This window comes from Caretta caretta, chromosome 11 (genome assembly GCF_965140235.1).
Source record: "Caretta caretta isolate rCarCar2 chromosome 11, rCarCar1.hap1, whole genome shotgun sequence".
NCBI classification, from domain to species: domain Eukaryota; kingdom Metazoa; phylum Chordata; order Testudines; family Cheloniidae; genus Caretta; species Caretta caretta.
In genome coordinates, this window is record NC_134216.1 from 59,872,353 (window position 1) to 59,929,464 (window position 57,112).

Consider the following 57,112-nt stretch of genomic DNA (forward strand, 5'->3'; position numbering starts at 1 on the left):
CCATTAATGGCCCACATTTTGCATAGTTACAATAGGACTTCAGAGTAATACTTCATATTTCTAGCTTCAGATACAAGAATGATACTTCATACAAATAGGATGAACACACTCAGTAGATTATACGCTTTATAATGATACCTTACAAGAGACCTTTTGCATAAAGCATATTCCAGTTACATTATATTTACACTCATAAGCATATTTCCGTAAACATATGGAGTGCAACATCACAAACACTAAGAGTGGACACTGTCCAAACACGCTTGCAAAGCAAGAGCAACAGATTGTTCCAGCTAGCCATCACCAGTGGTAAGAAGGAACTGAGGGGGTGGTGGATCGGAAGGGCTCTATATAGAGTGCCATGAAGGCGCGGCTCCAGGGTGTGCCCACTCCAACCCAACGGATGCTGCTAGGGGAAAAAGTTTCCGGCTGCTGTGCACGCACGTGGACACACCTGATTGGAATGGACATGAACAAGCACTCAAAGAAGAAGTGTGGTTTGTGTCAACACCCGAAGCCCAGATCCAGAAAAGACAGAGAACTGAGGATCAAATTCCTACTTAAGGAGTCAGCCCTTCAACCACCTGAGCCATGGCAGGGAGACCTCACCACAACCCTCTACTTCCAAGGGAGGCGAGCCCAAGACGATGCTCGCAAGCCACTCACATAAGGCCTCTAAGAAAAGGTCCTTGAGTCCCCATAGTGAGCCCCCATTGAGTCGAAAACTACCTCCAGCTCATTCAGTATCATCGGTACCGATGGCACCAAAGCCATCTAAATCCAGTACTCAGAGTACTTCAGGTTGCCCAAGGACTCAATGGGCACAGGCAAGGAACCACCAGTACCATCAGGGTATGAGAAAGACAGAAAATCTGCCCCGGGGAAGGCTCCACCAGTTCGGACATCAGTACCACCTGTGGTATGTCAGGCACCAACAGACCAAACTATCAGGTCCGCATCACCGTCCCTGTTGGTACAGGCCTCTCAGTACCGACAACAACTACTGGTACCAACGCCTTCAGCACAGCCGGACTTCCAGTGCGCAACACATCTTTTGGTGTCTGTTGCATTGGCTCTCCTCTGCTCAGTACCAGGGCCCTGATACCGAGTTCGCCCAGAGCCTTTGACTCACTGACAACTTCTTGCTGTGCACCACCCTTTTCATCTTCCAAGTCAGAAAGTGAACAAGAGGATCTGGTCTCCCACGTACAGTGCCCAATTTCACTATGGACCTCAGCGATATCGTCCTTTTCATCCACAGCCTCCCTGGTTTGGATAGCCATGCTGCCAACCACCGGGTCCTTTCCCACCTTCACCTTCGCAATGGCCATACTGAGATCCCTGGCAGGCTCAAAGACAATAGGCCTCCCGTAGTTCTAGTGTGGCCTACCAGAAACCAAGGAAACACACTCCTCCAGCTGCTGCAAGGGCTTCTGAACCCCCTAAAAAGGTAAGGGAGGAACAGGAGGAGTTGAGGAGCAAGTTACCCCTCAGGTCCATTTCTCATCATTATCGCCAGATGAGACGGTGATGCTCCCTCCACCATCTATGGCAGATGACTTCCAACTGTTCCAGGACCTGACACAGAGTGACAGAAGCTTTACAGATACCTCTACAAGAGGTAACCAAGTCACGCCACAAGCTAGTGGATATTTTACATACCTACAATGGAGCACCCATAGGGACACACATCTCAAAGAACCATTGTTACTGCACAAGGTGAGCAACAACTTCTTTCAATCACTTCTTCAGTAGTGAGTACCCTGACAGATATAATTAATGTAAGAAGACACATTAAATATGACACAAATGTGTAGAAACAGAAAGAGTGTAGGCCCTAATGTCTGAAACAAGCTTGGTAATAATAACCTAGCACATTTCATAAGGACATCCAAATATTTGTTTTAATACGGTGGATTACATTCTGTTCTCAGCCAGACGTTTCATTGTCTATTGATCTAGACAGAAGGGAACTAACAGATACAATGGCCAAGTTCTCCTCTTAGTTATACCAGGCAAGCTCCAGTTTTACCTTTCACAAAGCCATACTAACTCTCACCTATTCACTTATGTTTTTAAAATGTAACCTTAAGCAACCCATAAATATCTCAAGTTTTTCCTAATTTAGAGCAAATTTCACCGAGTCAGTTGAAGTTTTGACTGAATCAGTATTGAGGGCTGTTCTAATAACTGTGCCTACAAATTTACTTTAATTGTAAGCTTAACTGGAAAAAGTATATAAAAGTTCATAAACTGTTACAATAACCTATGCCAACAAATGGTAATAAAAAGTAAGTTAAATTTAAACTAGGTTCACCGGGAGAAGGAGATCAAAGCCCTGAGGTAAGTGGGGAAGTGGGATACCGGGAGGAGGCACGAGCAGGAGCGCGTGAGAGGGGAGGGCTCCTGCCTCATACTGAGAAAGAGGGGCGATCAGCAGGTTACCTCAAGTGCCTATATACAAATGCACAAAGCCTGGGAAACAAGCAGGGAGAACTGGAAGTCCTGGCACAGTCAAGGAATTATGATGTGATTGGAATAACAGAGACTTGGTGGGATAACTCACATGACTGGAGTACTGTCATGGATGGATATAAGCTGTTCAGGAAGGACAGGCAGGGCAGAAAAGGTGGGGGAGTTGCACTGTATGTAAGAGAGCAGTATGACTGCTCAGAGCTCAAGTATGAAACTGCAGAAAAACCTGAGAGTCTCTGGATTAAGTTTAGAAGTGTGAGCAACAAGGGTGATGTCGTGGTGGGAGTCTACTATAGACCACCAGACCAGGGGGATGAGGTGGACGAGGCTTTCTTCCGGCAACCCACAGAAGTTACTAGATTGCAGGCCCTGGTTCTCATGGGAGATTTCAATCACCCTGATATCTGCTGGGAGAGCAATACAGCGGTGCACAGAAAATCTAGGAAGTTTTTGGAAAATGTAGGGGACAATTTCCTGGTGCAAGTGCTGGAGGAACCAAGTAGGGGCAGAGCTCTTCTTGACCTGCTGCTCACAAACTGGGAAGAATTAGTAGGGGAAGCAAAAGTGGATGGGAACCTGGGAGGCAGTGACCATGAAATGGTCGAGTTCAGGATCCTAACACAAGGAAGAAAGGAGAGCAGCAGAATACAGACCTGGACTTCAGAAAAGCAGACTTTGACTCCCTCAGGGAACTGATGGGCAAGATCCCCTGGGAGAATAACATGAGGGGGAAGAGAGTCCAGGAGAGCTGGCTGTATTTTAAAGAATCCTTATTGAGGTTAGAGGGACAAACCATCTCGATGTGTAGAAAGAATAGTAAATATGGCAGGCGACGAGCTTGGCTTAACAGTGAAATCCTTGCTGCTCTTAAATACAAAAAAGAAGCTTACAAGAAGTGGAAGATTGGACAAATGACCAGGGATGAGTATAAAAATATTGCTCGGGCTTGCAGGAGTGAAATCAGGAAGGCCAAATCACACCTGGAGTTGCAGCTAGCAAGAGATGTTAAGAGTAACAAGAAGGGTTTCTTCAGCTATGTTAGCAACAAGAAGAAAGTCAAGGAAAGTGTGGGCCCCTTACTGAATGAGGGAGGCAACCTAGTGACAGAGGATGTGGAAAAAGCTAATGTACTCAATGCTTTTTTTGCCTCTGTCTTTACGAACAAGGTCAGCTCCCAGACTGCTGCACTGGGCAGTACAGCATGGGGAGATGGTAACCAGCCCTCTGTGGAGAAAGAAGTGATTCGGGACTATTTAGAAAAGCTGGACGAGCACAAGTCCATGGGGCCGGACGCGTTGCATCCGAGAGTGCTAAAGGAGTTGGCGGATGTGATTGCAGAGCCATTGGCCATTATCTTTGAAAACTCATGGCGATTGGGGGAGGTCCCAGATGACTGGAAAAAGGCTAATGTAGTGCCCATCTTTAAAAAAGGGAAGAAGGAGGATCTACAGGCCAGTCAGCCTCACCTCAGTCCCTGGAAAACTCATGGAGCAGGTCCTCAAGGAATCAATTCTGAAGCATTTAGAGGAGAGGATGGTGTGGACTGCACCCTCAGCAAGTTTGCAGATGACACTAAACTGGGAGGAGTGGTAGATATGGTGGCAGGTAAGGATAGGATACAGAGGGACCTAGACAAATTGGAGGATTGGGCCAAAAGAAATCTGATGAGGTTCAACAAGGACAAGTGCAGAGTCCTGCAATTAGGACGGAAGAATCCAAAGCACCGCTACAGAGTAGGGACCGAATGGCTCGGCAGCAGTTCTGCAGAAAAGGACCTAGGGGTTACAGTGGACGAGAAGTTGGACATGAGTCAACAGTGTGTCCTTGTTGCCAAGAAGGCCAATGGCATTTTGGGATGTATAAGTAGGGGCATTGCCAGCAGATCAAGGGACGTGATCGTTCCCCTCTACTCGACATTGGTGAGGCCTCATCTGGAGTACTGTGTCCAGTTTTGGGCCCCACACTACAAGAAGGATGTGAAAAAATTGGAAAGAGTCCAGCGGAGGGCAACAAAAATGATTAGGGGACTGGAACACATGACTTATGAGGAGAAGCTGAGGGAACTGGGGATGTTTAGTCTTCTGAAGAGAAGAATGAGGGGGGAATTTGATAGCTGCTTTCAACTACCTGAAAGGGGGTTCCAAAGAGGATGCTCTAGACTGTTCTCAGTGGTAGCAGATGACAGAACAAGGAGTAATGGTCTCAAGTTGCAGTGGGGGAGATTTAGGTTGGATATTAGGAAAAACTTTTTCCCTAGGAGGGTGGTGAAGCACTGGAATGCGTTACCTAGGGAGGTGGTGGAATCTCCTTCCCTAGAAGTTTTTAAGGTCAGGGTTGACCAAGCCCTGGCTGGGATGATTTAGTCGGGGATCGGTCCTGCTTTGAGCAGGAGGTTGGACTAGATGACCTCCTGAGGTTTCTTCAAACCCTGATATTCTATGATTCTATGATTGCTTTTAATAATGAATGTTACAAACAGGTGGAAAAAAATCCATCAAAAAAACTAAGTCCAAACAAAAAAGGCCACACTGATATAACTCAAGGACTGAGTTAAAATCATGCTTGATAAAAAACAGAAAATGTGAAACCAAAAATTAATGAACCAAAATTTGTGTGTCAAATATTAGGCCTAATTGGTGAACATAATAAGAAAAGGATTGGCTATTCCACACATCATTCCCTTTTTGGGGCCTTAAAGAAAGGCTTTTGGGGGGAAAGAGAGAAAACCAGACAGAGCCTAGTGAAATGAGTTTCACCATCAGGGCTTCCCTGCCACCACCTCCTGGGACCCCAGGACTTCATCATCCTAATCCTGAGAGATGTCCTGATCAGATCAGGCCAGAGAGAAGGACCCAGGAAACATCCATCCCTACTAGCTCCAGGTAAATCCCAAACACCACCTGGAATAAAATGGGATCGGACTTTAACAACAGCAGTTCTAGCCCATCTTAACTAACTTCTTTTACCCAAAAGAACAGTTATTCCATCCTTAATACAATCTAAAAAACTGTCAAACAAAGGAGGAGGGAGGGTATTTCTAAAACACTCTCCAGCTAAAAGGAAAGGGAACAAGAAATGTTAAAATAAAAGTCTTAACTCTTTAAATTTCAAATGCTTTACCTGTTTTTCCCTCTTTTCTGTATCTTTAATAAGGATTTTTAATGGTTTGTTTGCTATGGTGCCAAGCAGCTAAGGTGTCTGCATACCAAAACCTGAACCTTGTTTAACATTGTTTAATATTGGACAGTGATTGGGTTTTGGTAGCACATAGCTCATATATTCCATCTAACTTAATACAACAGGACTCAATCCTTCATATCTTACTCACCTGGGCAGTTCCACTAAAGTCAATCCCAGCAAACAAATCAAAGAGACTGTTCCTCCTTTTACAAGGAGACAGCTCCCTTTCAGCCTGGAGGTCTGACTCAGGCCTTGGCACTGAAGGAGGCTTACCAGCCACACTACACATGCTTGAGAGACCTTTTTAGGAAAAAGGTTTCAGAGTAACAGCCGTGTTAGTCTGTATTCGCAAAAAGAAAAGGGGTACTTGTGGAACCTTAGAGACTAACCAATTTATTTGAGCATAAGCTTTCGTGAGCTATAGCTCACTTCATGCTTATGCTCAAATAAATTGGTTAGTCTCTAAGGTGCCACAAGTACTCCTTTTCTTTTAGGAAAAAGTCATCCATACTCTCATCTGCAAGCCTCTGCAGGTAGAGATTCTGGATTAGAGTGTCCTTTGGTGCTTCTGGGCTTTATCTGAGAAGGACTTGTGGGTATTACAGTCCTTGGTCATGTACCTTTCAATGGGGCATAATCCTTTATCATGTCCATTGGAAGCAGGGAACATGGGGGTGAGGGGTAAAAGGAACACCTCAAATTCCAAATTCTTAGATGTCTTTAAGTGTCTGAGGCAACCCAAAACCTATAAAAAACTGCCAATTCCCGCTTTGCAAATGTAGACAAGAGGCTACATTTACTCTCTAGTAAACTTACTACATTATTTACAGTTATTCACTATTATTTCACTAACATGCCAGAGAAATTGAAATGATGGTTTTCTTTGAATTCCCTGGCAGGGAGAAGGTGAGGAATTGCTAGAAGAGTGAGGTATTTAGTTTTGATTTTTCTTCTCTATTTGGGTGATGTTACAAACACATTTTGGGGTGGGGTGGGGGGCTAGGACTGAGGGGTAACAAGGATTCAATGTTGGGCCCGCTTACTTGGAAGCTATCAGTTTATGAAGAGGCACTGTACTAATAATTCTGCCTCCAGATATTTAGAAAGTCATGTATTTAGTTTTCTATTTCAGACATTCATGAGGTGGAAAATTGAGAGAAAATTATTATTCTTACAGGTCTATTTCCTTCTGCACACCAATCAAATGGAAACTACTCACGTATGATTTTTCTTGCAATGCTTTTGCCAAGTGCTGTAGCTGTGGTTCAGACACTGTGGCTGTTGGTATCTTAATAGACTTGCTTAGTGATTTCTTTGATCTCCCATCATTCTCTCTTTCTTGCTCAGCTTTCTGCTTCAGGCTTTCCTTTTTCAAAATGTTTGAGACTGTAGAGTTTTTTGAATCCTTCTTGGCTTCTGAAACACATGATCTTGGACGTGGTGGTTCAGAATGTTTTCTATGTTTTTCCTTTAAAATCTTACAGTTATTCAAACCAGTTTGTTTTTCCTTTTTAAACTGTGTGCACATTAATACTTGTCCCTGGGGTGGGCAGCGTGATGCAACATGCTTCTTAGAATGCTTAGCATGTTTTTTTTTGCCTTTTGACTTCTCATGAGACTTGTCTGGTGACTTAGTTTCTTCCTCAGACCCTGAATGTACAAAGATAAATGTCTGAGGGTTTACGGGAAAGGAAAGTGTTGGTTTGCAGAGATATTCCTTAAGTTCTGTTTGGATAGCAATATCATGGGCACATAAGGAAGGTGAGTCTATTGTTTCATGTGTTCCCCTCAAAGTCTCATTCGGGGGCTTTGGTTTTAATGATTTGTCAAAATCTGTGTTTGAATGTACTAGTTCTGCTTTACCAAAACAACGTTGTGGGTCTTGACTCTCTTTTTCTAAAGTATTTTTTTGAGGAAGGTGTATTACACTATTGGTTTTGGTTTCATTGATTAGATTTTTCATCACACACGTTACTTGTCCTGGAACATTCTCTACAGGAAGTTTGAACTTCTCTTTTCTTAAAATAGGCTTTTCATTTATTATTCTGAATTTATCAAGACCTTGCTTAGAATGATACTGCCCTCTCTCAAGTATATCTGTATCAGTAACTATCAGTGCATTCTGGCATACTCCCTCTAATTCAATCTCATTGATTAACCCAGTTTCTGAAGCACTTTCTATAGGAAGGTTTTGCAAGTTGTTGCTTAAAACAGATTTTAGACTTTTTATTTCTGTTTCAGAAAGTTTGTCTCTATGACCTTCCTTCAATATTTTGCTTAAAAGAGACTTTAGATATACTAGTTTTGTTTCTGAAAGTCCATCTTTAAGGTTTTTGGTTAAAAGAGATTTTAGACTTAGATTTTGCTCTTCCCCAGGTAAATCTGATTCCACATCCCATGACAGTCTTTCGTTAGCTCTCAGCACAAACAAATTGTGGTGTATCTTTCTTAACTCCTCCTCTGTGATCAACCCTATTTCAGACAGTCGTTCTACAATATGGTCTTGGATCTTTTTGCTTAAAAATGACTTTAGATTCATTATTTCTGTTTCTGAGAGTACCTCAAGAAGGAGGTCCTGTATATGTCCACTTAAAACAGGTTCTCCTTTTATTATATGTGGTTTAGCAAGACGCTCACCGGAATAAACTTGGCTTATATTGTGTAATTCTGTCTCCAATGCCACTGGAACATTGGAACATTCCAGAATGTTCAGCAAGGAATTGTTCTGAAGTACTGTCTCCAATTCCTCTTTTGTGATTAATCCTGTTTCTGAAAGTTTCTCTGGGAGATGATCTTGGAGACATTTGTTTAAAAAATCCTTTAGATTCATTATTTCTGTTGCCAAAAGTCTTTCTATGAGAGAATCTTGGAGAGTTTTGTCTGAAGCAGATTTTAGATTTATTTGTTGTTCTGAAAACCTCTGCTTGTGATAATCTTGTCCTATCTTAGGTGAATTTGTCTCCATAACCATTGGCAATTTGACTTTGATGATCTTCAATGAGTGGTTTGGGTGCTCCTTTCCTAACTCCATCTCTGTGTTTATCCCTGTTTGTGAATGTCTCTCTATGGCACAGTTTTGTAGGTTTTGACTTAGATATTTTGTTATTATTTCAGGTTCTGAACATTCTTCCCTGGATTGACCATTACTTTTCTTTGATAAATCTGCCACAGGCTTCAGCTGTCTCTCATCAATCCTTGACAAAGAAAAGTTTGTGTCTTCCTTTCCTAACTTCACCTCTTCAATTAGCCTTCTTTCTAAAAGCCTCTCTATGGGAAGATATTGTAGATTTTGGTTTACAACAGATTTAAGACTTATTTCCATTTCGAAAGGTTTCTCCTCACAACTATCACGGATTTTCTCAGCTAAATCTGTCTCCAAAACCACTGGTGATCTATCTGTAATTCCCTGCAATGATAGGTTCTGGTGCTGCTTTCCTAACTCCAAATCTGTGATTATCCCTGTTTCAGAAAATCTCTCTATGAGACGATCTTGCAGGTTTTTACTCAAAACAGATTTTAAATTTATTATTTCTGCTTCTGAAAACCTTTCCCTAGAAATATCTTTTCCTTTTTCAAGTAACTCTCTCTCTAAAACAACTGGTGATCCATCAATAATACTCTGCATGTTCTGGTATTCTTCTCCTAATTCTATCTTTGTGACTATCCCCATTTCTGAAAGTTTCTCTGAGATAAACCCTTCAAGATTTTTGCTTAAAACAGATTTTAGCATTATTATTTTTATAAGTCTATCTATAAGAAAGTCTTCAAGAGTTTTACTTAAAAAAGAGTTTAGACATACTATTTCTGTTTCTGAAAGTCTCTCCTCTTGCCATTTCTCTGGCAAATCTGTTCTTATAGCCACTGTTGGGGACTCTTCTTTAAAGCTAATCCCATCCTCCTCTAATTTCATCTTTGATTCTATAAGTTTTAATATGGACAGGTGCTGACTGTTCTTGCTTAAATTAATATCTGAACTTCTTGCTGAAAATGTTGTAGATGCCTTGACAGGTGGATCTTGGTCTTCTTTAATGTCTGCACGTGAAAGTTTGTTTTTCAGAAGAGTGAAAATAGGCACGTCTTGATCTTCTTTCTTTTCATTCTGTGCACTTGATTGTGTTCTACCTACATGTCCCAAAAAAGGTTCAAACTTGTCTCCACTAAGAACAGGTTGCTGGTACTGTAACATAAAACACAAATCAATTAAGAAAATATTTTAGGGGGGATTAATTAACAATATCTTATATTACAACAGTGCACCAGTTATTTAATTTTCTCAGAACAGTTATTCAAGACTGATTAAATCAAAACATATGCAAGAAAAAATGTTCCATGAGAAATTTCAGTATGAAATAATATTCAAAATGTGTACAAACATTAAATTAATCCAAATAAAATGTCTGTGAAATTGTAAAATGGAAATAAATGCCCAACAGTGAAACAAACACAGATTAAGGCTAACATTTTCAAACTTTAGTGCCTAAAGCTGAGCACCTAAATCCTTATTTATTCACCAAAAAAGAGGCTTTGCTGAGCATCTGCAGCTAGTATTGCTTCCCATGGAAGATGTGGGTCCTAAACCCCTCTGACCAATCAAAGCACTTTTTTTTTAAAGTTGTCTACATAGATATTAAGCAGCCTGACTTTGGGCACCAAAGCTTGAATATTTTGGCCTAAATGATTTACCAAAAGCCATGCAGGGAGTCAGTGACAGAGCTAAGATTAAAATTATGGATTGCCTGGCTCCCTTTCCTGTGCTTTTACCACTAGACTTGACCATGCTGCCTGCCTAGTGCTACTTTTTTGGGAAAATGTATTGGACAACCAAAAATGATAGTTCTTCAACCCTATAAATCATGAAATCTTCAAAATTCTGTGTTAAAATAACGTTAAGGTTCTAACATAGACTAACAAAGATAAAATTAAGATGTTACTGCATCTCACCTAAAATGCTTTGTTAAGTAAAAGACACTGATTATTATATTTTACAAGTAGCTACCTCAAATTTTCCATGCACAAAACTGCATGCAGACAAGTTTCTGACATACAGATCTGTTATTTGGAAGACTAACTTGTATTTTACACATGCTAATGCCTGTTTATTTGCACAGATGTAATAACAGTGCACACACTACTATTATTACTATAAGTAAAAGAGTAGGTGAAAATTTGGGTCAGAATAGCTACATCAGTTCCCCTTCAGAAAAAGCAAGCATGCCTCTCCGCTGTACCTAGTTATTAAATGGGGAACTTAGAACTTGTTTACAATGGAAAGTTTTACCAGTTATACTGATATAGTGATACAGGTGTAACTTCCTGTTCAGACACACTTATTCTGGTAGAAAATTTTCAATTTAGCTTAAATCATTTCCCAAGCGACATAAGCTAACCTGAAAAAAGGCACACGTACTGGAGTGTCTACATGGGTGTGTGTGTTATACTGATATAAATATATTGGTTTAAATTCACACCTGGGATCATACAGATAAGACCATGCTTTAGACCCAAATTTACTTCCAACCCCCGCAGAGAATTACTTGTATCTAGGGCCTACCAAATTCACAGCCATGAAAAACACATCATGGACTGTGAAATCTATTCTCCCCTCATGAAATCTGGTCTTTTGTGTGTCCTATACTACACAGATTTCACAGGGGAGACCAGCATTGCTCAAATTGAGGGTCCTGACCCAAAAGGGAGTTTCAAGGGGGTCACAAGATTATTTTATGGGGTCGCAGTATTGCCACTCTTACTTCTGCGCTGCTGCCTTTGGAGCTGGGCAGCTGGAGAGTGGTGGCTGCTGATTGAGGACTCAGCTCTGCAGGCAGCAGCTCTGCCTTCAGAGCTGGAGTCCCAACCAGCAGCCATCGCTCTCCAACTGCCCAGCTCTGAAGGCAGCGCTGTCGCCAGCAGCAGCACAGAAGTAAGGGTAGCAGTACCGCAACTCCCCTTACAATAACCTTGCGATCCCTCACCCCTGCAACTCTTTTTTGGGTCAGGATCCCTACAATTATAACATGATGAAATTTCAGATTTAAAGAGCTGAAATAATGAAATTTATTATTTTTAAAATCCCATGACCGTGAAATCGACCAAAATGAATCGTGAATTTGATAGGGCCCTACTTATATCAAATAGGTATTCTCTAAAGTTATGTGAAACTCAGCATTCTTGGATTCATGCTACTGAGCAAAACCAAGGAGGGAATTCTCAAAGCATGAAGCCACTGACTCCAGGAGCATAAATCCAGCATCCGCCCCTAAAATGAAACTTAGGTGTCCCCTTATAGCCTTAGCCTTGAGTGGCAATTTCTTTTCAAAGAGAGATAGAAACTACTTAAGTAAAAAGTGATTAAAAAAATTAAATATGACAAAAAAGTTAGAGACTCCTCAACACTGTGGAGAGGAGAGTGGATGAGTCATCATCAAGCATCACAATGTATATCTCAGAGAACAGCCATCACAGAAAATTCACTTAAATTTTAAAAAGAATAGTCACTTTGAGAGATATAGTTAGACCTATGTTTGGTGCACTTTAAATAAACTCACTATTGATGCTGATGTACTGAAACAGTCTGTATATTGCAAGTAGATACCTGTATTTGTATTACTGGATAATTTTCTGAACCTGACAGGTCAGGCCTCTTTGAAGATATGCCTGCTGGTTCCAGATCTTCTATTTCTTCTTTGCCATGATTATTTCTCAGTTTTGTTTCCCTCTCTAGAGGTATAGCAATACTACTTTCCGAGTCCACAATTTTGCCTTGATCTTCTGAAGATTTCCTAGTCAGATTTTCAGATACTTTCTTAGTTGGCAGTTTTTGAGAAACAGTAGATGCAGATATTCCAGTCTCTCTGGGAACAGAAAGATGATTTTCTTCAGATTCTGAATGTTCCTGGGCATCACTTAAATCTGTTTCCACACTTCTCAATATGGTCTCTGCAATTCTCAAGGGCAGGTCAAAATCCTTGCTGGGTTCAGTCTGTAAATAAAGAAAAAACAATTTTTTTCTCTAATAATTACTGATATCGTTTAAAGGTCAAAGTCCAAAACGCAGCCTAGAATGAGTAGAGGCAACTCTCATGGAAGTCTTTGTGTCAATTTCAGCAATGATCTAAATGGTGGTATATAGTTAACCATCAGATTTAAATTGGTACAGTGTAAATGGGAAAGTAGTTAAATTGCACTGATTTGGCATTCAGCAGTTTGCAAAACAAATCACACTTTACACATTAATTTTTATGAATTTACAACAGTGTAGCAGAACAAAACTTGGCCCACTGGGTGGGGAAACTAACAAAAGGGTGCAAGGTAAAGTAAATTCCCCTACTTTAACTTAAGCCCATGCTGTTCCCAACACCACAGGCTTAAATTCACCCCTGGCGAAAGCAGGTGCACAATTCACACTGATTTCAAAAGGAGCTGCACCCACTCAGACCAGGACTGAACTACTACCCCAAGAATACTACACTGTTATAAATTACACTCATTTTTCAGACTCATTAAGTGCCAAATCTGTGCAGGACTTTACCATTCCCATCTGTTTTACAATCAACTTTTACCACCATTTATGTAACTGGTAAATTTGGGCCAGAGTCTGGATTTTTTGCTTAATAACATTGGGGTTTTTTATTATAAACATTTGAAAGTAAAGATCAAAAATCCCCCTTTAACAATAACTCATGTAAATAGCTTTTAAATATCCAACATTATGCCAATCAATAAAACAGAAGTTACAGAAAACAGGATAAAAGTAAATGAAATGAGAAAATGTTACATTAAAATAAAATGTATCAGCATTACAGTACTTCTATTTAGGGCCCCAGCCAACTCCCACCAAAGTTAATGACCAAATTCTCATTGACTCCTGTGGGGAGCTAGATCAGGCCCCTAGGAAAGGTAAACAACATGATCAAAGTTAGCATTCTTTTGATTTTTTTTTTTAAATTCCTATGTATTACATGCATCGCTGGCTGATAGGTTCCCAGATAAGGGCTTTTCCTACAGAATCTGTCATAATGAGTGCTACTGTCTCTGAGTGTACATTGTCTTGATGACCTGACCTGAATAGATTAAATGTTTTTTCTCTTGCTTGAAGCGCTTCCTAGTCACTCCTGTAAGTCTGCTCTCACAGATGCACAGCATTTCAAGTCCATAGTTGTCCACCTCCCATACAACTGGTGAGATCTTTGATATTTGAAAGATTGTTCTCATGTTCCAGTAACTGACAGGAACACGAGAAGTGTTTTCTTGCTGCCAGACTCAAATTTTGGAGGGTTCTGCTTTCACCAGGAGACTTAATGAAACATTAAGCAATCATTTTAATAATTTTTATCATTTCTATAACCAATGAGGTGTGTGGTTTGTTTGTTTGTTTTAAATAAGCTAGGTGGTTAGCCTTGCTCTCAATGCTCTCCATTTTATCTTGGCTTGGAACCAGCAGCATCCACATCAAAGTGCAGAAGGTGGGGTATCAAAAGATATCCACAGTATTCACTAAACTCAACAATGTATAGAGATACAAAATATACAGTACCAAAACAAAACAGAGTTTTCAACTCAAATGTCATCTCAATGCTAGTGTATAGCTGTCAGAGCTGGAGAGCTATTAAAAATGTTAGATAGAAAACTAATGTCTTCCAAAATAAATGCCTATGAAAGATTCTGGGCATCGGCTGGAGAGACTTTATCACCAACGAGCAGCTCATCTCCACTAGAATGAAGTGTTGGATATATTTGGGTCAGGTACTCTGCATGCTAACATACAGACTCCCACATGAAGCTGTCAAGTGGAAACCAAGTGGTGTGAAGACATGAGGACACTCAAGAGAAACATTAAGAATCCTTAGCAGGGAGGGTAGACCAGTCTATCTCAACACCATAGAACGGATGGAAGCAGCTGCAAATGACAGAGAGGGATGGAAGAGACTAGTTTCTGCCCTGTGCACCAACACTGGTGCGAGAAGGATGTAATAATAATAATTGTTGGCCACACATTTCCATTTCTAGAAATAGGATTATTTTCTTGTTTGTCTGGAGAAACAAAAATCTAAATCTCTGAAAATTCTTCAGATCATATGTGACTCACAGAAAAGAAAACTATTTAAAACTATGCTTGGTACTTGGAGTGTCTTTGTGCTTTCTGTTTATGAGATAACAAGTATATCTTGGGCTGCATAACCTACAAGGTTTATAGGAAATGTATTTTCAGGCCAAAGAGGTTACTGATCCAGTATAATATGGCTTTTAGTGAGTTAAGAGAAAACGTCCTCAGGTTATGAATTATTAAAGATCTTAAAAAGAAAAGGAGTACTTGTGGCACCTTAGAGACTAACCAATTTATTTGAGCATAAGCTTTCATGAGCTACAGCTCACTTCATTGGATGCATACTGTGGAAAGTGTAGAAGATCTTTTTATACACACAAAGCATGAAAAAATGGGTGTTTACCACTACAAAAGGTTTTCTCTCCTCCCACCCCACTCTCCTGCTGGTAATAGCTTATCTAAAGTGATCACTCTCCTTACAATGTGTATGATAATCAAGTTGGTTGAAAAAAGATTTTAAAACTCTCTGGGTCCTTCCACCCTATCTTCTCTCCCTCCTTTACTCTTTAACGAAGTTCTTCTCATGAGAATTACTGCAATATATCTCTTCTTGCATTGTTCTCAAACTAGTGATCTGTAAGTGTGGAGTTTCTCCCAGTGAAAGCAAACCATGTAAACACAAAACAAATGATATACTGGTAACAGGAGTTATGCTTGGAAGAGAGAAATGGGTCAAATGAATTTTTTTCACCAGCTGATGGCTTCATTGTTTAACTTTTGGTACTTTCCCCTTCTCTCTCTCTCTATCTTTTTTTTTTTTTTTTTTTTTGCTTCAAAGGAGGGTCAAATAAAACTACAGAATCTGATTTTTCTAACTGAACAGGCACCAACTAATCCAATTCAAAACCTAAACACATACAATTAATAAAAATTAGAAATCAGAATTCCTAGTCATGACCTTTGCAGCTAGATATATTTGTTACTGATCTGCTTACACACTTAGCAACCAGGTTTCCATTTCTTGTCAGACTTCTAAGTTGAGCTAGTTAAGCATTCTGGCTATTAGGTGTATGGTAAGCTCTTCAAGCCCTATTTATGAAGCATTTATGCATGGGGGAGAAAGTGTGTGAGAGAATGCATATGTGCAGATATATGGGTGTGGGTGGGAGAGAGAGAATAATTAAAGTCACAAAAGAGAAGTCTGGGTTGTGAAAGATTTTGGGGAGACATGAGAAAGACAAATATAGCAGAGAAGTTAGAGCATACAATATAGGAAATTGAAAGGGATATAAGGAGGTGGAAGGAAAGAAAAAAAAATAAAACAGACATTGGAAACAACGTACACAAAGATGACCACAATCTAGCATGAAAAAACGACAGAGTGAATGAAAGCAACCAACAGATCATAGACATTCAAGCTACATTTTAAAAACTGTATTAGCAATATGTTACAACAAACAGTGTGCAACTGTCTAATTCATTGCAGCTGCAGGGTTGGAGGAGAGTGTGTGCTTCTAGTAGTGGTGCAATGGCAAAGGTTTTTTCCATCATAACTAGTAGGTGTCAGGTAAGTGTTCCAAGCCTTGTCCATGATATATAACACAAGTGAATTCCAGCTACCCTTGCACTGAAGGGTAACAGTCAAAATTAGGGTGACCAGATGTCCCAATTTTATAGGGACAGTCCTGATTTTGGGGGCTTTTTCTTATATAGGCACCTATTACCCCCCACCTTCTGTCCTGATTTTTTACATTTACTGTCTGGTCACCCTAGTAAAAATATAAATCAGACTGGGTAGGAAAATTTTTAGCCAACAATATGAGGGAAAATCTCTACTCAGCCAAAATGTGCTATGGGATCTTTAATGTCTACTCAGGACAGATAGGTCCTCCATTTATATCATATCTTCCAAATGACCACCACCAGATCATCACTTGAAGATAAAGTGAAACCTGGTAGCCAATAGGAGTTTTGCCATGGACTTTAATGGAGCCAGCATTTCACCCAATGAGCACAGAGAGTTAATCCACCTACCTCAGAAATGCAAAGAGCTGAGATGACCCCTGCTGAGATTCAAACTAATGGTTTCAGGGCGTTATGGTATTTCAAACCCTAAGTACAAACATCAACATTTCATTCTATGAAAATGCAATTAATTTTTAAGGAATAAACACCTTTACCTCAAATCCAAATAGCTGCTCCTCCTGTAATTGTGAATCATCTTCAACTGAGAAAAGAATAATTAGGAACTATATACATTCTTCATCTTACTAACAAGGTATGAAGCACATCACAAGCAGAAAAAATGTTTAAATTCCAATTTATTCTTCATTAGTTTAAGGGACACTGCCAAGTTACACAAAGCAGGTAAAAAACTGATTTACTTCGTAAATTTCATCTCCTAAACTAGCTAGATCACCAGGCTGACTAGATAATAAATGTCAACAGATTACTTTATGCAATTTCACCTATAACTCCTGAGATACCTACTAACAATATACCGTTTAAATATTTCCTTTCTAGATTTTAAACATTCCATTCTAAAGCCTTTATTACGTTATAGTAATAACTGACAAAACATCAGTCTTTTTCACAAAAGACTGACATATTCCAATCACTTGATTTACTTCTTTATGCTGAACATACTGGATATTTGCCAACATGAGAAGTACAGTCCCCTGTCTCTGTATGTAATTTTACTGTGTACTACTTTATAATAACTGAAAACGCAGACCATGGTAGATTTTTGCTTTCGTCAAATCTTACATGTAATAACATGTCCAATACAGTTCATTAAACTGAATGTAACAGCTCACAATAGGTCATCTGCAACACCTGCTTACTGATAACTCATATGCATAACCTCCCAATATTCACACTAAATCTAGCAAGTCATCCATTGGCTAATCATTACCATAACAAATAGCCTGTCACAAACCTTAAAATTCACCTCACAGGTTTGTATGGCAGTATCTCTAAAACACATGGCATCTCCCTAAATTATAAGGAAAAACAAATTAAAACTGAACTAAGACCAAAATTTGGAGCACATATTTTGACTCTGATTAGGACTATTTCCCTTCTCTAATATAGCTTCTTTAATTATTTTATTCATAATCGTTTATATATACACCGATGATACTTAAAATTGTGAGCAAAGAGTTAATATTTTGCATCAGTAAGAGGCTCAAAATTGTATTGTTGGCACTGTCCTTGCCACTTGCTCTTTTTTAAAATATGAAATACTAATGTTCTCCAAACCTGATGTGTCAGAACAGCTTCCGATTCCTTCCCCAGTAGCATGTTGTATCTTTCCAACCATTTCCCTGAAGCGAGAAGCCTAAAACCCAAAAAAGGTGAAAAGAGAAAGGTTATTTGTCAGTACTGTATCTGAATTTCTCCTCCTGAATTATCATCATTACAGAGTCACACTTTTTGATGTGCAAATTCTCAGAGTGTCACTTTGTGAACTTTAGTAGAGACATTTTAAATCTGTCAAGTAAGCTTATACTGTAGCTCTATATATATTGTTAATAAACCCTAGAAAGAGACTATTTGTTACAACTTTTCTTTTCATCAGCTCATTCTGTCAAACATAAGCCAAACACAAAAAAGGAAGTCTCTCTTCTTGCTAGGTGAAGTTCAAGAGGGGGAAGCAAACTACTGAGATTAGTGCAGATGACCGTTACTTTTATTTTGTAATCACAATTAATTTAATAATTATAATAATAATGTAATTCCCTGCTAAAAGTTAATTTAGAATAGTGTTAAGGCTGAGAGTACATTTCAACAATCTAGAATAAATACATTATATCTATTATTACAAACTGGCCCAGTATTACTCTGTATGGTCACTAGTCAGTTGTAAGTGGACCCAAGTGCAGGGTAACTATCACTTGCTTCTAAGTCACCTGGGTCTGGGCACATTCACTGTTTCTAGCTCTGGGGCCTTAGAACACATCTATAGGCTCAAACCACTTGGCTGATGCTCATCCATGGAAAGTGGGGCACCACCACCCAGCCACTCTCAACCTCCAAACCAGAGTCTCCCAGAAACCGAAGATCTTCTGGGAACTCCCAGTCCCTTATACATGTTCGCTCAGAGTTCCACGAAGGCTGTGGGCACCCTGGTCTTCTAGTTTATCCCATCTGGGACAACATGGCAGGAAAGCATGAAACACAGGTTTCGCAAAAGAATTTGTTAACCAACAAGATTTTATGGTTAAAATACTTGAGATACAGATCTCTGAAAACCATAGAAGTTCTGAAATTCATTCTCCCCATACTCATCTCCAAAGTTTGTCAGTGTTTCTAGCTAGGCATCCTGCACGTCCTTCTTAGATATCAGTGGTCCCCAAACCGTGGGGCATGCTCCCCTAGGGGCCACAGAGGAACAATTAGGAGGCAGGAAGGGAGCACCACCAAGCCCTGCTCCAGCCCCAGCTCTGCTATGGCACTGGCTCCCAGCTGCGGCTCCACTCCCGAGCCCAGCCTCAGCCCTACCCCCAGCTGTGGCCACAGGCTCGATCTCCTTACCCCTGTCCAGTGCCCCCTGTCCCACCCCCAAGCCATGGCCCTACTCCCAGCGGGAGGGAGGAGGCCCAGACAGGGTAAGTGGGAGGTGCGACCGTGAAAAGCTTGGGGACCACTGGTAGATATGGTGATAATAGGCCTTCATGCACAGAGCACAACTCTGCACTTAAGTACGGTCTCTCTCATTACAGTGTGTATGGTAACACCCATTGTTTCATGTTCTCTGTGTATATAAAATCTCCCCACTGTATTTTCCACTGCATGCATCCGATGAAGTGAGCTGTAGCTCACGAAAGCTTATGCTCAAATAAATTTGTTAGTCTCGAAGGTGCCACAAGAACTCCTTTTCTTATTTACTGATAATGTTTCACCAACAAGAAGAGCAACAATAATAAAGTGTATACAGAATGCTTTCTACATGCTCTTTAGTTACCGTAGTCCCCTCTGTTGTCATTTTAGGTCCCCTTTTCATGATGAGTTGGTCTAAATACTCAGCCTTTTCGGGCCATGTTTTCAGACCCCGATATTCCTTTTTCATTTTTTCCAACCTAAAGTGAAGAGTCAGTAAAGACATTTATAATATCTAAACTTGCAAGGTTGTTCATCAGTGACTACAGCATGTAACTAAGGAAAAGGTCAAAGGGCTTACTGCATGAACTTCCATTTTTTGGCATTTACAACTGCTGTACAGCTAAAAAACATAAGAAATCTAGATTCAGTACACATATATCACTACAAAAGACATTTTCCTCACCAACTCACTTTGTTTTAATGACAGTCCCACCAGTGCTATTTGAAGGGTATTCTTCCACTATGCTGTCAGACAGACAGGTGACAGCAATTACAACTAAGATGCTCATCGAAGAGGTCCTCCTCTTTTCATTCCTATTTGCTCCTCTTCTTTGAGTACTTCCATAAATGCATGTAGCACATTAGCTTTACTCTGGTTCTACCTTTATTTATAAGACCAACTCTCTGTCTATTTCCTAATAAAATCCTTTCTGGGTGAATGTCTGCACTGGTATAACCAAGTCACAGACAGTAAAATTAGCAGATAAAGAGAAAAATTGCAAGTGACTGTGCTGCCATCAGTGCAGATTGTGAAGGATGATTCTGCACAGCATGAAGGCAGAAACAGTAAGTACCAAAATGAACCACCACCTACTCATGCCCCCATATCAAAACTATTACTACTACTTTTTTAAAGAACAACGAGGCTAAGTGCACAAATTAAATAAGAAGGAATCCATTTTGTGTCCTCTGCACATTTCTTGCCTGTTTCGAGGAGACATTCTATTCAGAACACTCTGAAGCATTTCTAAACCATCAGAAGGCACACCAGATATTGTAGGAATATCCTTCTCATGAGTCTCTTCTCTCACATTCAGATCTGGGGATAAGAATGCTGGGTATCCCAAGTGTTGTGCTGTGGTAATATTACTAAATAAAACAAACCATTATAAGATCAGTAGTAAAAGAAAATTGTGTAAGGATAATGCACAAATCATCTTTACAAAAACCTCTATGCTACTTCAGTGTCACTGTAATGTCACAGGTAATACATTTGATGTTTTTTCCCCCACAGGACCTTAGATGTTAAGATTTTATTTTGGAAGGGGAAGAGAAGTCCCTCATCTCATAATGATGACAGATTACTCCAAAGTGATTATTCTTGAATTAAAAAAACAATGCTATAGCTATGGTTGAGAGCACGCTGTATAAGTAGTTGTTTTCACACACTTTCTGAAAAAAATGTCCTTTAGTATGAAATTTCACATGCTCTCTCTCAGCCAAGAGAAAAATCATTTTATAACTGTTTACAAAATTCTATTTGGTAAAGTTCCATTATCAGACTATAAAAACAGTATTTTTCATGCTTCATGATTTTTGTACTCAGAACATACCCTCACAGCAATGATTTCCATTACCTAGTGTGTCATTGGGAACACCAAACAATTTTGATGGTTGTACATTAATTTATTTTTAAATTATGAAATGTTTGCCATTTGGCTTTGCATTTTGGAGCTATCCCATCAGCCTGCATGGCCATGGTGACAGTATTATGTCACAAGCAGATAGACATGTTGAAATGATTGACAAGTTTCTGGACTAAATGGATGGTTCTGACCATTTTCAACATGTGTTATCATGATACCATGTCTGTGACTCAGTCATGAACCTCTGTTCTCCTGCAGATAGCGTAGGAGGAGGGAAGAGAAGAGCCGTAATTCCTCCGTAGGAATGGAAGAAGGTTGTCAGGCCAATTCCAGGGTTAGGGCTCAGAAAGCACACGTACAACAGATGGGAGCCTTGACTGGTAGCTTTTATACCCAGACACTAAGTCTGCAAGGAAGAAGTCACTGTTCTGTTCACTCTGCCGTAAATGAAGTGCCAATCACTAAGGATCAGATCCTGCAACAGAATCCATGTGAGCAGAACCTGTGCTTGCATGGAGCCCAACTGACTTCAATGGGGGTATAGGGGTACACTCCTGCAGATCCTGTTGCAGGATCTGGCCCTTAGCAAGTACTCCATACACAGCCAGGGAGCTCCACTGGCCGTTACTGAAGTGTTACAGTTGCAGAGGTCAGGGAAAGGAGAAAGTCCTGGAAAACTCTCCTTTCCTTTCCTCCTCGCCTTTGTGCAGAATAGATGAGAGGAAGACAAAGAAGTATAATCCTAATTCCTCCAATTTAGGTTGACTATTAGAAAATTTATTTCCCCAGTGATGCAGGAAGTATGATTGTATGAATAGTACTGTACGTACTTGCAACAGTTACATTTGTGAAATGTCATATAAACAACACGTGGACAGATACATAGATGTCCATGGTATTTTTAACTATCACTAACAAAAATTATTCTTAAGAACCTTTGAGGATCTGTTCTGTCTTCAGGTGGTGGAATCCGAATAAACATGGAATGTTTAGTGGTCTTCTGAAGATCTGCCTCAGAATGTTTCAGCTACAAAAGGAAAACACTGATATTAAAGTGAATAATTAGCACTAGCATTGTAGACAGTACCACCCAATTATTTGATGGACTCAGGAAATATATGAATCCTTCAGTAAAACCAGAGAGACTGAAAAATTTGGGAGGACACAAGAAAAAGCTGTACAGTGAGCAAGTGAGGATAAGGTACTGTTTTGCTAATAATTTATCAAAGCCAATTACTGAAACCAATCTGTGGGTTGCACAGTACTATAACTGAAATATTTTGTTAAACTCACTCACATGGTTCCTATTATAGAAGGATGCTAGTTCCTCCATAATTAAGGCTAAAGTTAGTTTCTCATTAGAAGACTCATTTTCAAAACCAAACCTTATCTCACTAAAAACAAACCAACCTATCTGAAATTTCTTATGCCACATCCCATTCCAGGATAGAAATTTTTGAGAAAGTTTGGGACAAACAACGTAAGGAATATTACAGACATGGGGGTATAAAAACGTCCAGGCCATTCAAATTTCAGATTTTCCTAATGTCTTTTTGGCTTATCTTGGCTTTTCATACTGCTGAAAAAGATTCACTTAAAAAAAAAATCAAGCTTCACTTCAAGAGTTCCTGAGTAGAAGTGTTTTTTCCATAAGTTTTATGGGGATGTGTGACATGGTATACCAGACCTTCATGGCTCCCTGCTGGAGGCCATGTGGTCCTACTACACACCTACCCCAGGAAAGGAGCTGGGAAGGTGGCTCCTCCTGGTCTGCCTAGAGAGGCTGCATGGAAGCAGCCAATCTTAGGCCAGCAGGCTCAGATAAAAGGAGATGCAGGGCCTTAGCAGGTCAGTTCCTAGCTGGGATTACAGAAGCAAGGAAGGATGTGCCTCTCTGGCCAAAGAAGCTTGAGAGACAATCAGAGTTTGGTTCTGGCTGCATTTTGCTTAAGCTTGGAGAGAGAACCTGAGAACTTTTAACTCTAATGAAAGGAGTAAAGATAAAGGTGCCAGGTGGGAAGAGGCCCAGGGAACAAGCAGCAATTAACTGAAGTGAGTGGTACGTAGCTGCTGTTTATAGGGTCCTTGTTCTGAAAGTCGGAGTAGTGGGTGGGCCATTGTTTCCCCAGCTGGCCACCAGCGAAGTAGTCTAAACCCTGAGAAAGGCACAAGGCTCCTTTGGAAGCCTAAGTGAAGGGATGAATTTAAAGGGCCCAGACAGAGGGCTGAAGACACTGGTGAGGGCAGATACACAGTTTTGTTGGACTCTCTGCAACCCCAGAAGGGGTTTATTTTGACTCTGTGACCTGGCTGGAGGGCCGAGCCACTGAAGACCTGCCATGCAAGGCTGACAACCAACAAAGAGGTGCCAGGAGAGGGAAAAAGCTTGCAATATCACAAGCAGCAGCAGGCACTTACGAGGGGAGTACTCCCCATTATAGGATATATGTAGAAAGGGGAGAAATAATTGCAATTATTGTGGGCTGGTGCGCTGATCTGGGACAGCATTGCACAAAGTCTGCTTGGTTCAGCAGGATGGTCACTCAGCCCTTCTTGCCTGAGTCTTGATGGCAATCCCGTTCTGTGAAGGGTGTTAGTTTCAGCCCCTCTGGGGTGTATGGGTTTCCCCTTATGCTTGGTGGGGGCTAGCTGGTTCTGGTTCTCCATGGGCCTGAAAACCCTTTTTGGTTCTTAAGCCTCTGTTGAGGGAACAGTAGGGGAGCCCAGGGCCATCCATTTCTCTGGGTTCCAGTCCAGGACCCTTAAACCAGGCAGGCAGAATCAATCCTCAACAATTCCTCCTGCCATAGCGTGAGCTCTTTCCTACTTCTTCAGCCTGCGATTCTAATCATACCTTCTTTAAGGAGTTGTCTCTGGGTGGCTTTTCACCCATTTGCTGGCAGGACTTTCCTTCTCTAGTCTGTTTGCTCCTCTGACTTGCTGCCCCACCCCACTGCTTCTTCTATTTTCCCAGCTGGCTGGCAGTTGCTGCATTATCTTCTTGGTGGCTAGGCCAGCATGGAGGTTTATTCACCCCACAACAGAGCTCCCTCCTTTGGACTGAAGAGTTCTCTGCGGAAGAAGTGCTCCCCACTTCTTGTGAGAAGAAATCCTCATTCTTGTTTTGACGGCCAGGGCGATGCTCAACTGAGGAGGAGGAGGATTGTGGGCCAAGGTAACACTTCATTACTCTTGTTTATTTCTTTCATGTAGTTCAACCATTTTAGTGGGGTGTGGTCAGTCACCAGCTTAAAGTGGTTGCCTTGCAGACGGTATCTTAGTGTCTCAATAGCCCACTTCACTGCAAGGCACTCCTTTTCAATTATTGTGTATGTTTTTCGACAGGAGAGTAACTTACAGAAACTTGGTGGAATGAGGATAATCAACGAGACATAGTAATACCACAGTACAAAATATATCAGAAAGACAGAACAGGTCATGCTGGTGGGGGAGTGGCACTATATGTGAAAGAAAGGGTAGAGTCAAATGAAGTAAAAATATTAAATGAACCAAACTGTACCACAGAATCTCTATGGACAGTAATTCCATGCTTGAATAATAAGAACATAGCAGTAGAGATATACTACCAACCAACCAACCAAGGATGGTGATAATAACAGTGAAATGCTCAGGGAGATTAGAGGCTATAAAAATAAAAAACTCAATAATAATGGGGGATTTCAACTATCTCCATATTGACTGGATACAGGTCACCTCAGGATGGGATGCAGAGACAAAGTTTCTTGATACCTTAAATTACTGCTTCTTGGAGCAGCTAGTCCTTGAACCCACAAGGGGAGAGGCAATTCTTGATTTAGGGCTTGGCTACACTTGCGAGTTACAGCGCATTAAAGCAGCCCTGGGCGCTCTAGCTCACTACCCGTCCACACTGGCAAGGCACGTAGAGCGCTCTGACTCCATGTCTAGAGCGTTCCTGGTACTCCACCTCGGCGAGAAGATTAATGCTTGTTGCGCCTTGGCTGAAATGCCTGGGCGTCAGTGTGAACGAGACATTGCATTACTGCGCTCTGATCAGGCTCCGGAAATGTCCCATAATCCCCTTAAGTCAAGTGGCCACTCTTCTCATTGTTTTGAACTTGCTGTAGGAATGCAGATATGCCCTTTGAAAGCTCCGTTTCTGACAGCCAGCTACTTATCTGCTCTGAGACAAAGCAACCATTACTGTGGAATGCTGTGTGTGAGACAGAGAGGCGGGGTCTGCTGCTGTCTGAACTTACAAGACAGCATGCTGACATGGTCTCAGCCCCCCCAAAAACCCACTCTCTCTCCCCCCACATACACACTCCCTGTCACACTCCACTCCCCACCCCCCCATTTGAAAAGCACGTTGCAGCCACTTGCATGCTGGGATAGCTACCACAATGCACTGCTCTCTGTGGCCGTTGCAAGAGCTGATAATGTGGCCACGACAGTGTGCTTGTAGCTGTCAGTGTGGACAGATTGCAGCACTTTCCCTACTGCGCTCTACGAAGGCTGGTTTAACTCAAAGCACTCTACATCTGCAAGTGTAGCCATTCCCTTAGTCCTAAATAGAGCACAGGATCTGGTCCAAGAGGTGAATATAGCTGAACCGCTTGGTAATAGTGACCATAATATAATTAAATTATATATGTGGCGGGGAAAACACCACAGCAGCCCAACATGGTAGCTTTTAATTTCAGAAAGGGGAACTACACAAAAATGAGGAAGTTAGTTAAACAGAAATTAAAAAGGTACAGGGCCAAAAGTTAAATCCCTGCAAGCTGCATGGAAATTTTTTAAAGACACCATAATAGAGGCTCAACTTAAATGTATACCCCATATTAAAAAACATAGTAGGAGAACCAAAAGTGCCACCATGGCTAAACAACAAAGTAAGAGAAGCAGTGAAAGGCAAAAAGGCATCCTTTAAAAAGTGGAAGTTAAATCCTAGTGAGGAATATAGAAAGGAGCATAAAATCTGGCAAATTAAGTGTAAAAATATAATTAGGAAGGCTAAAAGAACAGCTAGCCTAAGACTCAAAAAGTAACAGCAAACTTTATTTTAAGTACATCAGAGGCAGGAAGCCTGCTAAACAACCAGTGGGGCCACTGGACGATCAAGATGCATTCAAGGATGATAAGGATATTGCAGAGAAACTAAATTAATTCTTTGCATCGGTCTTCATGGCTGAGGATGTGAGGGAGATTCCCAAACCTGAGCCATTCTTTTTAGGTGACAAACCTGAGGAACTGTCCCAGACTGAGGTGTCATTAGAGGAGGTTTTGGAACAAGCTGATAAACTAAACAGTAATAAGTCACCAGGACCAGATGGTATTCACCCAAGAATTCTGAAGGAACTCAAATGTGAAATTGCAGAATTACTAACTGTGGTAGGAAACATATCATTTAAATCAGCTTCTGTACCAGATGACTGGAGGATAGCTAATGTGACACCAATTTTTTAAAAAGGCTCCAGAGGTGATCCCAGCAATCTCAGGTGCCAGCTTCCAACTTTCCCCAGAGATGCTCAACCCCTGCTCAGCCCTAGGTCCTAACCCCACTTCACTCACGCTCCCACTCCTGCCTTGCCTCTGCCCACCCCCACCTCTTGCTTCCCAGTTCCGCCCCTTCCCCCAAGTGTGCCCTGGTGCACTCACGGAGTCAGCGCCTATGCTGCCAATTACAGGCCAGTAAGCCTAACTTCAGTACCAGGCAAACTGGTTGAAACTATAATAAAGAACAGAATTATCAGACATAGATGAACACGATTTGTTGGGGAAGAGTCAACATGGTTTTTGTAAAGGTAAATCATGCCTCACCAATCTACTAGAATTCTTTGAGGGGGTCAACAAGCCTGTGGACAAAGGTGATCCTGTGGATATAGTGTACTTAGATTTTCAGAAAGCCTTTGACAAGGTCCGTCACCAAAAGCTCTTAAGCAAAGTAAGCTGTCATGGGTTAAAAGGGAAAGCTCTCTCATGGATCAGTAACTGATTAAAAGATAGGAAACAAAGAGTATGAATAAATGGTCAGTTTTCAGAATGGAGAGAGGTAAATCGTGTCCTTCAGGGGTCTGTACTGGGACCAATAATATTCAAAATATTCAAAAATGATCTGGAAAAAGAGGTAAACAGTGAGGTGGCAAAATCTGCAGATGATACAAAACTACTTAAGATAGTTAAGTCCAAAGCAGACTGCAAAGAGTTACAAAAGGATCTCACAAATCTGAGTGAGTGGGCAACAAAATAGCAGATGAAATTCAATGTTGATAAATGCAAAGTAATGCACATTGGAAAATATAATCCCAACTATACATATAAAATGATGGAGTCTAAATTAGCTGTCACCACTCAAGAAAGAGATCTTGGAGTCATTGTGGATAGTTCTCTGAAAACATCCATTCAATGTGCAGCAGCAGTCAAAAAAGCTAACAGAATGTTGAGAATCATTAAGAAAAGGATAGGTAATAGAACAGAGAATATCATATTGCTTCTATAAAAATCCATGGTACACGCACATCCTGAATGCTACCTGCAGATGTGGTCACCCCATCTCAAAAAAGATATACTGGAACTGGAAAAGGTTCAGAAAAGGGCAATAAAAATTATTAGGGGCATGGAACAGCTTCCATATGAGGAGAGATTAATAAAACTGGGACTTTTCAGCTCGGAAAAGAGATGACTGAGGGGGGATAAGATAGATGTCTCTTAAATCATGACTGGTGTGGATAAAGAAAATAAGGAAGAGTTATTTACTCCTTTTCATAACACAAGAACTAGGGGTCACCAAATGTAATTAACAGGCAACAGGTTTAAAACAAACAAAAGGAAGTATTTCTTCACACAACACACAGTCAACCTGTGGAACTCTTTGCCAGAGGATGTTGTGAAGGCCAAGACTATAACAGGTTAAAAAACAAAAAAACAAAACAAAACAAAACTAGATAAATTCATGGAGGATAGGTCCATCAGTGGCTATAAGACAGGATAGGCAGGGATGGTGTCTGTAGCTTCTGTTTGCCAGAAGCTAGGAATGGACGACAAGGGATGGATCACTTGATGATTACCTGTTCTGTTCATTCCCTCTGAAACACTTGGCATTGGTCACTGTCGGAAGACAGGATACTGAGTTAGACAGACCTTTGGTCTGACCCAGTATGGCCGTTCTTATGTACTCTCACAACTATTTTTAACAGCTCTGTTGCTATTACCAGGGCTGTAGTGATTTGTAGAGGAACTGGTTCTGGGTAACAGGTGACATAGTCAATGCCAGCCAGTATGTATTAATAACTGGCAGTACTCTTCTCTACAGGTGATGATGACGTACTTCTATCCACTTGAATGGGACCTCCACCAATAGAAGCGGAACCAATGAGGCCATTCACACTTGTTTGGGGGCTTCCGGTTGGCGATCAGGACAGGAAGCCCAATAATCTCTTATCTTCAAATGGATTCTGAGCCAAAAGAAACAGGGTAATAGACAACCAAGAGTTGTTTCCTGGCCCAGGTGGCTCACCATTGGTATCTGATGGGCCAGCTTGAGTATTTCCTGCCTGAATATATGGACTAGAGAGAGTTTGATGTACTGTTCACCGTCCAGCGTACCCTGTGCTAGGCGACAAAGTAAGTCTCCCCATAACTCGAAACAAGGCAAGTGACTGGCTAATTCAGCTGTCACCTCTTCCCCATCTATAAGAGCTATGCCTTCTTCATAGGCTCTCTAGAAGGAATCTTCCCTCTGCTGTTCGACTTGCAGGTCAGATGATACCTACCGCTTCCCCACATCCACTAGGTCGTGTTCCAGGTTCGGAACTCTAGGAACATCCATTCCAGTGGGAGTTGTCTTACTCGCCCAGACAACAACACTGGTCTCTTTTTTGTAGGTCACATCCCTCACATCTGGCAGCACATTTCTCATTCCTGGTCCACCAGGCCTTCTTTGGGGTAGGAAAAAGTCCTTGTCCTTGAAGGGAAAGAGGTTGCCCAGACTCCGTTCTATTTCACCAGCCACATCCATTCAGCCTCTCAAGAGCATCTGTAACAGTGTTTGAAAGTGAAGACAATACCATCTCAACAGGATTGGGTAATACATGCTAAGCCTACCATGAGGTGGCCAGTCTGTCCACCTGCTGTTAGATAGACTTTAGTACAGGAGGAGTCCCTCATGTACTCAGGGCAACGCATTAGGGACACTGTGCCTTCTGAGAGGACCTCAGCTTTCCTCAGCAGATTTTCTCTCCCTAGGGTTTGTTTACAATATGAGTCCATTGGGGCTAACTCAAGCTAGTCAACATGCATTATGGTTGTCAATTTTAAACCGCCTAGCATTTGGGTGAGGCTGGGTAAAGAGATGCCTGCCTCATAATTAGACTCTATGGTTGGGCAATCTTTCTTGATATGCCCGTGTTCGCACTGGAAACAAATCATCCTCCCTAGTGAATCCTGTAATGCTGGGTGTGACATTCCCCTCTGGTGTTATCTGGACTGGTGATCTGATAGGTCACTCCAATCCTTGACTCTGGGAGCCAGTCCTACCCTGCTCTGCTGTGAGAACCCCCACTCCTGGGCTGTTCACGTACAGCCTCTGACATGTAAGCTGCTGCTTGGATTGTGCAACCAAATGACACTAGCCAAAATCTCCGGTCCCAAACACAACCCTAAGAACCTCCGTCTTGCAGTGTCCAGTTATGCCTGCAATGTTATATGAGTTCGTCAATTTAACAAAGAAATTAATATGCTTGTTATCCCAAGGGGAATCTCTGACATGCTTCAAACCAAACACACTGCTTCAAGTAGAATAAACAAACAGATTTATTAACTATAAAGATAAATTTTAAGTGATTATATGTCAAAACATAAGTCAGATTTGGTCAAATGAAATAAAAGCAAAACACATTTTAAGCTGATCTTAACACTTTCAATGCCCTTACAAACTTAGATGCTTCTCACTACAGGCTGGCTGGTTGCTCTCCAGCCAGGCTCTTCCCTTCGAACACTGCTTCAGTTGCTTGGTGTGGTGTCTGCAGGTGTAGGTGGAAGAGAGAGGAAGAGCATGGCAAACCTCTCTGCCTTTTAACATATCCTTTCTTCCCTCTTGGCTTCACCCCTCCCTTCAGAGTCAGGGGAGCATTACCTCATCGCAGTCCCAAACTGACCAAAGGAAGGGGGGTGACTCACTCGAAAGTCCAACAGATTCTTTTGTTGCTGCCTAGGCCAGCATCCTTTGTTCCAGTGAGGCTGGGCTGGGTTTGTCCCATACATGCCCTGATGAGGTGTGAACTGCCGCTCCGCTCTTGAAGAGTTTTTGCCTGGGCTTGCTTTAAGCCATGAGGATACATTTTCAGCCTCATAACTATTGTGACAAAGTTCCTCCTCTACCTTGGTGGGTCTTGCACTTATTGGCAGATTTGCTCACCTTGGAGCTTCATGGCAGCCCTTAGTTTGGCCATTTTCGTGAACCCACAGTCCAGGTCAACTCCTCCTGGGTCTGACCAGGAGTTGGGAGGTTTGGGGGGGAACCCGGGCCTGCCATCTACTCTGGGTTCCAGCCCAGGGCCCTGTGGAATGCAGCTGTCTAGAGTGCCTCCTGAAACAGCTGTGCGACAGCTACAACTCCCTGGGCTACTTCCTCATGGCCTCCTCCCAACACCTTCTTTATCCTCACCATAGGAGCTTCCTCCTGGTGTCCGATAATGCTTGTACTCCTCAGTCCTCCAACAGTATAAGTTCTCACTCTCAGCTCCAAGCGCCTCTTCCTCCCAGCTCCTTACACGCTCACCACAAACTAAAGTGAGCTCCTTTTTAAACCCAGGTGCCCTGATTAGCCTGCCTTAATTGATTCTAGCAGCTTCTTGATTGGCTGCAGGTGTTCTAATCAGCCTGTCTTAATTGTCTCCAGAAGGTTCCTGATTGTTCTGGAACCTTCCCTGTTACCTTACCCAGTGAAAAGGGACCTACTTAGCCTGGGGCTAATATATCTGCCTTCTATTACTCTCCTATAGCCATCTGGCCCGACTGTCTGTTTGCTCATTCTAGCCTCTAGTACTTCCAGCCGACACCTCTGAATTTCTTTGCCAGTGCCTGGGGCTGCATGAATATGCTAAATCTCTGCTCTCTGAAATAGCAGCATGTCTTTTCATTTAGTGCAGCCAGTCAAATGGTTGCCTTTACCATTGGATAGTCAAGGGTGGATTGCTGGTTGAGGGCCTGTGGTTCCCTCGTCAGAACAGGAGCTAGGTGGATTACCCATGTCTCAGGGTCCCAGTGGGTGCAGGTGGCGAGGTGTTTGAAGATCTCCTAAAAGGCCTCCAGGTCTTCCTCAGGTCCCATCTTGGACAGCACAGGACTGCTGGACCAACTCACCAACTATGTCGTAGATCCAGCCAGTGGGGGTGGTGTTATCCTAAGTGTTGCCCCCATACATTTACCCAGCTGCTGTTGCTGGGTGGCTACATATCCAACTTTTGTTGGCTTTGCTGTTGAGCCGTGGCCTGCGTGGCGGGCCTCCTGCTGTTGTCAATGAGAGACTGCTTGCAGGTCATTTTGCCGCTGCTGGGCCTGTAACAAGTGTAGCGTCAAGGTCTGCATCTGTTGTTGCTCCTGTGCCATTGCTTGCTGATCCAAGGCAGCAGCCCACCGCTGGGCTAGCAATCTGAGTGCTGCCTCCATCTTAGGACTTTTTGGGGGCTCAGACACAGTGAAACCCCACTTTTGGTGCCATGTATGGGCTGGTGTGCTAATGTATCAGCACCCCCTTTGGTCAGACGGAGCATTGGACAGAGTTTGTTCGGTCCAGCAGGGGGGAGGGATAGCTCAGTGGTTTGAGCATTGGCCTGCTAAACCCACGGTTGTGAGTTCAATCCCTGAGGGGGCCATTTAGGGATCTGGGGCAAAAAACAATTGGGGATTGTGCCTGCTTTGAGCAGGGGGTTGGACTAGATGATCTCCTGAGGTCCCTTCCAACTCTGATAATCTATGATTCTATGACCATGAGTCAGCTCTTCTTGCCTGAGTCCCTATGGCAGTCCTATTCTGGACTATGAAGGGTGTTAATTTCAGTCCTTCTGTGGTGTACACGTTTCCCCTTATACTTGGCGGGGGCTAGCTAGTTCTGGTCCTCAGGGGGCCTGCAAACCCCTTTTGGTTCTTAAGTCTCTGTTGAGGGATTAGCAGTGGAACCCAGTCAGGGCCCTTAAACCAGACAGACAGAATCAGTCCTTAACAATTCCTCCTTCTGTACCCTAAGCTCCTTCCTACCTCTTTTGCTTCTGCAGGAGACTTCAGCCTGTGGTTCCAGTCATTTCTTCTCTACAGAGTTGTCCCTGGGTGGCTTCTCACCAGTTTGCTGGCAGGACTTTCCTTCTCTAGTCTGCTTGCTCCTCTGGCAGCCACTCTGTCCCTCTGCTTCTCAGCTATTTTATTCTCCCAGTTGCTGTGAGGATGTGCCAGTCAGCACTGGCTGGTAGTTGCTGCATTAACCCCTAGACCTCATGCCAGCATGGGGTCTATACACCCAGTGAAAGTTATCAAGAGTATAAAAACTCAAGTGTACTGTTATAATTTATTTACTAGCTAGATGAACAACAAATATATATATATATATTATAGTTTTAAGCATACAACTTTTTCTCCATGTCACTTAAATACCATATCAATGAATTTTGTTCAATCCTTACAAAAGGATTCCACATAAGGCTTAATCCAAATTGAAAAATATCATCCCCAAATACAAATTTTTATGGAAGTTATAAATGTCTGAGCTTTGGAATGGAATAGCTCTAGTCCAAACTCATAATGGATCAAAAAAAAAAAAAAAGATAGTGGGCCTAACCTGGTGCGAGTAGCCATATCCGAAACATCCATAACAGAACATAAACTCCACTTCCACTGTGCAGAAAACCTGAAAGTGTAACAACGTTTTTCTCTTTTAAACATAAAAAATAATTAACTCTTATAGCAAATACATTTACAAGCAAGTTCCACAGTAAACAAGTACTAATATGGTAAGCAAAGGGAAAAATACATGACACACCCTTTTTATTAACATGTTACTTATTTAATAGGCAATTCCTATTAGGGATAAATAAAATCTCCACAGTTACTTTCCTATACAGTAACTGTTGTTTCTCAAGATGTGTTGCATGTGTACATTCCACTGTAGGTGTACATGCACCCAATTTACTTGAGTCAGAGACTTTTACTCCTCATACGATTGGGTAGTACGTGCACCCCTGCTATCCTTGTGTAACAAGCTGAGGGCATAAAGAGGCATGGTCACCATCTCCCTCTCTGTTCCTTCGCGCAGCTGGTAAACTAAACCCAAAGCTGCAGGGAAGGTGGGAGGGTCATGGAATGTACAAATGCACAATATGTTTCAAAGAACAAATAGTGCACAGGTAGGTAATTTTTTTTCTCCTTTGAGTGATAGTGCACATATATATTTCACTGTAGGTGACTCACCAACAGTTTCTTTACAAGTGGTAGGACTTCCGACTACTTGAAGAGAGACTGCAATACTGACTTGCCAAAGTTGGCATCCTATCAGGAAGCTTGAGTAACAGCGTAGTATCTGGAGAAGGTATGTATAAGTGACCACATTGCTGCTTTACAAATGTCTACTATAGCAAAGGTGCTCAAGAAGGCTGATGAAGTGGAATGAGCCCTAGTGGAGTAAGCTGTTATCCTTGGTGGCAGAGAGACCTTTGCCAGATCATAGCAACATTTAATACAATCTGACATCCAATGTGAAATACACAGACCTAAAACAGGTGGTGCTTTAATGCTCTCAACATAGGCTACAAACATCCTGGGAGAGGATCTGAAAGATTTTGTGCAGTCCACATAAAATGCCAGAGCACTCCGAACATCCCAGGTATGAAGCTTTTCTTCAGCCTTGGAAGAATGAGACTTTGGAAAGAACACTGGAAGATGTTAGTCTGGTTGAGGTGCAATGGCAATATCACTTTGAGCATAAACTTAAGGATATGGATAACATAAGGATACCAAGTGATGCAAAAAAAATGGAAAATCCATCCACTACTGCTGGGTGTACTGCATACACGACCGTTAAATGGACTCTCACTGAACTGACAGACCAGAGGATTCCAATGCAATAGGTAGTCTCATCTCTGTGTTATCAGCAGATAGCTGATGACATTCTTCCCAGATTTAAAACCTTTTCCATTTTGCTGCACATGTGGTTTTGGTGGAATCCTTTCTGCTGTTCACTAGAATGGCTTGGACATCACAGGAGCAGACTTTCCTCACTGCTCAAATAAGATCTTACATGCCTTTAGGTGAAGAAACTGTAAGTTGATGTGTCTTGGTTTTGAGACAAGAGGTCCTCGACCAGCGGTAGAGATACAGGTGGACAAATGGGGAGCTGATATAGATCCGTATACCAGCACTATCTTGGCCAGATCAGACAGGCAGGTGCAATAAGAATTAAGGTTGCCTTGGCTCTTTTTAATTTCCTGATCACCCTCAGAATCAGAGGGACTAGAGGGAATGCATACAGTAGATTGTTCGACCAGGGAAAAAGAAAGGCATCCATCACGGAACCTGCGCTGTGACCTCCCCTGGAGCAGAACCTCCTGCAGTTGCTGTTCAGGTTGGTTGCAAAGAAGTCTATTACTGCACAGCCCCTCTAACAGAAGATTTGCTGGAGAATATCCCTCTCTATTGACTGCTCATGATGGTCTATGAAGTTTCTGCTGAGAGAATCTGCAATAATGTTCCTCACCCTGGAAGGTGAAAAGCCTTTAGCAAGCTATTGTTCTTTATACAGAAGTTTCACAAGTGGATTGCTTCTTGGCACAGCTGAGACAACCTTGCACTTCCCTGCTTGTTCAGATAAAACATAGCAGTAGTGTTGCTGCTGGGAACTTGAACAACCTGCTCCCTGATGGTTGTAATGATCATCTCACAGGCCCAACAAATAGCTCAAAGTTCCAGCACATTAACATTGAACAAAAGTTCCTGAGGCATCCAAAGTACTGAAGCCTGAAAGCTGACCCAGGTGCCCCTCCCCCCCAACCCCAGTGGATGCATCTCTTACCAACATCAAGGTTGGTTCTGGTGGTAGGAAAGGAAGCCCCTGCATACATTCTAAGGGTCTAACGACCAATTCAGGGACTGATCCACTCATGCAGGTACACAAATCAGTGTGTCCAGTGAATGTCTGCTTGGATGATATACTGAGTGAAGCCAGGCCTGCAGACATCTCAGGTGCAGTCTGACATGCTAAGTCATGTATGTGCACAAATCCATGTGTCCCAACAGTTGTAGACACAAGAGCACTGTTGTCCTTGGGTTTGAGATTCTCACACAGAAAGACTATGGACTGGAACCAGTTCATCATTGGGAGGTAAGCCACAGCAATTGTGGCATCGAGATCTGCCCCTATGAAACCTATTCACTGTGTTGGCTGTAATGTTAATTTCTCTACATTCAGGTTTCTGCTGGTAGTAAGATCTGTCCGCATTTGGGGCTTAAACAGCTTCCTCTTTGTTACTGGGATACAGAAACCCAGCAAATGAAGGATCACATGAGATTCTTTCAACATGCACATGGTGTCACTGGTCTTCTGAGAAGACAGTTTAGCACCTTCAAACAGCAGATCTTCTACTGTATTTTGTAGGTCTTTTGGGATGCTGGAGGCCTGCAACCAAGAGCATCTCATTGAGCTGGCTGAAGCCACTGAACATGACACGGTATCTGACATGTCGATAATCGCCTGGAGAGACATCTGTTCTGTGAGATGACCCTCAAAGACTAAAGTTGAAAGGTGATCCCTCTATTCTTCAAGCAGTTTGTTCACAAATTTTAAAATTGCTGACTAGTTAATAAAGGTGAATTTGGACAATAATGCCAGCTCATTTGACATCCTCATTTGAAGGCTTGCAGTGGCATAAACCTTTCTACTGTACAGGTTCAGTCTCTATACTCCATATCCTTCAGGGTAGCCAGAGGGTAAGACCGCCTTAAATGCTTGTTTACCACTGTGACCACTAGAGTCCTAAAGAGACAAGGTGGGTAAAAAAATACTCAAATTCTTGCCTGGGAACCTGGTACAATCTGTCCACTCATTTGGCAGTGGGTTGGATAGAGAACCAGTGTCTCCCAAAGGGTCTTTGTGGAATCCAGCAAGACTTCATTAATGGGAAGGGCAATCGTTCCCAGAGTGGAAATTCGTAAGATATCCAATAGTTTATATGGATTGTCTTGCACAAGATCCACCTGTATTCCCAGATATGTATTCCTCCTAATGAGATCTTGAAAAATTTTACAGTCTTCAAGAGGAGGCAATGTTGACTCTGGGGTGATGGCCTCATCTGTGGAAGAGAAAGAAATATGGAGGGGGATTATCCAGGGGTTTATCTCTAGCATTCTTTTTCTCTGTGGGCTCCAAAAAAGAGAAGGCTTCAGGTTAGGAGGAGGATCTTCTCTTGTCGCTATAAGTGCTTGAGCAGGCGACTTTCTCCTGCACTGTGTGGCCAACAGAGATCTAGATGCTCTTGGAGCAGTCTAAGACAGTGGTTCTCAACCAAGGATACGTGTACCCCTGGGGGGGTAAGCAGAGGTCTTCCAGGGGGTATATCAACTCATCTAGATATTTGCCTACTTTTACAACAGACAACATAAAAAGCACTAGCAAAGTCACTACAAACGAAAATTTCATACAGACAATAACTTGTTTGTACTGCTCTATATACTATTCACTGAAAATACAATACTTATATTCCAATTGATTTATAATTTATGGTAAATATGAGAAAGTAAGCAATTTTTCAGTAATACTGTGCTGGGACACTTTTATATTTTTATGTCTGATTTTGTAAGCAAGTAGTTTTTAAGTGAGGTGAAACTTGGGGGTATGCAAGACAAATCAGACTCCTGAAAGGGGCACAGTAGACTGGAAAGGTTGAGAGCCACTGGTCTAAGAGCCCAGTCTTTGTACAGCCATTATGGTGGGCATCATAATACTGTTGTAATAGGGTTCATGTATCCCTAGAGCATGATCTGTATGGTGACTTGAACGACCTTGACAGATACGTGGGACTATCATGGTTAGTGTCTGAAGATGAGGCAATATTACTCCCCTCAATGAATGGCAGAGCAATCCCAGTAGGTGTTGGAGGTCTCTGCATGGGTGACACACAATGCTGTCCCAAAAGTACCAACATCGATGATGTATCTGTCGGTGTTGGTGGAAGCAAACGGGGAGGACATAATGCAGACAGTTGAGTTACTGATGATGGTGCCAATGGAGAGGAAGCAGGCTGCATCTATGAAGAAGATAGAACTGCTGGTGCTGTGGTGATTATTAAGGCTATGATTTAATCATGGGTATTCTTTTAGTAAAAGTCGTGGACAAGTCACGGGCAAGGAACATAAAATCACGGCCCATAACCTGTCCATGACTTATACCATAAATATCCTTGACTGAATCTTAGGGGGTGGGAGTCCTCATCACCAGCGACCAGGGGGAGAGTCCTGGGGGGCCCCGCTGCCACTCCGGTTGCCACCAGTGGGTGGGGGGAGAAAGCCCTGGGGGGCCAGCAGCTGCTCTAGTTGTTGCTGGGGGGTGGGGGGCCAGTCATTGCTCCAACTGCCCCCTGCACTGCTGTTTAGTCAGTCCTCAAGGCCAACCGGACCAACTGCTGCTTGGGCGGTCTCCGGGGTCAGCTGCCCAGGGCCACCAGAGCAGCAGCCGGTGCAGGGCCGCTCCAGCAGTGGAGGGTGCGGCTGGCTGCAGGGCCGCCTGAGGTCAGCCACTGCAGAAATCATGGAGGTCGCAGGAAGTCTTGGAATCTGTGACCTCTGTGACAAACACGGAGCCCTAGTGATTAGTAATGCTGGTAGTGCTGATGTAGTGGAGGCCATTGAGATCAGGACCAGACAACGCAACAAGAGTCTGGAAGAGAGGGAGACAAAACATCTTTTGCGACGAAAAAGCTCGTGGCATCAATGTCACTGATTGCAGAGGTAAGTGCTTAGCTACTGACACCAAAGGTGCTGGACCCAATAGTGCCAGGGTCAAATCTCTCTCTAGTAGAAGTGCAGGCACGGGTTTTCACAGACCCGCTGAATCTGGAGTTGACAGTGCCACCTTGGATGTTGCTGGAGCTTGCGACTAGACCTCAACTCAGCACTAAAGGACTTTTTCAGAGCCTTTTTGATAGTCCAAGAAAGAGGCATCGAAGGTATATCAGTCTGTGATGACAAAGATAGTTTTGAGTGCTTCAAGGAGGCTGTAGAAGAGGAAAACGAGCAACATCTCTCACCAGATTTCAGTTTAGTGGCTGAGGCAGTGGGAGGGGCATTCTTCAGGAAAAACGTTCTGACCTCTTCTGGTCAGGGTCAGTCTCTGTGGAAAGACGCATTGCCTTCATGAGAAAATGCACTTTAAGGCAGAAATCCCTTTGTTTCTTTATTCTTGTCAGGACAGAAGAACTAATAGGACATTTGTTCTTCACAGGTCCCTTGTCTAAGCAGATTAGGCAACTAACAGGGATCATAGCCTTGTATGTGGCATACTGTTTAAAACCTGGGGATTTCTGCATACTAACTCCCGGTTAAACGAATTTACTAACTACACTAAACTAAACTACAGCTATATAAAAACTATTTATTATTTTCAAAGGCTGACTATCTGAAGCTCAAGGGTGATGGGGAGATCCAAATCTCACCACAGGTAGTAAGAAGGAACTGAGAGGGAGCTGCCAGCCATGCCCCTTTAGAGGCTTGGCACATGAGGAAAATGAGGGCCCATGCACCGCCTGCAGGTATGGCCAGTAAAACTCTGACTTGAGTGCACTGGGCACACATACACTTCCAGTGGAATGTATGTGGGTACAGTCACTCAAAGGAGAACTTTTCCTTGTCTACTTTCATGTATCTATTGCTCCTGATAATACACACATTCATCTGAGCACTGAATTCAGAAGACCCATGTTCATTTATGAGCTTTGCCTAGAAAAGCATAATGTACCAAAAACTCAGTGTTTAATCTGTGTAATGCATTTTCAAACTTCTCATAAAACACTGTATACGTTTAAGAGCACATAAAGTAGCATAAACTGTATGTACTTTGTTTCATACTGCTATGCTATGGATCATACATAATGACAATATCAGTCTTACCAACCTGTATTCTCTATATTGCATAGATACAATGGGCTAGATTCACCTACCCAGCACAGAGGGGAAATTCATCATGGGGAAAGAGCAGGCATGGTTTCTCCTGCCAACTTCCCTCAAGGGTTATGACATGGGAAGGTAAGTTTAGTTTCTGCCAAGGTTTACAGAGGAGCTTCCCCATTGGAGTCTGCAAGGAGATGTACTGAATTGGTGCATTTTCTGATCATCCAGGCTATGCCCTCTTTCCACCCAGCACTGTCCAATGTTGTGGATACAATGGGCACCTGTGAGTTCCTCTGCAGAGAAGTTTTTGTTGCCCTCAAGGGTTATGCCACGGTAAGGCCCTACAGTGCCACAATCTCAATCCTGGCTTGACCTGCATCGCTAAAACCTACAAACATGGCCTCAAAATTTGGTTAGCATACAGTAGGTTAGTACGCAGTTTTTACACAGACTGATTTTTCTGTATTACTTCTCCCTAATAATTTTAAAAATCTGATATTTTCTTATTATGCAGATGCTATCTAAATTCTCGTCAGTAGTATCAGTGCAACTCCTCTGAAGTCAATGATGCTGTGCTGGCATCATTGTGTAGACTATGGCCCATGCACTGTATGTGAACCTTATGATCTTATTGGTGCTATGCTGATTTACTCCAGCTAAGGATTAGGGTCTACTTGCCATTCTTCTCTTTCACTATCCTTTTCTCTCTGTTTTTAGTCACTTTACCATTCCAGTGATCCTGGAAGGCTATAATGCAGTGTTCAATGTATATGCATGTATCTGTATGCAATTAAAATTATTTTGCAATGATATGAAGTCATCTGTATATATTGTTTTGTAATTTCACCAAAGAAATCCTACCATGTTTCCAATCCTCATGGCACATGCTTCACTGAAGTGGCCTTTCTGGGTGGGTGAGGAAAGAAAGAAAAGGAATACTTAGATTCACAAATCTCCAAAACTAGTGTTTTACTGCAGTATATTACCAAGCATGTAAAAGGAATACGCAACATTTGTAACTACCATAGATGAAGATGCCACATCCTTTTATTTGATTTTTAAACTATAACAGAGTGTGGAAAAAGTAAGTACACATGGAAAGGCAGTTAGGCAGTCTACTGTCTGACCTTGAGACTGTGAGAAAGCAATTCCTGAGTTCAAATCCTAGTTCTGCCACTCATTTTTTCATCTTTCCAAAAGTTATTTAGAACCAGATTCTCAATGAAAATTAAGTGTCAAACACATTTGATCCTGCAAACACATGCAAGTAACATTATGCATGCAAGCAGTCCCATAGATTTTAATGCTACTACTCACATAAGTAAAGTTATGCACATGTCAGTTGTTGCAGGATTAGGACCCAATTCTATATTTAGGTGCCTAAATACTTGTTTTGGGAAATAACTTTTGACACCCACGTTTGAAAAACTGGCCTTAAGCCCTCAGTATCCCAGGGATATTGAAATGTATTGCAAGTCTTACGAGGATTACATTTTTGTAAGCACTACAAAGATAGAAAGAACAATATAAGTACCAACTATTATTATTATAGTATATTATCACCCAGTCAGCTAACAACTGGACACTTACATAAGGAAATATTGCTCTCTTATATTAACTACTCTATTGTTTCAGTTCAAATCAACATACAAATATTATGGATTAATTTGTATCCTGATGGTGTAAGTATGGTTCATCTTGCGTACTACTTGCCAAAACATGTGTGGAACAAACTACTTAGAACTCATCCTAGATAATCTTTTCTTTTGTCAGACCCACCTCAATGACTTCATAAAGGTGTACAGTTGCACTACCCAGCAACCTTGGAAAGTCTTTTGGACCTTGAAATCCTACTAATTCTAGAATAATCCTATTCCGCTCATCCTGTTGCTGCCTTGGAACCTGAAAGTTAAAACACAACATCTACATGCTATCCACATGGAGCAACAAGAGCAACTGAGGAAAGGGTTAAATCTGGGGCAAACTGACCTATTTGCTACAGCACTCACTACACAGTTCTGAGGGGAACAAGTGAAGGCTGGGCACTCACAGATCTCTTTGAAACTGATGGCACACTAGTGGGCATCTTCCATTTAGGCTAGATGGGAGAACAATTAAATGTCCCTCTGTTTAGTACTGCAATAGTTGAAATAATGGAAACTTCTATTGAAGGAGTAGACTTCACACAAGGTCTGGGCAGCAGCGGGGCCATCTGGTCCAGTAGGATGCCCTGAGGGATGATAAATGCAGGGACTGGCAACTAATTGAACTGCAGTTGCATGTCAGAGGCAGGCAGAAAGCCAGGAGACAGTAAGAGAATAATTGGTAGCATGGGCATAACAGAAAGCTAAGAAAAAGGGTTTGGGGGCAGAATGCTGGTTGGAAATGCAGGCTTGGAATTATGAGCAAGGAAACTACCTCCTGCTAGTTGACCTTACTGCTTTCAGAGAAACAGGGCTTTGTGTACCTTCTTTGTAAGTAAACAGGACTGCATCAAAGAAACATCTGATTATCATCAATTTCTCCTAAAGGAAACAACCCAAAACACCTTAAATTTTGGCCTACTGCTTGGGTCAAAAGGGGTAATAGTAAGTTTCAGTTGCCCCAAATAATAGGAATTTATGCTCCACAACGAAGGCTAAATGGAGAACCCCATCACACCCACTAGCAAAGGCATTTTGACTTCCCCCATATCACCCAGTCATGCTTCACATCAATCCCACCACCTTCCACCCTCCCAGTAGGCACAGCCCAGATTAAGTGTGCTTAGTTTGACAAAGATGGTATGGTGTAGTGGAATTGGCTAGAGTAGAGCTAAGCTTTTCTTAAAAATGAGCCCCAAATAATTCCACATCAAAACAAGTTAAGCAGGACATAAGGTTGTAAATATGTATCAATAACTTCAGAGGGAAAATATCTTAAAACATTGCAATTAAAAAAAATACAAATATCTGAAAGCCCGGAAATTCAAAGTTAAGATTACACTTAAATCAAACATTGGAAAGCATGGAAATGCAGAGGTTTACTACCCAAAACAGTCTTAAATCAGCCCTTTTATTCCCTCCAATCTAAACCATGGAACAACTGTATGCCTGTTCACAATTTAGCTTGAACAATGACAGAATGAGCCACATATCCCCAGTACACTGTACCATACTTGACAAATGAATATAAAATCACCAAGCAAACACTATGGGCCTGACTCACCAATACATTATACCAGTTTTACAACAACGTAACTCCAATGATTTCTACGTTACACCAAATCAAGTCCCACCGTATGTGCACCCTACTCAACCAGAGAATAATCTTCAGTTCATCCTCTCTTGACCAGATAGCAATAACAATCTCTAAACTCTGGGCAGAGAAAAACAGTCTTGTGGTTAAGGGACTGGAGCAGAGCCTGCAGACTTAATTGCAGTTTTACTTTATGAACCTAGATGAGATGTATATTGATTAAAAAAAAGAGAATACTCACAAAGTACCACAGTACATGAGATTCCCTCCTCCTTGCCCCTGAAAATACAGCTCTAGATATTTAGTGCTATCATGTTATTAAACCAATAATGAGAATTACATTATAAAAGAGCAGAGGCTGTAATAATACCTGTACAGAAAAATATTTCACATCTTCAAAATGAATCACCATGTCCTTTCTGCTCTTCTTTAACTGTGATTTGAAACTCTGTGGATTTGTGCATTTCATGACTTCATTAACACTAATGCGAAGCAGCAAGTTTGTATTCTGCTGTACATTGACTGAAAGACATTCATTTAGGAAACAGAGAGATCTTTTTAGTGAGCCAGCAACAGCAAAGTGGGTTTATTACATGGTAGTGACTACCATGAAAATAATGAGCAGTAGTCAGTAACATCTAATTCTCCTCACTGCATGTGTGCAAAACCAATTAATAAACCTGGGTATTCTTTTAAGATTAAAATTTCTTTTTTCTGTCCACACTGGCACTTAACCAGGATCATACTGCTATTTCTTCTTTCAGAAATAAGCAGATATTTGACCACGGGCAGTGGTCAAAATATGAATTCACATTTGTCTCCTCACTATTACACTATTGTCAATTTTACTGTTTCCCTTTTTTGGGTAATTCAGTTGCACCTGTATATTGTTAAAACAGCATTTTTTTTTTAAGATCAGACTGTAAATTCACAAAAATTGGCAAAAGGCACTGTAGCAAAGCGACGACTCACCGGTGCGGCGCCTCCTGCTGGTCATCCTGGGAATTAGCTCTCCAGCTCTGGAGCTCCCTCTGCTGGCCAATGTCCCGCTTGCCTCAGCCCCCATGTCCCTCCCAGACCCCGGTGCCCCTTACCTCGGGGTTCTGCCCTCTGCTGTTCCCCCGCAGCCTCTGGGTCTCCCCTCCGCGGGGAACCCCCAACCGTCTATCTGCACCTTGTCTCAGCAGCTACTGCCAGTCACCATCTAGCCACCGCTCACTGGGGTAGACTGCAGTCTGTAATCCACTCATCACTGGCAAAAGGGGTTGAGACCTGCTGCCTTTGCCTAACCCTGGGCTGCACTTCTGCAACCCCAGTACCCTTCCCAGCCTTTAGCAAGGCCTGCAGCCTGGGGGGTTCTCCAGGATGGAGCTCCCCAGCTCCTCTAGCCTTTCCCCAGCCCTGCTCCACTCAGGTACCCTGCTCAGCTCCCAGGCAGCCAGGTCCTTCTCTCTCTACAGCTGGAGAGAGACTGACCCAGCTCCTCCCTGGGCCCTTATAACAGGGCCAGATGTGGCCTGACTGGGGCGTGGGCCAGCTGTGGCTGCTTCCCCCTATCAGCCTAGCCTTTTTTCTAGGAGCCAGGTAACTGCCCTGCTCCAGGGACTTAATGGCAAGTTACTTCGATGTTGCCACATTGAAGAATGCGGTGCACTGAACTGTGAGACCTGTGATTAAAACATTCAGAACTAAAACACACCCACAGACTGCCTGTGATTAACTGTAATGTTAGGAAGCTGATGTACTATTCATAGTGAGGGAAAAAACACCTGAAAAGAGAAATAATAAAACTCTTGAAGTTTTATTATTAGGGCCCTACCAAATTCACAGTCCATTTTGGTCAATTACACAGTCATAGGATTTAAAAAAAATCATAAATTTCATGAAAAGAAAAGGAGTACTTGTGGCACCTTAGAGACTCACCAATTTATTTGAGCATAAGCTTTCGTGAGCTACAGCTCACTTCATCGGATGCATACTGTGGAAAGTGTAGAAGATCTTTTTATACACACAAACCATGAAAAAATACCTCCCCCTACCCCATTCTCTGCTGGTAATAGCTTATCTAAAGTGATCACTCTCCTTACAATGTGTATAATAATCAAGGTGGGCCATTTCCAGCACAAATCCAGGGTTTAACAAGAACGTCTGGAGGGTAGGAAAAAACAAGGGGAAATAGGTTACCTTGCATAATGACTTAGCCACTCCCAGTCTCTATTCAAGCCTAAGTTAATTGTATCAAATTTGCAAATGAATTCCAATTCAACAGTCTCTTGCTGGAGTCTGGATTTGAAGTGTTTTTGTTGTAATATCGCAACTTTCATGTCTGTAATCGCGTGACCAGAGAGATTGAAGTGTTCTCCGACTGGTTTATGAATGTTATAATTCTTGACATCTGATTTGTGTCCATTTATTCTTTTACGTAGAGACTGTCCAGTTTGACTAATGTACATGGCAGAGGGGCATTGCTGGCACATGATGGCATATATCACATTGGTGGATGAGCAGGTAAACGAGCCTCTGATAGTGTGGCTGATGTTATTAGGTCCTGTGATGGTGTCCCCTGAATAGATATTTAGGCACAGTTGGAAACGGGCTTTGTTGCAAGGATAGGTTCCTGGGTTAGTGGTTCTGTTGTGTGGTACGTGGTTGCTGGTGAGTATTTGCTTCAGGTTGGGGGGCTGTCTGTAGGCAAGGACTGGCCTGTCTCCCAAGGTTTGTGAGAGTGTTGGGTCATCCTTCAGGATAGGTTGTAGATCCTTAATAATGCGTTGAAGGGGTTTTAGTTGGGGGCTGAAGGTGACGGCTAGTGGCATTCTGTTATTTTCTTTGTTAGGCCTGTCCTGTAGTAGGTGACTTCTGGAACTCTTCTGGCTCTGTCAATCTGTTTCTTCACTTCAGCAGGTGGGTATTGTAGGTGTAAGAATGATTGATAGAGATCTTGTAGGTGTTTGTCTCTGAGGGGTTGGAGCAAATGCGGTTGTATCGCAGAGCTTGGCTGTAGACAATGGATCGTGTGGTGTGGTCTGGGTGAAAGCTGGAGGCATGTAGGTAGGAATAGCGGTCAGTAGGTTTCTGGTATAGGGTGGTGTTTATGTGACCATTGTTTATTAGCACTGTAGTGTCCAGGAAGTGGATCTCTTGTGTGGACTGGACCAGGCTGAGGTTGATGGTGGGATGGAAATTCATGGTGGAATTCCTCAAGGGCTTCTTTTCCATGGGTCCAGATGATGAAGATGTCATCAATGTAGTGCAAGTAGAGTAGGGGCGTTAGGGGACGAGAGCTGAGAAAGCGTTGTTCTAAGTCAGCCATAAAAATGTTGGCATACTGTGCGGCCATGCGGGTACCCATAGCTATTACCAACAGGAGAGTGGGTTGGGGGGGGGGGGAGATGGGAGAACACCTGGATTTGTGCTGGAAATGGCCCAACTTGATCATCATACACATTGTAAGGAGAGTGATCACTTTAGATAAGCTATTACCAGCAGAGAATGGGGTAGGGGGAGGTATTTTTTCATGGTTTGTGTGTATAAAAAGATCTTCTACACTTTCCACTGTATGCATCCGATGAAGTGAGCTGTAGCTCACGAAAGCTTATGCTCAAATAAATTGGTGAGTCTCTAAGGTGCCACAAGTACTCCTTTTCTTTTTGCGAGTACAGACTAACACGGCTGTTACTCTGAAACCTGTCATAAATTTCATGATTTCAGCTATTTACATCCAAAATTTCACAGTGTTGTAATTGTAGGGGTCCTGATCCAAAAGGGAGTTGCGGAGGTGGTTGGAAGGTTATTGTAGGTGGGGTTGTGGTATCGCTACCCTTACTTCTGCACTGCTGCTGACAGTGGCACTACCTTCAGAGCTGGGCAGCTGGAGAACTGTGGCTGTTCTGAAGGCAGAGCTGCCGCCAGCGGCAGCACAGAAGTAAGGACAGCAAGGCACAGTATTGCCACCCTTACTTCTGCGCTGCTGCCTGTAGAACTAGGCCCTCAATCAACAGCCACCACTCTCCAGCTGCCCAGCTCTGAAGACAGCAGCGCAGAAGTAAGAGCAGCATGGTATGATATTGCCAGCCGTACTTCTGCCCTACTCCTGGCGGGGCGCTGCCTTCAGTGCTGGGCGCCTGGCCAACAGCTGCTGCTCTCCAGCCACCCAGCGCTGAAGGCAGCACAGAAGTAACATTGACAATACCACTACCCCCCCAAAATAACCTTGCTACCCCTCTGCAGCTCCCTTTTGGGTCAGGACCCCAGGTTTAAGAAACGCTAGTCTCCCCCCGGGAGACGAGATTTCACGGTCCGTGACGCGTTTTTCATGGCCGTGAATTTGGTAGGGCCCTATTTATTATATATTGTTTTCATTTGTTTTATGATAAAAAATAAGATTACTTAAAACGTGAGCAACATACTATTTAGTCAAACATGAAGTTTTGTGCAGACTGCCTGAAATACTGTACTTAAGATTTCCCAAGTGTCTTCTGGTCACTAACAGTAACAATGTAAATGGTTTAAAAATAATTTGTCACCCTTTCATGAGTCAAAAATTCAGTCTAGATAGAGTACTGATTGCTATATAATAATCCTAATAATTAAATATCTTTGCTTTTTAAAATTACAATTGTTCTCTCAATGTAAATGTGTCTTTTGTTCCTACAGTACATAAACAACAAAGTCTACTCAGTGAGTCTCCTTAGGCTTCTATTACTGGACCCTGGCTCAGTGCTAAATTCCAAATAAGGTCACACACTATATGAATGTCAAACTCAATAGCTAGAGAAAGAAAGCATTATCTCTTAAATGAACTGCAAGAACCTACAGAGTAAGAGGCTCTATACTTTCCTGACAGAGTACTCTAAAGGTGTTATCAGTGCAAAGACAGAGGAAAATATGCTTTGCAGAGGGTAGGGAAATAGAAAAAGGATACATTTTGATGTAAAATCTTTGCACATCTTCACATGAACAGCCAGGCAACCGACCTAATGAAACCCGAAAGAGGACAAGTGATAAATTAATCCCACAAAAATCTTGAAACTTGCTTTAGGTCCTGATACAGAAATTTTTTATAGGCACTTAACACCAGAAGTCATTTGTCATTACTTAATACAAGCAAATGCATTTGTTGCTTTGTAGCAAAACAATGTAGTAACTTAGTCTTTATAAAATGGTGAGAAGAAATACAGGGTTTCAGAAAAAATTACACACTTCCAGCAAACCCAAAAAAGGTGGAAACCTTTTCCCTCTAACTATGAGGCCAAATCCTGGATTCTTTATTCAATTTTGCCTTGGGAAATATTTCAGGATTTAGTCTATGTAGAATTCCATTACTCTTTTTTAAAATATACCGCTCAGAGATATAGAAGTTTCAGAACTAGACAGGGAGAAAAATTAAGCAATTACAGCAATTTTAAAAAGCAATAAGGCATTACAATGTACACAGGGATGGTGAATAAATGACACTTTTGGAGACCTTACAGGAAAAAACCCAAACATGCCTATACTTTAGGCAAGGTATTATTGCTTCTTTAACAATGTTTTAAATAAACATTAAATAATTTGTTTTTGAGTGATACAATATGTATTTACATTTTTTATAGACCAAATCCATGGATCTGGTATTAGATCTCCATTTGATATAGGCAAAGATTGTAGTTGCTTTGTAAAAGACAGTGAACTCATGGCGACAGGGGCTATGTCTCCCTTTTAGTTGTACAATGCCTGATCCACAGAACAAAAAAAAAATTTTATCAGTAAACTGAACAATGAGTCTCTTGGCTTCAGCTGTGAACACAGAAGCTTATTAGTGAAATGAAAATAAATAAACGTTCTGCAATATAGAACAATTTCAAGGACATCCCTGAACGAGTATGTTCAAGTGAATCAGGTGATTAAATTTTACCAAGAGTTGCATAGTAATTTTTAAATCTCTGTAAGCACACAGAAAAAGAGTACTTGTGGCACCTTAGAGACTAACAAATTTATTTGAGCATAAGCTTTCGTGATGCATCTGATGAAGTGAGCTGTAGCTCACGAAAGCTTATGCTCAAATAAAATTGTTAGTCTCTAAGGTGCCACAAGTACTCCTTTTCTTTTTGCGGATACAGACTAACACAGCTGCTACTCTGAAACCTGTAAGAATATAAGAATTTGATGAAGAGGTTCCCATACTTCTTCATTTTGTAGAAAGAAAAGGAGCACTTGTGGCACCTTAGAGACTAACCAATTTATTTGAGCATAAGCTTTCGTGAGCTACAGCTCACTTCATCGGATGCATTCAGTGGAAAATACAGTGGGGAGATTTTATACATAGAGAACATGAAACAATGGATGTTACCATACACACTGTAACAAGAGTGATCAGGTAAGGTGAGCTATTACCAGCAGGAGAGTGGGGGAGGGGGGACATGACACCTTTTGTAGTGATAATCAAGGTGGGCCATTTCCAGCAATTGACAAGGATGGTCAACCTCTGAGGAACAGGGGCGGGGGGAATAAACATGGGGAAATAGTTTTACTTTGTGTAATGACACATTCCAATTCAGCAGTCTCCGTTGGAGTCTGTTTTTGAAGTTTTTTTGTTGAAAAATTGCAACTTTTAGGTCTGTAATCTAGTGACCAAAGAGATTGATGTGTTCTCCGACTGGTTTTTGAATGTTATAATTCTTGACATTTGATTTGTGTCCATTTATTCTTTTATGTAGAGACTGTCCAGTTTGGCCAATGTACATGGCAGAGGGGCATTGCTGGCACATATCACATTGGTAGATGTGCAGGTGAATGAACCTCTGATACTGTGGTTGATGTGATTAGGCCGTATGATGGTGTCCCCTGAATAGATATGTGGAAACAGTTAGTTTCATGTTCTCTGTGTATATAAATCTCCCCGCTGTATTTTCCACTGCATGCATCTGATGAAGTGAGCTGTAGCTCACGAAAGCTTATGCTCAAATAAATTTGTTACACTAAACCTTCATTTTGTAGGTATCTTAATAAAGAGATTCTCATAGATAACGAGAGGAGACATGATCTATCATATGAGCAACCACCCTCGAGTTTATGACTGCATTAATATCCAAGTGACAACTAGAACAAGAACTTAACTAAAAATACATAAAACACTGACTTAATATTAATTTTACATGTTTTTAAATGTAATTTGGTAACTGAAAACACGAAGAAAGAGGCAGCACTATGTGACCAGCCAACTCTTCATTGATTGCCCCCTATTCCTCCAAGTACCACAGACCACTGTTAGAGAAACAATGGTCTGTAGTGTACATACCACATCTCCACAGGGGACTAAACTGTGGACGTCAGTAGGTTGTTCAGTTCCTTTATCAGATGGCTTCAGGATTTTCTGCAACAACTACCAGAAGTAAGAAAAAAAGATTTTGCAATGGCCTTTTCAAACAGAAAATACAGTACACTATTTACAGTACCCTCCAATACTCCCACCCCACCCGCCTCCATACCCCTGCACTCCACACACCCCGCCCTCACCCCCGACCCCCCACCCCACCCTCCAACACCCCCACACCTCATCAACCCTCCACACCCAGCACCCTGCCCTCCAATACTCCCACCCCACCCGCCTCCATCCCCCTGCACTCCACACACACCCCGCCCTCACCCCCTCGACCTCCCCCACACCTCATCAACCCTCCACACCCCAGCACCCTGCCCTCCAATACTCCCACCCCACCCTCACCAGCCTCCATCCCCCTGCACTCCACACACACCCCGCCCTCACCCCCTCGACCCCCCCATCCTCACCTTCAGCACGGAACGCGCCTTGCCGAACTTGGCCGCCCCGCCGCTGGAGTTCCTCTGCACCGCATCCATCGCGTCGAGCTGGCCGGAGCGGGAACAGGGAGGCCGAGAACACGCAGCCCCTCGCCCCGGGGGCCGACGTCGCGGCGCCCCCGGCCTCCACGACCGGGGCAACGGCCGCTTGCCCCAGCGCGCGGCCCGCGCCCTCTGGCGGCGGGAGGAGGAACGGCCCCGAGCGCCCCGGCGCGTGGGAGAGACGGTTGTAAGTGGAGAAACGCGCTGCGAGGGGAGAACAAATCCTGACGCAGGGCTGCCGTGGCACCCGGGCCCCTTTGTATTTATTTCTCAAACTCATTTTTTGACTTGTTCTAAACTTTATGAGGAGCTAAAACAAAACAAACAAAGGTTTCAGAGTAGCAGCCGTGTTAGTCTGTATTCGCAAAAAGAAAAGGAGGACTTGTGGCACCTTAGAGACTAACCAATTTATTTGAGCATGAGCGATGAAGTGAGCTGTAGCTCAGGAAAGCTCATGCTCAAATAAATCGGTTAAAACAAACAAAAGCTCTCACTTAGATCCAAATTCAATTGTGAGGCTTAATAAACTGAAAATTATTTTGTAAAAGAAAACAAAGCATGCCTCAGCCAATGTGTCACTTTCTCAGATGCCATTTTAAATGGCTGGAATATTAAAAGCCTGGCTAGGCTCTGGGTAATTTAAGCATATACATACACATTCCCACAGAAACATATGAACGTACAAAAAATGTATACTGGAATTTTTAGACAGACTGCAGGCAAACTTGGCTTTGAAACATTTAATTACCTTACATTTAATCACTGGCTGTTTGTTTAAACATGGGAGCATTAGCCAGCACATTCAGCCAAACTATTATAACTGCAGCCTCCAATGCAGGAACAATGGTGAAGAGGGGATCCCTGCACCATCTCCACTCTCCTTTACCCATGCAAGGCCAACCATAATTTAGTCCTATGGATTTAATTTACAGAGATGCACACATAACATCCATAAAAATAAATACTGGAATTATTAACATGTTTAAGTAGCAGAATAGACTCTCTAGAAAGTTGCCTACAGAAATGGAGCACCTATTTTTAATCCTGATGGAATTATTTTAGTTGTTGCCAATATCCTTATGAAAGGTTATACAAAGCGCTTTAGAAAAAGTCACATGCACTGAATGTTAGTGTTCCTGGAAGGTACTAGACTGACATCATTGGAAACTCAAGCCCCCCACAGGGCATGTTCAATGCCAATGCTCCATTATTGTTTTACTTTTGTTCTAAAAGTCTGTAGGTGAAAGAGTAGCACCTTCATAGTGACTAACTCCTTGGTTGCTAAGCCTGCCAAGTGGCTTTAATTGTAACTGTATTTTTATGCTGAGGAACTGTCTACTAGGATTTGCATAATTTGTTATTAAATAAAGATAATGCAAAACCAGTGTATACAATCATGTACGCAAATAATATTTGTGCTTTATTTCCTTATACTTTCCTGAGAAATGGGTTCTTCTTCCCAATTTTAACAGTATTTGTTGATAAGTAGTTATAAATGCTTGTTTTCCTCCGATCAAAAATCAGTTTTTTCATATTTGTTATGTTTGTCCATATAATAAAGTTGGTTGATTGTGTGTGTACACACACACACACTTTCTACTACTAACTCTAGGAAAGTTTCCTGCTTGGTTCCTACACATGCTAAGTGTAACATGAAACAATGTAATATTGCTATGGGAGAAAGAATTCTCCAGCAGAAATATATGTTACAGAAACCTTAGTAATGGCTGAAATCCATATTTCTTACTTTAAACAGTTATGAACAATACTATAACAATTACAATGGCCAGGTCTGAAGTAAGGAGAAATCAAACTACTACACCCATGATTGGCTTTTTAATACTTATATACCCTAACCGTAGAGAAATTTTTGGGAGTCTTAATTTTGAAAGTATCAAAGAATAATCCCATTTGGCAAAAAGACGTATTTATTCATGTATTACATCTCACAGATGGCTGCCCAATTACCTTCTTATTGTAAGATTTCTCGTTTTATATATTTACTCCATCTTGACATCGGCATATTACATATTCTGTCAGAAAACTAACTGAAAAAAATTATTCACATCTCTAAAGTGTATCACCCACCCCCTTTTCAAACAATGCTCAGGCCTTGTCTACACTACATAGTTTTGTCGACAAAAGTCAGCTTTCATTGACAAATGATGGAGGTGTACAAACTGCAATGCTCTCCCACCGATTTAACTCTCCTGCTACACCAACAAAATAAAACCACCTGAATGAGAGGCATAGAGTTTTCTGAGGCAAAATTAGATCAACACAGTGTCAGTGTCATGGGTGACAGGTACAATAGGCAAGGGGAGGCATTGCCTCTCCTAGCACAGCCGTCCCTGCCACCCAACACCTTGGCTGTGGTGCCCCCAAACCCCCGCCTCCCTGCTTTGACCCTTCCCCGAGGCTCCCACGGCTTGCTGCTGCTGCCTGGGGTGAATCTTCCTCCTCTCCTCCACCCCATCCCCTTCCCCACTTGGAGGTCCCTGCAGCTGCTGGAGCCCTGAGTAACTTTACACAGTGAAAAAGCCTTCCAGAGACCGAGTAGCAGAGATCACTGCAACTGTTAAAGAGCCATTAAAGTGGTCATGAAGCCATTTAAACAGGCATTTGCCAATGCCCAGGAAGCCTTTCCTACAATATAACCCCTTGTGTTATTGGGGTCAAAAACAGTTTCCAAATGATGACCCTTCAGTTATTCTCTGTACCCAGAAGTAGTAACTGTTAACCTAGCACAAGGAGGACCTGAAATAGCCAGTGAGTTTACTTCTCGATAAAGTCATTTTATTCAAACCCAGTTTAAGTAAATGAGTCTGGCAGGGAATTCTGTGTAATGAAGGTGATTAAACTACTGCCTTAATGCAGGCTGTCAATGACAAACACTTTTTCAAAAGGGCAGATTAGGCTTCAGGTTGGTGTGGGTAGCCTGGCTTTTGGTCTCTCTCTATACTGGGGTCGGCAACATCTCAGAAGTGGTGTGCCGGAGTCTTCATTTATTCACTCTAATTTAAGGTTTTGCATGCCAGTAATACATTTTAACGTTTTTAGAAGGTATCTTTCTATAAGTGTATAATATATAACTATTGTTGTATGTAAAGTAAATAAGGTTTTTAAAATGTTTAAGAAGCGTCATTTAAAATTAAATTAAAATGCCAGTCTTATCAGTTCAGTGTGATTCTTGCCTTTGCTTTTCCTTAATGAGTTTTCCAGTGTCTGGCATGTATTTGGATACTTTAAGCTGCACACAGGCTTCTGAGTGATCAGCTGTTAACCGGCTCCGAGAGGGAGAGAGGACAGATTTCATGTGTGAAAATACCTGTTCACACAGGTATGTGGATCCAAATGCTGAAAGCATTGCAAAAACAATTTTCTTCAAACAGTTAAATTTCACTGGCAGGGATGTCCAGCAGGTCAAAATAGAGGCCCCATGATCTCTCTCGGTAGCTTCAAGTGCACTCCGCAGATCTCCAAACTTTGATGCCCACAGTTCTGAGCTTTTTAACTGAATGATCTGCATTTCGAAATCTTCAACACCCATCCACTGAAATACAGACAAATCCAAGCTGCTTTCATTGAACTTTTCAGGTTTAATTAGAAAAGAGAGCATTGGGCCAAATTGCTGGAAATCTTGAAATCTGTCAGAAAATTCTGATTCCAGTTCTTGCATGTACATTCTAATCTCAACGTCAAATGAAGTGCGCTGTTCCACCTGGCATGACAGTGATGTAAGCAGCAAATCCGGACTTTAAAATATCCCAGCACAGTGGCGCTGGAACAATTTTTAAGGTGGGGGTGCTGAGCTGTCACCCCTCTTGCCCCTGTCTGCACCCCTCATTGCCCCAGACTGGGGCCAGTGGGCCACAGCTGGGAGTGTCTGCAGAGCCCCGGGCCAGTGGCCAGGACCCCAGGTCGGCAGCAGAACCCCCTGGACTGGTGGCCGGGACCCAGGGCCGGCAGCAGGCTGAGCGGGGCTGGCAGATGGAACCCCAGCTTGCAGGGGTCCAGCGGCCAGTACCCCAGGCCAGCAGTGGAGCCCCTGGGACTGGGGTGCAGGACCCGGGCAGTGTGAGTCCCACTGAAAATCAGCTCGGCACGCGTTGCCTACCCTTGCTCCATACAGAATACAGCAAACTCGCTGCTGCGCAGAGGAGAATCTATCTGGCAATTGAGCTATACCTGTTGCCAGTTCAGTTCCCTTGGAGAATGTTATTAGTGCTTTAAGGTGGAAAGGGGAGGGGGGAAGCAGCAGCAGGGTGAGGAGGTGAGCAGCGAGTCAGCTGCACAGCAAGTGGTGGTGGGGGTCTTGTGGCGGGCGGGGAAAGGGTCTGGCCGGTAATGAGGAGGAGAGCGGCTGGCGGGCAGGGGAGGTGGTGAGCAGAACGGGGGAACTTGGGGCAGTGAGGAGGTGAGTGGTGGGTCAGCAATGGGTGGGGGCGAGGGAAAGGAGGCTGTACTGTCCCACCTCTGCTCCAGCCATAGGAACTTTGATACCCATGGGAAGATTTCTCATAGCAAGCTGGAGAACGGCTACAAACAAGACACACTTCAGTGCTGTGTGAAGATCAAGGAGTTGAGGCAGACATACCAGAAGGCAAGGGAGTCAAACCATCACTCTGGTGCTGCACCGAAGACCTGCCACACTATAAGGAGCTGGACGCCATACTCGATGGCAACCCCACCTCCATCGCCAAGAGCCCTGTGGATACTTTGGAGGGCTGGAGACAGCGGTCAGCAGACTCAACCCTAAGGATGAAGTGGTGGATGAGGAAGTGGAGTTGGAGGATGAGATGGGACAGGTGAGAGGGTCATCCAGTATCATGGCAAGCCAGAACCTCTTCTCAACCCCAAAGGGTTCAAGCCAGTCCCAACACTCCGGCTCTGGTGCACATGATGCAAGAGAGGGAAGCTCTGGTTGGTCCTCATTTTGATTTGATGCTGCCTGGCTATGTGAGGTAGAGCCTTTGTTTCATTATATGCTAGAAGTGGGTTAAGGATAGAAATGTACAAGATTAGCAGTTTTTGAATCTGCTTCCCATTCCCCTATGCAGCGGGGGCTCTGTGGAAAAATACTGTTTCAAAGACTCCCTGATTCGAATAGTCCCCTGTTGTGCCCCTCTAATAGCTGTGGTATCTGGGTCCACCTCCATCCTCTACCCCTGGGGAAACGTCTTCCTCTTAGCTTCACAAATATTATGCAGAGCACAACATGCTGCTATGACCATGAGAATATTTTCCTCATTGAGGTCTGACCTGCCATAAAGGCAGCGCCAGTGCAGTTTTAATCTGCCAAATGCACATTGAATGGTCATTCTGCACCTGCTCAGCCTATTGTTGAAGCGCTCCTTGCTGCTGTCCAGGTTTCCTGTGTAAGGTTTCATGAGCCATGGGAATAGGAGTATGCTTACTATAGGGATTTCAACATCCCTCATTGGAATTTTCTTGTCTCAAAAGAAAGTCCCTGCTTGCAGCTTTCTGTACAGGCCAGTGTTCTTGAAGATGCATGGATCATGCACCTTTCCTGACCACCTTGCATTGATATCAGTGAAACGACCCCAGTAATTCACAAGCACCTGCAATACCATAGAGAAGTACCCTTTTCTATTGATGTACTCTCTCGCAAGACGGCCCAGGGCCAAAATTGGGATATGCATGCCATCAATCACTCCACCAGTTAGGGAATTCCATTGCTGCAAAGCCATTCACTATTTCATGCATATTTCCCAGTATCACAGTTCTTGGTAGCAGGATGTGATTAATGGTCCTGCAAATCTCAGTGAACACAACCCCCATGGTGGACTTCCCAACTGCAAACTGATGTGCGACTGACCAGTAACAGTCTGGAGTTGCCAGCTTTCACACAGCAATTGCCACACGCTTCTCCACCAAGAGAGCAGCTCTCATTGTGGTGTCCTTGTGCCATAGGGCAGGGGAGAACTCCACACACAGTTCCAGGAAAATGGCTTTCTGCATCCGAAAGTTTTGCAGCCACTGGTCATCATCCAATACCTGCATAATGATATGATCCCACCACTTGGTGCTTGCTTCCCAAGCCCAATAGCGATGGTCCACCACGTGCAGCTACTCTGTGAATGCCAAAAGTAATCTGGAATGGTTTCTTTCCATGGCACCCAGCAGGGCAGGCAGCACGGATTCCTGTTCAGATTTGCAGCTCATAAAATACTGCATGATCAGCCACCTTGTGTTTATAACACTTATGACAAGACTAGAGAGCAGCGCTGGATCCATGATTTCAGGTGGAGACGGTGGGCGCATAGTTTACAGTGGCTGTTGAAAAATGGCGTGAAACATAGTCGGACACCCATGGAATGATGAAACAGAAAAAACTTCATGATGGGACAGGGAGCCTGCAACCATGATGCACTCTGATCTATTTCCCCATTCCCACAACTCCTAGCAGCAGAAGATGGCAAGTTGCACAGTGGGCTAGCTACCCATGGTGCACTGCTCTCTCTGTCAATGCTAGAGAACTAACTGTGGATGCACTCCGCTGATGCAGGGAGCATTATGTAAACATGTGCAAGCGATGTTGTTATTGCAGTTTATGATTGTCGGCGACACTTGCGTTGATTTAACTCTGTACTGTAGATATAGCCCTAGACAACCTAATTCCTAACACCAGCTACACATTTTTCTATGACAACTAAAACAGATCACCCCAAAGGACTGTTAGTTTTCTCTCTAACTGTATATTCTGTTAAAATAACTT

General features: G+C 42.6%; 1 protein-coding gene across 1 annotated transcript; it reads right to left on the minus strand.

The window, feature by feature from the left end:
* Window positions 1-6,652: 6,652 nt before the first annotated feature.
* Window positions 6,653-50,370, minus strand: CATSPERT (catsper channel auxiliary subunit tau). Its single transcript, XM_075117655.1, has 18 exons — window positions 50,302-50,370; window positions 49,811-49,894; window positions 47,456-47,507; window positions 42,902-43,053; window positions 41,074-41,196; window positions 40,156-40,200; window positions 38,455-38,518; window positions 37,329-37,436; window positions 36,208-36,482; window positions 35,597-35,809; window positions 32,981-33,049; window positions 22,104-22,195; window positions 20,507-20,671; window positions 19,665-19,779; window positions 17,960-18,038; window positions 16,879-16,925; window positions 12,248-12,634; window positions 6,653-9,832 (listed from the first exon to the last, which is right to left on the minus strand). Exons 1-18 carry the CDS (start codon window positions 50,368-50,370, stop codon window positions 6,827-6,829), a joined length of 5,145 nt encoding a protein of 1,714 aa, XP_074973756.1. The 3' UTR covers window positions 6,653-6,826.
* Between the last annotated feature and the right edge of the window lie 6,742 nt (window positions 50,371-57,112).

Coding starts and splice junctions, on each gene's coding strand:
- CATSPERT (XM_075117655.1), bottom strand. CDS start 50,370: ATGGATGCGGTGCAGAGGAACTCCAGCGGCGGGGCGGCCAAGTTCGGC. Junction 41,197..42,901: donor TGAAATATTTTTCTGTACAG/GTATTATTACAG, acceptor TTTAACTTTCAG/GTTCCAAGGCAGCAACAGGA. Junction 36,483..37,328: donor CAGATACATCATCGATGTTG/GTACTTTTGGGA, acceptor TCTCTTCCACAG/ATGAGGCCATCACCCCAGAG.